This window comes from Pristiophorus japonicus, chromosome 4, assembly GCF_044704955.1.
Source record: "Pristiophorus japonicus isolate sPriJap1 chromosome 4, sPriJap1.hap1, whole genome shotgun sequence".
Taxonomy (NCBI): domain Eukaryota; kingdom Metazoa; phylum Chordata; class Chondrichthyes; family Pristiophoridae; genus Pristiophorus; species Pristiophorus japonicus.
In genome coordinates this window covers 234,266,132-234,338,220 of record NC_091980.1, presented here as the reverse complement: position 1 = coordinate 234,338,220, position 72,089 = coordinate 234,266,132, and the positions used below count along the sequence as shown (strand labels likewise).

The 72,089-nt window shown below is 40.2% G+C and overlaps 1 protein-coding gene across 2 annotated transcripts; it reads right to left on the bottom strand.

Moving 5' to 3' along the window:
- Positions 1–49,783: 49,783 nt before the first annotated feature.
- otx2b (orthodenticle homeobox 2b) lies at positions 49,784–51,770 on the bottom strand. Of its 2 annotated transcripts, none has more exons than XM_070877476.1 (3): positions 51,674–51,770; positions 51,068–51,243; positions 49,784–50,410 (listed from the first exon to the last, which is right to left on the bottom strand). In XM_070877476.1, exons 1-3 carry the CDS (start codon positions 51,768–51,770, stop codon positions 49,784–49,786), a joined length of 900 nt encoding a protein of 299 aa, XP_070733577.1. The 2 variants fall into 2 exon arrangements, with proteins under 2 accessions (XP_070733577.1, XP_070733578.1); XM_070877477.1 differs by having other exon boundaries at positions 51,068–51,219.
- Positions 51,771–72,089: the final 20,319 nt, after the last annotated feature.

Here is a 72,089-nt window from a genome sequence, read left to right as displayed (position 1 = left end):
AGCAGACGAGAGCGCTCGGACGTCGTCCCAGTTCCAGCGTATCTTTCCCAGCCAGTTCCTGCCGAGCAGCATGGGACCATCACCCGGTACCACCCAAAGAGATAGCTTGTGCACCGCTCCATCGTAGGGGACCTTTACAGTAGCACTGCCGATTACGGGAATCAGTTCCTTTGTGTAAGTTCTCAGTTTCATGCAAATGGGAGTGAAGACCAGCCTTGAGGCCTTGCTGCACCACAATTTATCGAAAGTCTTTTTGCAATAATGGACTGGCTCGCGCCCGTGTCCAGCGCCATTGACACCAGGAGTCCATTTAATTCAACCTTCAGCATTATCAGGGGACGCTTTGTGGTAAATGTGTGCACCCCATATACCTCTGCCTCCTCGGTCTGATGCTCTGGTTCGTCATGATCCGCCGTGGATCTGTCCTCCTTTGCAACATGGTGGTTTGCAGGATTAACATGGTTTGCAGCTCGCCTGCACATACGTTGGAGGTGTCCCATTGTTCCACAGCCCTTGCAAACATACCCTTTGAAGCAACATGAATGGAAATGAAAATCACCCTCGCAGCGCCAACAAGGTGTTAATGGCATTGCATTCATCACCCTTGATGGTGGACTCTGAGATATCAGCGGATGTGCAGCTGCAGGCACGTGGGGCCCGCCCTGTATGTTACGATTTGAAAACAACATCACTTTGTTCACAGTATTTGTAGCAGCACTCGTGTGCTGAGAGATTTGCCTAGTATTGTCACTGGTGGCAATGAACACCTGGGCTATCGCTATGGCTTTACTTAAGGTTGGAGTCTCTACACCCAAAAGTTTGCGAAGTATCACTTCATGGCCAATGCCAAGTACGAAAAAGTCTCTGAGCATGTGCTCCAAATGTCCTTCAAATTCGCAATGTCCTGCAAGGCATCTTTGCTCGGTGACATAATTCGCCACTTCCTGGCTTTAAGACCTTTTGTAGGTATAGAACCGGTACCTTGCCATCAGAACGCTTTCCTTCAGGTTCAGATGCTCCCAGACCAGTGTGCACAAATCATCATACAATTTCTCTGTGGGTTTCGCTGGAGCAAGCAGATTTTTCATGAGGCCATACGTTGGTGCCCCGCAGACGGTGAGGAGAATCGTCCTTGATTTGGCAGCGTTCGCTTCTCCTTCCAGCTCGTTGGCCACAAAGTATTGGTCGAGTCGCTCCACGAAGGTTTCCCAATCATCTCCCTCCGAAAATTTCTCCAGGATGCCCACTGTTCTCTGCATTGTTGGGTTCATCATCTGTATCTCGTCGCCAGTTGTTATGTATGTATAAAGAGTCTGATTGGATACTGTGAGCTCAAAATAAAGTGTGACCTTAGTCTTTTATTGCAGGTCTCCAGAGTGCCTCTCCAGCCTGTGCAGCCTCTTTAAATACCCGTGCTCCCAAGGGATTGTGGGATCCCTTGGGACTCCAGGGGATGAGCCCTCTTGTGGCTGTACAAGGTATACACAAGTTTACATATATAACAACCACCATCCTTCCTACCACCATCCGATCGCCTGCCTTCAGTCCAGCTTTATGGGTCTTGCCCTCACTTCATTACAAATATAAATATCAGCATCAAAACGAAAACAAACAATACATTTATCCAACAGCTGAATTCCATTGTCTAACAGTTAACAAAAATAAGTTAAGAATCGCCCTTGTGCAACTCTTCAGTGCATGTATTCTGTGCTTGTTTACCTATTCTAGTGCTCTTCTGAAGTGTTTCCCCAGTGGCTACAGTATGGGAGGTGGAAGACTGCAGAGCTTCCACTGAGGATACTTCTGATGGTCTTGGTAGGTGCTCTGTGACATTGTGTACAGCTTGCTGCCAGACTGCCCAGTGCACTTAGCATTTCCTTGTACATCCCCTTCTGAGGCAGCCTAGGCCCTCAAAATCTGCATTTGAGTCCTCTGCAGCAGAACTAGTATGTGATCTCGCCCCCCCCCCCCCCACCCCCTCCACCACCCCCTCCCCCCGTGGCGAATTGGCACCTGTACAGTCCTATCCCCCCACCTTAGCTCCTGCACACTAGTGGTTGTTGATTCACCATGTGAAGACCCCCTCCACTAACCTCGCCTCTAAAATATGCATGGTGCCAGTCTCTGAGCTAGAGCTTGCTAGCATCAGATTTAGTGGTGCTATATCTTCAGGAAGGCTGCCCTCCTCTTCCTGAAATAATAGAGGTATCTCCACATCTTCAGCACCTAAATGAAGGAGAGGGATAAGGGTTAGCTTTTAATGTGAAGGCAGAGCAGAGGAAGAGGTGGCTGGTAAAAGCAGCTGTAATTTGTCATTCCAAATGGGTAGGCAGACAGAAGTAAGAAGGGAAAAAGATCATACGGTGTGAAGAAACCTAGTGCGACATCTCATCCAGTGTTTCCATACCATAGCCATGACTCACCACTGCCTGCGATGGCCAGCAGATTTTCTTCCACAGGGAAGAGGATGTTCCCTCAGTCTCCTCAGGTGGCAGTCTCCTAGCACAGTTAGGCACAGCCTTCTCCTGCAAGAAGGAGAGGGTGTGTTAGTGACATTCTTTGAGGTGTTTGGAGAATGTGCCTGTCATAGTAGACTAGTTCGGAGGCAGTGTGTAAGATGTGAAGTGTGTGGAAGTGAGGGTTGTAACAGTAGTGAGTGCATGAGTGTGAGGACAAGGATGTGGAGCGGTGTGATGCACTGATTGTAGGAGAGTGAAGGGAAGCAAGTGAGAAAGTATTGTGGTCAATGAGTTGTGAGCAGAGAGAAAGGGGGAGAAATTCAGTATTGCCCTGTTTGGGAGCGGTAACAGTCTGGCACTCAAGCAGATCACGGACACTATCCTGTGAAGAAACTGCATCAGGAGCGGCAACAAAAAGGTATGTTTTGCTTTGCACTCACCTCCCCTTTAATTTTCCCCCGGGAGCAGCCAGCCACCCAATACACATCCCCTGAAGCTGTCGCTGTTATTGCCCGCCGCTGCGAAAGCCAATTTTGGGGCCGGGGTACTAACGGGGTGAGGTGCACAGCGATGATGTGTTGACCACTGGGCGCAGGAGATTGGGGCGCAAGGCTGAAGAGCCGCCACTAGACCCCCACCCAATATGGCGGGAATCGTTAACAGCGCCCAGTTGCAAACTCATTTATGCCCCCCGTTAGTGCCCGGGGGCGCTAACGGGAGGCGCAAAGGAGCCCAATTTCACCCCCCAACAGTTACCATGATAACACTAGTGTGGTCAGTGAACTTCTTTCAGCATTGCAGCCATGTCCTGGAAGCTAAACTCTTGGCACTGAACTCCTCAGCGACTTCTTCTCATTGGTGGTGGAGATATTGCCTGGAGGCCGTTCTGCCACCTGGGGTAGGACCAGGATCTCCTCCTCCTCTCCACCGCCTGGACCAGGATCCCCAATGTGGCATTAAAAACTGGGATCTGTGTCTGGACCTCTTCCAGACAGTTTTCAAGTTTCGCTGTTGTCTGCAGCTAGAGTGCACCTCCCCGTTAATAGGTTCTGACTGTCTTTAAGTGGCGCCAGTGAAGCTTAATTTCCCACTCCCCAAACAGGCACCCAGCCACTGCATTGCACATGTATCGTTGGCTGCACGCCTGAATCATGAGGTCCCAACACCAATTTCCCGTGGTCCCCCGGGACCCAGTGAACAGGCACACCTTGCCCCCTGCTCACTCCTTTTTGGGTGTGTTCAGATTTCGAGGTTCTGCTTTTTAGTTTCTAAAGAACTGCTGGTACAAACTCTAACACAGGACTAGTGATTAGCACATGGGATAATACTTACCTGTGAGTGAGCTACAAACCTGCAATTAAATTCAGGAGCTCAAATTACATCATAAACTGAAAGAGAGAAGCTTGAGTTGTATGCGACCGTAGTCTGAATTCTGATTGAATTATCCTTTCTCATAACATGTCTATTTATATAACAATTGTTTTCTTACTACTCTCACGCCCAACACACTCATTGATGCTGTGAGGTTGAAGCAAAATGAGTCATTATTATTGGGAGATTTGATTTGAGAAACAGTAGTATCACACAGCAGGTGCTGTGGAAAAACAAAGCAGTTTTTGGAACTAGTTATTAATTTATGTGATATTTACTACACACTAAAAAGAAATGAAAAAATAGAAATAAAAGATGCCACTTAGATTGTGATATGATACAGTGATGAAGGGACCCATGTGATAATCTGGCTATACAAATGTACATATAGCTTTTTGTAAATAAACATAAATATGGGAAGTTATGTGAAATTTATGCTGTAAGTCATAGAGATTTATTGGAGCTGATTGAGTCAGGGTCAGATTGAGGAAGAGTTCATAGAGTGCATAAGGGACGGGTTCCTTGAACAGTATGTAACGGAACCAACCAGGGGGCAGGCTATCCTAGATCTGGTTCTGTGTAATGAGAAAGGATTAATAAACAATCTCTTAGTAAAGGATCCCCTTGGAATGAATGATCATAGCATGATTGAATTTCAAATTCAGATGGAGGGTGAGAAAGTTAGATCTCTAACCAGCATACTACACTTAACTAAAGGAGACTATGAAGGTATGAGGGCAGAGTTGGCTAAAGTGGACTGGGAAAACAGATTAAAGTGTGGGACGGTTGATAAACAGTGGTGTACATTTAAAGAGATATTTCACAACTCTCAAAAAATATATATTCCAGTAAGAAGGAAAGGGTGCAAGAGAAAAGAAAGCCATCCATGGCTAACTAAAGAAATAAAGGATGGTATCCGATTAAAAACAAGGGCATACAAAGTGGCCAAAACTAGTGGGAGGACAGAAGATTGGGAAGCTTTAAAAAGCCAGCAAACAATGACGAAAAAAATGATTAAGAAAGGGAAGATAGACTATGAAAGAAAACTAGCACAAAATATAAAAACAGATAGTAAGAGTTTCTATAGATATATAAAAAGAAAAAGAGAGGCTAAAGTAAATGCTGGTCCCTTAGAGGACGAGACCAGGGAATTAGTAATGGGGAACATGGAGATAGCAGAAACTCGAAACAAATATTTTGTATCAGTCTTTACGGTAGAGGACACTAACAAAATTCCAACAGTGGATCGTCAAGGGGCTATAGGGGAGGAGGAACTTAACACAATTACAATCACTAAGGAGGTGGTGGTCAGTAAGATAATGGGACTAAAGGCAGATAAATCCCCTGGACCTGATGGCTTGCATCCTAGGGTCTTAAGAGAAGTAGCAGCAGGGATTATGGATGTATTGGTTGTAATTTACCAAAATTCCCTGGATTCTGGGGAGGTCCCAGCAGAATGCAAAATGGCAAATGTAATGCCTCTATTCAAAAAAGGAGGCAGACAAAAAGCAGGAAACTATAGACTAGTTAGCCTAACATCTGTGGTTGGAAAATGTTGGAGTCCATTATTAAAGAAGCAGTAACAGGACATTTGGAAAAGCAAAATTTGGTCAGGCAAAGTCAGCATGGATTTATGAAGGGGAAGTCATGTTTGACAAATTTGCTGGAATTTTTTGAGGATGTAACAAACAGGGTGGATAAAGGGGAACCAGTGGATGTGGTGTATTTGGAGTTCCAGAATGCATTTGACAAGGTGCCACACAAAAGGTTACTGCACAAGATAAAAGTTTACGGGGTTGGGGGTAATATATTAGCATGGATAGAAGATTGGCTAACAAACAGAAAGCAGAGAGTCGGGATAAATGGTTCATTCTCTGGTTGGCAATCAGTAACGAGTGGGGGTGCCGCAGGGATCAGTGCTGGGACCCCAACTATTTACAATCTATATTAACGACTTGGAAGAGGGGACTGAGTGTAACGTAGCCAAGATTGCTGACGATACAAAGATGGGAGGAAGGATAATATGTGAGGAGGACATAAAGAGGCTGCAGGTGGACATAGACAGGCTAAGTGAGTGGGCAAGAATTTGGCAGATGGAGTATAATTTTGGAAAGTGTGAGGTCATGCACTTTGGCAGAAAAATTCAAAGAGCAAGTTATTATTAAATTGGAGAGAAATTGCAAAGTGCTGCAGTACAGCGGGACCTGGGGGTACTTGTGCATGAACCACAAAAGGATAGTGTGCAGGTACAGCAAGTGATCAGGAAGGCCAATGGAATCTTGGCCTTTATTGCAAAGGGGATGGAGTATAAAAGCAGGGAAGTCTTGCTACAGCTGTACAGAGTATTGGTGAGGCCACACCTGGAATACTGCGTGCAGTTTTGCTTTCCATATTTACGAAAGAATATACTTGTTATGGAGGCAGTTCAGAGAAGGTTCACCAGGTTGATCCTGGGGGATGAGTGGATTGACTTACGAGAAAAGGTTGAGTAGGTTGGGCCTCTACTCATTGGAATTCAGAAGAATGAGAGGTGATCTTATCGAAACGTATAAGATTATGAGGGGGCTTGACAAGGTGGATGCAGAGAGGATGTTTCCACTGGTGGGGGAGACTAGAACTAGAGGGCATGATCTTAGGATAAGGGGCCGCACATTTAAAACTGAGATGAGGTGAAATTACTTCTCTCAGAGGGTTGTGAATCTGTGGAATTCGCTGCATCAGAGAGCTGTGGAAGCTGGGACATTAAATAAATGTAAGACAGAAATAGACAGTTTCTTATACGATAAGGGGATAAAGGGTTATGAGGAGCGGGCAGGGAAGTGGAGCTATGATCAGATCAGCCATGATCTTATTGAATGGCGGAGCAGCTTTGAGGGGCCTTATGGCCTACCCCTGCTCCTATTTCTTATGTATTTATGTTCTTATGCCCTGAAGCCAATTTGTGTTGATTCTTGTGGTGTGTAGACATTGTGGTGTGCAGAGGGTGTTATGAACCTACTAGAGTCAGACCATTTCCCATACCTCGGGAGCCTCTTATCAACAAGAGCAGACATTGACGACTAGATTCAACATTGCCTCCTGTGCGTTAGTGCAGCCTTCGGCCGCCTGAGAAAAAGAGTGTTTGAAGACCAGGCCCTCAAAACTGCCACCAGCTCATAATCTACAGGGCTGTAGTAATACCCACCCTCCTGTATGGCTCAGAGACATGGACCATGTAGACACCTCAAATCGCTGGAGAAATACCACCAACGATGCCTCCGCAAGATCCTACAAATCCCCTGGGAGGACAGATGCAACAACATTAGCATCCTCGACCAGGCCAACATCCCCAGCATTGAAGCACTGACCACACTTGATCAGCTCCGCTGGGCAGGCCACATCGTTCGCATGCCAGACATGAGATTCCCAAAGCAAGCGCTCTACTCGGAACTCCTTCACGGCAAACGAGCCAAAGGGGGACAGAGGAAACATTACTGGGACACCCTGAAAGCCTCCCTGAAAAAGTGTAACATCCCCACTGACACCTGGGAGTCCCTGGCCAAAGACCGCCCTAAGTGGAGGAAGTGCATCCGTGAAGGCACTGAGCACCTCGAGTCTCAAAGCCGAGAGCATACAGAAATCAAGCACAGGCAGCGGAAAGAACGTGCGGCAAACCTGTCCCACCCACCCCTTCCCTCAACGACTATCTGTCCCACCTGTGACAGGGACTGTGGTTCTCGTTGTGGACTGTTCAACCACCTAGGGATTCATTTTTAAGAGTGGAAGCAAGTCTTCCTCGATTCCGAGGGATTGCCTATGATGATGATGAGAGTCAGTCTGCTTATTCAACATCCAGTCTAGATACACCATCATTTCCTTCAGCTAAACATTAGGAAGATCAAAATCATCATCTTCAATTCCCATCATAAACTCGCCACTAACTCCATCCCCACCCAGCCACTGTCTCTCACTGACCTAGATTGTCTGTAATCTTAGTGACCCCAAGCTGTATTCCCAACTCCCATAGCCTCTCTGTCATAAAGACCACATACTTCCACCTCCTAACATTGTCCCTCTCCGCATTTAACTAAGCTCATCTGCTGCTGGAAACGTCATCCATGTCTTTGTCACCCTCAGACCCAACTACCCAACTATTCCTGTGCTCTCCTGGCTGGCTCCCAGTGCCTCAAGTTAAAATGTTCTTCCTTGTGTTTAAATCCCTCCATGGCACTGCCCATCCCTATCTCTTCCAGTACTACAGAACCATCCCCCATTGGCGTGGACACGATGAGCCGAAATGGCCTCCTTCCATACTGTAAATTTCTATGTTTCTATGATCTCTCCATTTCTCTAATTCTTGCCGCTTGTACATCCTCCCTCACTTTGCGCCAGCATTGATCGCCATGCCTTCAGCCGCCTAGGCCCCACCATCTAAAATTCCCTCCCTAAACTCCTCTTCTCCGTCTCCCTCTTTTCATTTAACACCCTCCTTGGAACCCATCTCTTTGACCAAAATTTGGGTTACCCGTCCTTTCTCTTGGCATCCATTTTTTCCTTAAACCTTAGTGAAGCACTTTAAGACATCTTTCTACATTAAAGATGCTAAGTAAATGTAAGTTGTAAAGCTTGTACCCACTGGTTGTGTTGTTACCATTGTTCTATTGTTGATGGTCATTATCGTGAAATATTTCTAATTGTAATATTTTCATAAATTAAATGTTTAATGCATACTTATGTTCTCATTCTTTTTCTTTTTTAAAATTAAATGTCAGTTTTATTTGGCCTCGCAAACAAAAAATGCTCAAGTGAGGTAAACGATCACAAGGTAATGCAACAGTTAGCTTGAAAACAATGCCTTTCAGTCATCATGTAAAGCAAACCTGCTAGTCCATAGTCCTGTAAACTAGACAGTCTTGGTCAATAACAGTGAATGCAAGGAAGATGGGGGGTGATTTCCCCCGGATACTTTAGGTGCTGAAGAGCCTCCGAGGTGGCCAAGATGGGGCCTTAAGTTGAAATGCCGGTTTAGCCCACGTTTAGCGCAAGACGTCATCTTGGTAAAGGATTTGAAGCTTGCGCTAGGAACAGCCACCCAGAGGATCGTTAAGCAGTTCATTAATGAGGCTGCATAGCATTTTCATGGCTAGCGCTTGACCTAATGCCCTCTCTTAACATCGACCAGCTGACTGGGAATAAACTAGTCGTTGCTGAGGATTTTGAGCTCTACTTAAAGGTATATCACCTTTTAATGTTCACTTGCTGCTGGAGGTTTGAAGAAGATTTTGAAACACATTAGGAGCCTTTCTGGGAGACTTTGTCAAGACTTCACCAACACTCTATCAACATTTATTCTGGAAATTCTCTGAGGACTTCACCTAAAAATTAGTAAGTGTAAGGGTTCCCCTTGTTCTGAAGCAGGAATGGGAGAAGGAGATGAGGCCAGGTGGAGTAGCACAAGCTGCTGGAGGAGGGACATGACAGTGAGGTGACTTGCTGCATGTTCCACAATCTGGTGATCAAGTGAGACCAGCTGTTACCACCAGCAATTGTGCCAGAGGATCAAGCTCAGGAGCCACAAGAGGAGGAGGAGGAAGAGGAGGAAGAGGAGGAGAGGAGGTTGAGGAGGAGAGAGGAACAGGTGGACTCTTACCATCCCCCCCCAACTATAGGTACAGGACATCCCTCCTCCTCTGGACCTCCTCCATCACGACCTCTAGTGCCGCATCACAGAACCTGTGTGCCCTCTCACTCGGTCCCTCAACCTTCCTGAAACCTGCTGCTGTGCGTCAGCCAGCCCACTCCACACCTTCAGAGGAAGTGGGTGAGTGGAGTCAACATATACAACTCCACAAAAATTGTGCCTAATCACTACTTGAGTGCTAAACCTGCAGGTGCCTCTGTTTTAGCACCTGCAGGCAAGTTCAAATTATGGCAATCAGCAATTGGGACTAAAATTGCATGCTAAAACCAGGCTTTCAAAAAGGCGTGTCTTATTAGCGCAGTACCCATTTAGCACCTGTTTCCATCCTTTCACCAAAATAACGCCCATGTGATGTTTTAACTTTGAGAGTTGCATTATGGTGAGGTCTGCTTAAGTTTTATTAATGTAAAATGCTACTGCGCCCAGAAATACAAAAATCTGACTGTGGAGAACATTTTCTTATAAAGACTCTGACACAATTGTATTGTTCTCTTCTCCAACTTTGGTGAGTGTGCATGGGAATTCCCTATTCAAAGTACCATCTATGCTATGCCTGAAAGTGGACAACCGGATCTGAAATGTGTAAAACAAGATATTCTTGCCTAAAGTAAATGCTTTATCTTCCTTCACTTCATTGATGCCTATATGTTCCTTCACTATTATATTTGCAGAGATGTTCAGATTAATGCATTACTGAGTTCACAGAATTGCTCTATGAAATACCGTTTCAGTTTGTGGAGCTCATCTTCACTGCTCTGTTCAGATTGTACTAATTTGCAGCTTCGAGTGCACAATACAAGAATTAGATGTTTGTGCAGAATAAATATCGACTCTTGAAACAGAATGAGAGATTGAGATAAATCAACCTGTTGAAGAATATTCTAAAAATTAGTTTTGTACACTTATTCACAATCAACTACAGATGAAAGACTTGAAATATTCAGCACTGGCCTAGAGGTTTTTAACAGATTTTCAGGTCTAAAACAATTAAGCTGATTTGTATATTGCATTGTGCAATTGAAATTGAGGTCTGAAAGGGCTAACCTCATTATTATGGAGGAAATGTATGGTGGAATTTAATGAATGCTCTTGCCTTGTACACTGCCAAGCTGAAATATACATTTATTTATTTGATATAAATAAAATTATAGTGCAGCTATACAAGGATGACTGATTAATTTGCAGTAACATACAGGTAACAGATTGTAATCAAAGCGAAGAACTGATCCTGTCAAATTGAAATGTGTTGTTCTGCGCTGTGTAAGGGACACTGGGTAACACAGGCAGCAACAATCCTTCCTCTGAAGGAAGTGAAAAGCTTGCAGACACTAATCACAGCTCAGGCACTGCAACTCAATAATTACCCACTGTCTCATCATAATCCCGGCCTAAGCTCTGACAATCCATCTGGGACCCTTGTCTCTTGTCTCGTGTGCCATACAAGAATGAGTGTGCTTTAGTTATTGGCTCTTGTTGTCCTACAAGCCCCTGGAGTAAACATCCATGACAGCCTTCAATTCCATCGTTTTTTTTCTTAAACTATTTCTCAATTATTATATTTTTAAATTTGCTGCTTCAAAGTAAAAGCTGCCTGCAGCATTCAAAGTCGGCCCAGCCTAGCCTTGTCATCTACCAACAGCTACCAAATTGGGCACTAATTGCAAGTTCTGTGATTTAATTAGACTCATTCCAAACACTCACATTTTATCAATTAGTTAATGGGCTAAAGAGGGTCTTATTGTTGCAGCCAGGTCATTTGGAAACTTGAAGCTCCTTGATGGTGAGAACGTGAAGAACAGCCGCGTTAATATCTGTAATTAACCTTGCGAGTTCTGTGCTGCTGAGCTGGGGGTAACCCCCATTCCATCCATATGTCTTTTTTTTTCAGCTGTCACATTTATGTTAAAGTAACAATATTCTATATTTTGTTGTTCATCAGAAAAATATTACAAAACGATATCTTCCAGTCTATCTAAGTTTTTAAATCGCCACAGTGTTTCACAAAAGTGTGTTAAAGTGTATATTTTACATTGTTTGAGCTGTATAACCTTACTTATTGTTAAATTTGATTAAAAATGCTGACGGTTTAATTTAGAAGATTTTAAATATATAGCAAAGAAAACTCTCTGCATGTTTTCCAATTCATTTTAATAAATATATTGTTTATTTTAATATCAAGAAGGGATGTTGTTACTTTAGAGAAAAAATGTAACTATGCAAGCCAACTAGTTAAAAAGTATATTAGAATAGCCAATAGAAAATAAATATTTTATTAGTACTGTATAATATACAAATACACTTTAAAATAATAGCCTTAAACAAGTAAATTATGATTTCATTACATTCTAATGACTTGCATTTTTTTCAATTCATTTTAGTAATATATTACTTATTTTCATATTAATATGGGATGTTGTTACTTCAGAGAAAAAATATGACTAATATAGATTTTCTTTATGGCTCTTTGTTTTCTTGTGTAAAAAAAATGTTTAAGAATCTGCTAATCTAAGAAAAATCCCATTCTACATTAATTTGATTTATTTATAAAATCCTATTTCCTTCGTTAGGACCATCACCTTGTGGAATTTTGTGGCTCAAAAATAGCATTTATATAGCCTCAACAATCTCTTACACAATAGAGCTGATCAGTTTAAGCAGTTATTATCTGATATTTTTCTATCTGTAGTAAAGTCATACCACATATATTGTGATCAGACATGACAGTAGAAGCACATTTTATATAGCGATTACATGCATCTTAAAGATTTGCTGCTCTGTTGTTTATAATTATTCTCTCTGTCTGGTTGATTATCAGGCATACATTTTTGACTGTACATTGCCCCAGTTAGAAGACAGGTGGAATGAGGGGACATCTGTCTGAATATTGAATGCAGTGCTTCTTCCCATCTGTTGTAAAGTTAGTGATGACTCTGCTTGGCGTCAGTTATCCTCCTCAACACACAACTAGGGTGCCATATGCCCTAAATGTTGCACGTGCCACCCAGATGAATGGTCTGCCTCCCCTCTCAGCTTGAGCACCTGCACCACAACAAGGGGCGAGTGAGGAAATTGATGGCTGGGCACGTGCTGGGCACAGCAGGTGACATTCAATACAACCACAGAGGCCTGTTGAATAAGCCAATAGCAGAGCAAACTGGCCGAGTGGAGCACGCTGCCAATCAAATGTACCAGGGTCCACCTTACTGGCTCACGAGTGAGAAGATTTACAGAACATGTCGGTTCATCATTTCTAATCCTGTCTTAGCCCAGCATGGCTTAGTGAGAGTTTCTGTGACAGACAATGAATACCTGACAGCTGGGAGCTTCTCGTGTAAACATGGGCTGTAGTTCACTCATAATTAAAAAATATTGTTTGAAAAACTAATTAATTTTCTGTATTTGACCTTTTCTCTGAACCATTACAAATGTACTGTACCACTAACTATAATTAAAACTTTAAATGCATATAAGCATTGAAGAAATATTAGTTCTTTATCAAACTTTACATTTTATCAGAGCTTCGCCACTTTGTCACAGAGCTTGTAGGAAATTGACTACAATATCCAAATCCTTTAAATGAGTAGTTTGTGATTAACCCACATAAGTACACTTATTGTAAAACTAAAAGGCTAGTTAAACTTTTACTGACTGTTTGCACTGCTATTAAAATTCTAGTAATCTTTGCAGTCAAGCAGTTCCCTAGCCACTGTTGTGTTGCGAAAGCTAAATTAAACTGCAAATTTTTGGTCAGGAACTTGGGCTCTGTTGCTGCATATTTGGCTCATTATGAGTGGCCACAAATTATATATCCACAAATTATTTCCCCAAAGCAATCTGTAGCTTGACAGGCATAAATGACAGTTATAATAGTACCTTTCTTACTGAAATGTGACGTGTCTGGAGAACCACAATGAAAAAAAATCAAGGCTACTTTAAGAGGTATTCGTGCTTATACAGGCATCTAATATGCACCTTTCCCTTGACCTCTCACAATGTTGGTAGTTCACAAATATTCAAGCACCGATTTTAACTTGGGGTGCAAACTGTGGGTGCGGAGGGAGGGGGGGTTGGCCTGGGCACCAAGCCCCCATGATGTTTTTGGCATCAGACCTGGCCCATTTTAATTCTCGGAACTCATTTTAATAAGAATGACAGACTGGCCTCCCGATCCCGTGATGATTCTGTTAGCCCGCCCATATCATGCGCACAATTTCCGACACGACTTAAAGCAAGGACGCGCCATTAAATGCGAGGTTGCATTCTCTGCCTGCATTTATCTTTGGACAGATGTGGAAAATATTTTAGGAGACAGATGAGTTAAAGGGATGCCCCCTATATCCCCGCCCTATGCTTTTTTGATGCCTCCTGGACATCCTAATTGAAGAAGTGAGGACAAGGAGAGAGCAGCTTTTCCCCAAATGCGCAAAGGCGTCTCTAAGGCCATAATGAAGAAAACCCAGACAGAAGTATCTGAAAGGGGCAGTGCTACCAGCAACACTCCCAGGACCAAGAAGTAATACAGAAAAAGGTTCACATGAGCACTTCTCAGCTCAAGCCCCACAATCTCAATTTCATAGAATCATACAGCACAGAAGGAGGCCATTCGGCCCATCGTGCCTGTGCCAGCTCTTTGAAAGAGCTATCCAATTAGTCCCACTCCCCTGCTTTTTCCCCATAGCCCAGCAAATGTATCTACTTCAAAGATTTATGCAATTCTTTTTTGAAAGTTATTATTGAATCTGCTTCCACCACCCTTTCAGGCAGTGTACTGCAGATCATCATAACTCACTATGTAAACTGATTTTTACCTCCTGTTACTTCTGGTTCATTTGCCAATTACCTTAAATCTGTGTACCTGATTACTGACCATTTTGCCACTAGAACCAGTTTCTCCTTATTTAATCTATCAAAATCCTTCGGGCTGGAACCTTCACTTTTTTTGCATGCTTAACGCCCACTTAACGCCCATTTTACCACTGAAATTATGTATAACACCCAGATGTCACCCATTTAGCCACAAAATGGAAACTGACCCCCATTTTTTGGAAACTTATTGCCAAGCGTTACTTTCCCCATGTGCTTAATACCGGGAAAAAATAATACCGCCCGCCTACTTTTTTGGGGCGGAATCATCAGAATGGGCAAAACCAATGCCATAATATCGCCCAGCGTTAATTTCCGCACTGATTTAACACCGAGATTCAATAATACCACCCGCCCACTTTTTTTTGTTGTGAAGAACTTATTTACCAAAACTAGTGGCCATGAGATCGCTCAGCATCACTTTCACCACCTCACACACACATCGCCCACAATATCGCTCGCCCGAAAAATCACCCTGAAAAAGTGGAACTAGCCGGAACTAATCACAGCATTATGAATGCCATGTTCTACAACACATGTCGCATCCCTTAAAAGGCTGCTATGTTTCAACCTCGGGGGAATTTGGATGTACTCTGGAGGTCATTGGAGTTGATGTGAACATCTCTACAAACATCTTGACCATACTGTGACCGCTTGGAATTTAATAGATGTCTTCATCAGCACATTCATTGTTTGTGACCAGAGAGTTACTGCAATTGACCCTGTCCTTTCTCACCCTCTCTTGGTGACTAATTACATGCAGCAGACACGAGATCACCAAAGGTGTGCTCCACAGCATTATGTGCCCAATGTAAGACGTGCCAGACTGATGAGGAGGACCAGACATTACACCCCCCACAAGTACAGGGAAAAGCAGTCTTACATCGACTTGCCCGACACCACCTGCCTTCGGAGACTGCGTTTCCACAAAGAGATTATCACTAAGGTATGCCAGCTGATAAGGAGAGATCTGCAGCCTGCCAGCACCATCAGTACTGCACTGTCTGTCGAGGTCAAAGTCACCGCGGCACTGTCATTCTATGCCTCGGGATCTTTTCAGGCCATAGCTGGCGACATTTGCGGACTTTCTCAGCATGCCACACATTGCTGCATTAGACAGGTCACTGAAGCCCTGTATGCATGCAGGAGGGACTTGATCAGCTTCCCTATGACCAGGGAGGCACAGGGTGAGAGGGCTCTAGGATTCTCCAGAATTGTAAACTTCCCCAAGGTGCAGGGAGCAATAGGCTGTGCGCACATCGCGATGTGGACACCTTTTCAGAATGCAGAGGTTTTCAGAAACTGCAAGGGATTCCACTCCCTGAATGTCCAGGGAGTCAACCACCAGCAAATTATACTGGCAGTAAATGCTCAATTTCCGGGCAGCATCCATGATGCTCACATCCTGTGTGAGAGCACTGTATCTGACTTGTTTAACAATCAGCCATAAGGTCAATGCTGGATGCTTGGTGAGAAAGGATATGGCCTCGCCACCTGGCTGATGACCCCCCTGCATAACACCCACACTGAAGCCGAGAGGCAATAAAACAAGAGCCACAGAGCCACTCGCAATATCGTGGAGAAAACCATTGCTGAAGCAGCGCTTTAGATGCCCAGACAACTCAAGAGGCTAGCTCCAATACCACCCTGAGCAGGTAGCTCAGTTCATGGTGGTGTGTTCCATGCTGCACAACTTGGCTATCAGGAGGGGACAAGAATTGCCTGAAGAATCTGACAGTCCAACTCACCAGAGAGAGGAAGAGGAGGACGAGGAGGCGGACACAGATATAGGCCCAGATAATCAGGCTGATGCTGCAACCATGCCCCCGCCCCCCTGTAGACCACATGAAAGGGCCCATGGTGGCATGATAGCTGCAAGAACTTTACGTCAGGAGCTCATCAATGATCGCTTTGCCTGAAAGAACGTTGGTGTTATTTACAAGGCTGACACACTGCTGGATGTGCAGATCATACATCAATGGTAGGCATTACCTTGGTGACAGTTAAAGTTTAAGTTGATTGTAGTTAAGAGTCATTATACCCTTTGATGTTAAGGAATCACCAGCGTGTAACAGTGCAGCTATCTGAGCCAATGTGCAACAACATTTTGTTAAATAAAAAATATTTAAACTGAACATTTGTCTGAAATCATCAGTATTTCTGTAAAAACCAACCCTTCCCCATCGCCCCCCCCCCCGCCCTCCACTTCTCCTCCCCACCTCTACCCCTTTCCCTTCTCCTCCTGACTCCAAGCCGCCTGGCCAAGGAAGTCCTCAGGAAATGCTTCATTGGTGTGTTCCATGCTGGTGGGGGGGGGGGATGACGGCCGAACCGCTGCTTGGACAGACACGAAGAGGATGGTCCTGAGGTGGGAACGTGCTCTGAGCGAGAAGCAAGATGTTGCTGCTGGTTTTCGTGTGGTTGGCAATGGGGGCGCGACACCTTGAGGTGCAGTGCGGCGCTCCAGGACCACTGGGAGCCCTCTGCCACCAGTGTTCCTGGCTACCAGCTCCAGGGCTTCCACCATTCCTTCCATGTTATATCTTATTTGTTGGACAAAAACTCGGTGCTAACCATGTTCTTGGTACTTAGTAGGCTTTTTGCTGCTGGTGAATCTCCCTCATGCCTCCCACAAGCCAAATAAGCACACACCACACCACACACGCCTTCAGTCCCTCTGAGCTCCCTCTTACTCTGTCTCCTCGTCTGCGCATGTCATGATGAACCTTGACCTTCTGAATCGCGGGAATCAAGGGTTGCCATGCCATTGCTAAGGATGGCGACACCTTACGGCAGAAGGTCAGTGAGATTTAACGCTACCACCCATTTCATATCGCTCGTGGTAATGCCCATTTTAAAAAAATGGAGACTAGGTGCTTTGAGAATGGGCGAGAAGCTAGCGATCTGAAAACCCTTTTTGCCACCCATGCCGGAAATAATGCCCATTTTGGGGCGATAAGCACAAAAGTGGAAAATCTAGCCCTTCATGCTTTTGAACACCTCTGTCAAATCGCCCCTTAACCTTCTCTGCTCAAAGGAGAACAACCCCAATTTGTTTAATCTCTCCACATAACTGAAGTTTTTTATCCCTGGTACCATTTATAGTAAATCCTTTCTGCACCTTCTCTAAAGTCTTGACATCCTTCCTAAAATGTGATGCCTGGAATTGGACACAATATTCCAGCTAGGGCCTAACCACTGATTGATAAACATTGAGCATAAATTTCTCCTCTTGTACTCTATTCCTGTTTATAAAGCCTTGGATCTCGTATGCCTTTTTAATAGCCTTCTCAACCTATCCTGTCAACTTCAAAGATGTGCACAGCCATCCCCCAGGTCTCTCTGATCCTACACCCACTTTAAAATTGTATCATTTAGTTCATATTGCCTCTTCTCATTCTTCCGAACCAAAATTAATCACTTCACACTTCTCTGTGTTAAATTGTATCTGCTATGTGTCAGCCCATTTCACCAGTCTGTCTATGTCCTCCTGAAGTATGTTACTATCCTCCTTACTATTTACTACATTTCCAAGTTTCGTGTCATGTGCAAACTTTGAAATTATGCCCTGTATACCCAAGTCCAAGTCATTAATATATATCAAAAAGAGCAGTGGTCCCAATACCGACTTCTGGGGAACACCACTGCACACTTCCCTCCAGTCTGAAAAACAATCGTTTGTCACTATTCTCTGCCTCCTAACCCTTAACCAATTTTGATTCCATGTAGTCAATGCCCCTTTAATCCCATGGGCTTCAATTTTGCTAACAAGTCTATTATGTGATACTTTATCAAATGCATTTTGAAAGTCCATAAACAGAACATCAATCATACTATCCTCATCAACCCTCTCCATTACTTCAAAAAATTCAATCAAGTTAGTCGAACACAATTTCCCTTTAACAAATCCATACTGACTTTCATTGATTAACCCATAATTTTCCAAGTGCCAATTAATTTTGTTCCAGATTAATGTCTCTAAAAGTTCTCCCACCACCAACGTTAGGCTGAGTGGCTTGTATTTGCTGGGTTTATCCCTCTCCCTTTTTTTGAAGAGGTGTGTAACATTTGAAATCTTCCAGTGCTCTATTTATTTCATTCTATCCAATTTTTCTACTACCTCCTCCATTAATATGACATCGGCACCATCCTCTTCTTTAGTGAAGACAGATGCAAAGTACTCATTTCGTACCTCAGTCATGCTCTCTGCCTCCTCAAGAAGATTCAGTTTTTGTCCCTAATCAGCCCTATCCTTCCCTTAACTGCGCTTTTACTATTTATATGTTTCAAAGACTTTTGGGGTTCCCTTTTGAGTTACCCACTAATCTATTCTTACGCACTCTCTTTGCTCCTCTTATTTCCTTTTTCAGTTCGACCCCTTTACTTTTTGTATTCAGCTTTGTTCTCCACTGAATTCTGAACTCAACAGTTATCATAGGCTTCCTTTTTCTGTTTCATTTTAATGTCTCTAGCTTTAGTCTTCCAGAGTTCTAGCTTTGAATGCCCTTCCTTTTCCCCTCGTGGGAATGGGTCTAGTTCATACCTAAACTATCTCCTCTTTGAAGGTGTCCCATTGCTCAATTACTGCTTTACCTGCCAATCTTTGACAATTCAATGAAATTAGCACTCATCCAGTTGAGTATTTTCACATTTGATTTTTCCTTGTCCTTTTCCATAACTACTCTAAACTTAATGATATTGTGATCTCTGTTTCCCAAATGCTCCCCCATTTCATTCCATAGAACTAGATCCAACACCGCTTCCTTCCTCATTGGGCTGGAAACAGTGATCAAGGAAGTTATCTTGTACACATTTCAAGAATTCCTCCCCCTCTTTACCCTTTGCACTGTTATTTTCCTAGTCTATATTAGATCATTGAAGTCCCCCATTATCACTACTCTAAAGTTCTCACACCTTTCTACAATTTGCCTGCAAATTTGCTCCTCTATCTCGTTCCCACTATTTGGTGACCTATATTATACACACAGCAGCGTATTGGCTCTTCTATTGTTGCTTAATTATAACCAAATAAATTCTGTCTCTGAACCTTCAATTACATCATTTTTTAGTGTTGTAACAATATCTTTAATCAATACTGCCTTCCTCTCCCCCTCCCTGCTCCTTTGTCTCCTTCCCTATCTTTCCTGAATACATTATAGCCAGAAATATTAAATGTCCATGCCTCCTCTTGTTTGATCCGGGTCTCCGTTATTAGCACCATGTCATAATCCCATTGTGCTTGCAATTCATCAACCTCATTTATCATGCTCCATGCATTTATGCACATGTGTTATAAACCCATCTTACTCTGACTCGCATTTCCCCTCTGATCTCTCCTATTTCTGAACTACTCCATTCTATTGCTGTTTATCTCTCCCAATCCTCTGTGCACCTTGTATCTCCTCTCTAATGTTTCATCCTGCTGGCGCTCTCCCTGCCAAATTAGTTTAAACCCTCTCCTACAGCACTAGTTAACCTCCCCATGATGACATTGGACCCAGTCCTGTTGAGGTGGAACCCATCCATCTTGTACAGGTCCATCCTGCCGCAGAACTCATCCCGATGCCCCATGAAGTGGAAGCCCTCCCTCCTGCACCATTTCTCCAGCCATGTGTTAACCTTTCTTATCTTATTGCTCCTATACTCACTTGCATGTGGCACTGAGAGTAATCCAGAGATTACTACCTTTTGAGGTCCAAATTTTTTTAACAGACAGTAACTAATTTTCCCATCTTCTTTCTGTATGACAAGTCTGTGCATAAAGTCATGGATAGGAGTAAGACTGGAGGAGGGATACCCAACATTATAGCCCTCACCCAAACAGAGAAAGAAGCCCTGGAAGTAATTGGCCTAGGCTGATTCATGAGTATCAAGGAAGGAGAGGCTGGCAGCTTATCTGAGCATGGTGTCTGCATTTTACTTGTATCCATTCATCTCTGCAAATCTGGAGCATCCTTCACCACTTCAAGCTGCTTTTTCTAGTCTCTCACCTCCATATGTCCAGCTTCGATCTGCCTTCCTAACTCTTGTCCCCCTTTTCTAGATCTTCTCAGCAGCAGGTAGCTCCTACACAAGACATCTTGGAGAGGGACAATCCTCCTAAAGAGGCACCATCATGCATTCCATTCCTCCCAGGCACCAGCTCAGACAACTGCACTTAACATAGGGTAGATAGTGAACTAAAGGTGTCTGCATGTTGTGAAACACCCAGCATCAGTGGGCAGCAGCAGCTACTGGAGGCAGGGACAGCCCACGAGAGAACTTGCCAGTGATGGAGGCCCTCTCCCAGCTCTTAGGAACACAAGAACATTAGAAATAGGAGTAAGAGTAGTCCATTCGCCCCTTCGAGCCTGCTCTGCCTTTCAACATGGATGATCTTTCACCTCAACTCTACCTTCCTGCACTATCCCCATAATCCCTTGGTTCCCTTCGTATTCACAAATCTATTGATCTCTGCCTTGAATATACTCAACAACTGAACATCCACAGCCCTCTGGGGTAGAGAATTCCAAAGATTCACAAACCTTTAAGTGAAGAAATGTCTCCCCATCTCAGACTTAAATGGCTGACCCCTAATTCTGAGACAATGATCTCTAGTTCTAGACTCCCTAGCCAGGGGAAACATCCTCCCAGCATCCACCCTGTCATGTTCCTTAAGAATTTTATATGTTTCAATGAGAGCACTTCTAAACTCTCAGGAATATAGGCCTAGTCTACTCAATCTCTCCTCATAAGACAATCCCCTCATCCCAGGAATCAGTCTGGTGAATCTTTGTTGCATCCTCTCTAAGACAAGTATATCCTTCCTTTGGTAAGGAGACCAAAACTGTACACAGTGCTCCAGCTGTGGTCTCACCAAAGCCCTATATAATTGTAGTGAGACTTCTTTACTCTTATTCTCCAATCCTTTTGTAATAAAGGCTAGCGTACCATTTGCTTTCTTAATTACTAGCTGCTACCTGTATGTTAACTTTCCCTGATTCATGTACAAAGATTTAATACGGTCGACTTCTGAGGACTTTATGGGCCAAGCACATAAGAAGAAAACTACTGGAATCATACAAGCAGTTATACAAGGTGTCCCAAGGAGTTTCAGCACCATGGCTGAAAATGTAGAGGAGTCCTCCACTTCCAGCATGTGTGGTGTCATTTCCCAGGGCATTACTACTCTATAGTCAACCATGGAGAGTGTGGTCACCTCCAGAGATGCTGCAGCTGGGCCCTCACAACAGGAGACCATGAGGCAAAAATTAAAAACAGAAAATGCTAGAAATACTCAGCAGGTCAGGCAGCATCTGTAGAGAGAGAAACAGAGTTAATGTTTCAGGTCAATGATCCTTCATCAGAACTGGAGAAAGTTAGAGATGTAACAGGTTTTGAAGCAAGTGTAGGAGCAGGGAAAGGAGGGAGGGGAAGAAAGAACAAAGGGGAAGGTCTATGGGCCAAGTTAAGAAACAAAAGATGAGTTCAGATAGGGTGGAAATGGAAATGGCAGAATCATCAACAGCTACCATAGGAAAGAGAGAAAAAAACAGAAGAGAGAAAAAAAAATAGGGGCAGGAGTTATGGTCTGAAATTGTTGAATTCATTGTTGGGTCCTTCCCACGGCACCTACCCGTGCAAGTGCAGGAGATGCAACACCTGCCCTTTTACCCCCTCCCTTCCCACTGTGCAGGGCCCCAATCACTCCTTCCACACGGCAGCTGTTGATGATTCTGCCATTTCCATTTACACCCTATCTAGACTCATCTTTTGTTTCTTAACTTGCCCCATCATCCCTTTTGTCTCTTAATCTCTCCTGCCTTCTGCCCTATCACAGACCTTCCCTTTTGTTCTTTCCTCCCCTCCATCATTTCCCTGCCCCTACACTTGCTTAAAAATCTGTTGCATCTCTAACTTTTTCCAGTTCTGAGGAAGGGTCATCAACCTGAAATGTTAATTATGTTTCCCTCTCCACAGACGCTGCCTGACCTGCTGAGTATTTCCAGCATTTTTTGTTTTTATTTCAGATTCCAGCATCCACAGTATTTTGCTTTTGTATGAGGTAGAAATTGATATGCATTGCACCCATTTTTCAGGCATAAAATAGGCGCAAGGCATACCAAGTTAGCATTGGAAGGTGCAATCAGTGCTGGCATTGGCCCCACTGCTAAACTCATGGGGCCCATTTTGTCGGTGTTGAAGCATTAGGACCCTTCAATATATAAATTAGGCACCTAACACCTGTTAAAGAACCCCTTTTGAACTTTGGTCAGCGATGAGCGAAGCAGTCATCGAGCTGCCTAGGGATATACAACAGACGCCACTGCTCGCCAGACTAATTTAAATGAACCCAGTAGCCCAATTTTGATCATACCTCAGGTCTACCTGTTCTGGCAGAGTGATCGTTCACTGTGCCTAGTCTGTGCCAGGGAGACCTGGTGATGCAATTTCCACGCCTGTGCTTGCACACGCTGCAGCTTTGGTGGAAGCTCAAAAATCTGCCATGCAGGCTCTAGGCTCCACCACAGATAGATTGGTGGATTTAACTGATAGAGTCTTTGAAAGGATCACTGATCTTCTACAGTCTGCTCTCCTGCAGATTAATGGAAGTACAGTCAATGTCAGCCTGCCCGCAAAGGAAGTCAGCCACTGCAACTCTCTCCTGCTGAGGTCAATGGGGAAGGAGATGCACTGCTTTGCCCTGGTGAACATGGCAGCTGTGCACTTCAGACTGTGCTATGTGGCTGATGTTCCCTGTAGCAGCCTGAAAGGATTCAGTGACAAAATAAATTAAGGGCTGTGGTGATTTTGAGAGCCACAGGCAAAACGTGTCTCGCAGCAGGTCCTGTTCAACAGCCTTTCTGGTGAAGCCCAGCTTCCGCATGCACTGCTTTTCAAGTAGGCCAAGCAGGTTTCTATTGACCTGTAGGCCACATGTGCTGGGAATGGCTTGCTACGAGCTGCTCCCCCCATCACCTGCTGTCTTCTGAGAGGCCCAGCTGCTGCTGCTGTTCCTCCTCCAAATGTTCCTCCATCCTGAACTGAGAGGCAAGGGTAGCCTTCAAAATAAGCAAGCAAAGCTTACTGAGGGTGCTAATGGCAGAAAATAGTGGGAAAACAATCAATCTGTAAGCTGGAAAATCTTCTGGCAGAAAAGACAACAAAACATTCTCTGCCCCAACAGCTGCAACTGAGAACCTCTTTCTTTTACACCTTCAGGAGAGCCCACACACCAATCCTGACAGATTTTGCTGACGGGTCTGGGACTGGGCGAGGATTCATCGATGTTAGGTTAGAATGGTGTGTGGGTCCGTATAACATCTTCAGAGTGCGACATTTTAATTTGGCACCCGCTTTCCTGGGGCGGACGCCTGTTCTGAACGGAAAAAATGCCGATTATAATGATGACGGGTGTGAATGGTTTGGGAACAGTGAATACTCAAACGCAATTTTAAACTCCCACGCACACCAATCCAGCTTGGTGGGCTGAGTTAAATTACGGCTTTTATCTACATAATTTGTGAATCGTAGCATAAAAATAGCTGTGAGTAAACAGTGGTGGAATGTCAGGAGAAAGTAGTAATAGAGCCATTGCCACATTTATTTTGCCTCTGAGCATTCCTATCCCTCAGAAACAGAAATAACAAATTCTAGCAAAATGTTTTCTTTAAAATAGACAATTTAAGTTGTCAAGGGGGTAAATTTCTGTAAGGTTTCTGCTATTCGCCCGCTGTGATGTTGACAGACAAACCACGGAAATTCTGGCAAAATAATGTAAATTGCATTTCCACCCTTTTTCTAGGGTTTCCATGGCTCGTCCGCCAAAATTATAATGAATGGGTAACAAAACCCCCAAAGCATTCCATGGCTAGGAGATATATGGATAATAAAATGGAAAGGTTGTGAGTAGCAAGGACACAGTGAATCTTAAAAAGAGCATAGATGTAACTGCCAATGTCAAACATATCATAGAAGAGCTGGAAAAGGGTGAGATCTGGCAAGGCCTACTGCAATAGTCAATCACATGGGCACAATGGAGCAGCATTACATCAGGAGGCTCAGGTTCACCAATAAGGCTGTGACAGGTGTGCCACTTGGTTTGCAGAAACCTGCAGGACTAATCAACATCTGTACTCCACTATCAGTAGTAGTAAAGTTCATCAATGCCCTCAACTTTTGTACGTCCACAAGCGACTTATTAAGACGCACCCATCTTGCCATTCTATTGAGAAGTTAACTGTCACCACACTCCCTACTACATCAACTGTGAGGTCCAATAATGACATGCTGTTCTTGAATACCCACATGCTGGTAATGTCTCTTTTGACCTCTTCTTGCAACCTGAGCAGGCCTTTGCCGCCTTCCTTGTTGCTGCCCCTCCTCCTGATTTGAGAACCACAATGGTAAGCTCAGCAGCATTCCCATGTTGAGTAATTCAGAGCAAGAAAATTATGTGAAATAGTTCTTGCCCTTTACAAGATCACTCTGCAAAAGTATTAAACAGAGAAACACTGCCAAAACAACCAATAATATAGCCGAATAGCATTTTAGCACCTTTAATGACTAAGCAAAGATTTGCCTTGATGAAGGTGAGGATCCCTTTAAATATCACTCGTAATATCTGCTCACCAATTGTCCCCAGCACGATTTGCTGGGCGGGTTAAGCAAGTGACATTTCAGTCAGGCACAGTCATCAATTTAACAAAGGGGCCTTAATTCAGGTGCAGGATCCTTATTATATTTAATTTATGCCTGTGCTTGGTGCAGGTGGTCGCCATGGACGCCTATTGAGTGCCAGGACCAATATGGTGTCGCTCGCACTCCCGGCGCTCTTTCGGCTGTAAGTTGACTTTGTCACGTCCATTTTGGAACCCAAACACGTGCGAGATGCATCGCAATCTCTCTCCCTACATTTTTACAGTATTATTCCAATGACTAGGACATCCTTAAAACCATTTTCCTAGGACCATTTGGCTCTGTACTGTTTTTGCCACATAGATGACCGTGGCAATAGAATAATATGAGGATAAGTATTTTCTTTAAAGTATCACTCCTGAAGAAAATATCTTTGACAGCACAAGAGTTGAAGTGACATTTAAATCCACGCTAAAACCAGAATGCCAACAATCAAACAGACATGCCAAGAACTGGAAAGGCCTTATCAGTTAAAGATAGAATCTATTGAAGAAAACAGCATGATATTTTGGTTCTCATTTGGAATAGCGTAATATATCATTTAAAAATAAAAATTCAATAGGACTTTAAAAAGCTTTAAAGAAGTGTTGATATTTCAAGTTTATCATCTCTGTGTACATTATCATATGTGATCTTGTAATGTGAGAAAGCCTCAAGGAATTGTCAATGCTCTGTAGAGAACATTATCAGCAACGGGTTTGACAAGAATTGTATTATTGAAAATGTAGAAGCTGCTTAGTCTGAAATAACACTTTTCCTCCTGTTTTAATATTAGCTGACTTGTATAAAAATCAGTTACAACTTAAATTGTTAATGCTAATATATCCCTTAGTTTTAGCATGTACCTGGATGGAGAGGGATAGAAAACATTTACCTGCTATTATTGGCATCAATATCCATAATATCTTAAATATCCATAATGTCTTAAATTGTGGTAGGAGGGAGAATCTAACTTGACATACTGGGGTTAACAAAAAATATAATACCAATATCGTGTCTGATGGGAAGGTGTCTGACTGGCTCTGCTAGGGTATAATAGGTGCAATGTCTATGTCTATTCCACAGGCTCTGTAGAATTAGAGTTACAACAGTATGTGTGTGTGTGTGTGTGTGTGTGTGCGTGTGTGGTGACGTCAGCTGGCAGGATGAGGTGACCTGCGATGCTGCAATAGTTTTGTTAAGATGGCAATGACTAAGCTGACAAAATGACTGAATGTAAAGGTTAAAACTGAGCCTAAAATAACCTTTGAAGTGGTTCACTACTAGAGAACATCACTCATGTTATGGATATGGTCAGGAACAAGAAAATTACTGTACAGAAATTGCAATTAAATATAATTTATATAACACCATACCATCATTTAATAAAGTTAACCTTCAAAAAAATCATAACTAATAGGTACTATAGATACATTTAGTTGCGTTTGACATCTTCCTGAAAAAAATAAATGATTATTTAATTCGGCAACAGTCTGAATTCCCCTTCCCCCAACTTTGTTTTGCTATTTTAAGGGTCCTTTAGGGAATGATGTGTTCTAGGAGTTTTTGATTTCTTAATCTCTGTCAGAGTCTTCCTTAACATGACAGGTTGACTGATCATTTTGACATTCACAAATATCAAAACTGCATATTGGGTTATGAATTTGAAAAGCTTAATTTTATCAAATGATGATTCAGTGGTAAATAAATTACATTTAGTTGCAGTTTTTGTATGTGTTTAAATTTAATCTTTCTACATTAAAATTCAAAATCACCACATACAGTGGCCAAGAAAGATATGGACAATTGTATTGTTTAATTCCATGAATGACATACTGTAGGAAGAAATGTGCCTACAAGTCACTAGGTCTCCTAAATTTATACAAGCAAGGCCTATTGTTTGGTTTTCTCATTTGTAAGATAAAATTCATTGATGACCGGGTCGCTGCTGTGAAGTTGCTATACAGCTCCGAGAGTGAAGGAACCAAGATCAGCATTTAATTCTTTATCCAAATGTTGCAGCATGTAACTCAATGCTTGACTTATATTTTTATAAAATAACACTCAAGTTGAAGCAAAGTTGAGTGTCAATTGGCATAAACAAAAGGAAAGAAAATTAATTTGCAGGACTTTTAAACTCCACCCAGTTCACTAGGGAAAATATAAACCTATCAGAATATTGATCTTATTTTAGAAAGCCTTGGAAAGGAAACAACATGTTCTTTAGTGTTGTCACATTCTGCTGTATTCCAGAGAAAATAATTCATCATTAAAGTACAAAATTCAAATTTTGTTAAAACGTTAATAGCCTTGTAGCTCCAGAAATCCCTTTTCTGGCCAGCACGAATTACATTTGATGCCATAAAACATGGCGGAGCAGAAGGACTGTGGCAGAGTTCTCCATTACAGATTCCAGTCCTTTTAAAATCTGGCAAGGGAGTTGCCTGCCATATGTGTGACGAGTTTCGCCAGTTCTGAGATATGTTTCATGGCACAATATCTCACCGGGACAAAAGCTAACATGTTTCTCAACAGTGCAGATTAAGGAGCATAATTATTGATGTATTCTAAATTTATCAAGTAGTATTGTCTACATGACAATGAAGATATTTACTGGGTTTAAAAAAATAGCAAGATAACCATATAATTAGAGGTGCGAAGGAGTCAACGGAAAGAATCCAGACTGATGTTTAGTGTCACCACAAAAAGGATTTGTTTCCTGAATGCAATCTAACTTATTTCAATGTTCCAACAATTTGGTTGTTTCTTTTTACTGTGTCAGCAGGGTAGCAATCATATCATAATTTATCTTATGGAAATTATCCTTTTTCCTCCATAAGCTGTCTAAAAGTTCTGTGTATCATAGGAATGTATTTCCAAAACAAAAGCACCACAACATAAATTTGTGACAGATGATTGATATATTACTATGTGTATATATATATATATATATATAATAGAAGAAATTCAGCCCATCGCATCTGTAGGAGCTCTTTGTTAGAGCAATCCAAAACTGATCTCACTACTCCGCACTTTCTCCAAAGCCTTGTATCTTTCGCTTCTTCAAATATTAAGCTCATTTTCTCTTAAAAGATACAAAGGTCTCTCCCTCAACCATTCACTGTACCAAAACATTCCATGCTCCAACAATCCTTTGTACAAAGAAATCTCTCCCCCAACCTCTCTCCTCACTCTCTTAGTGATCATTTTTAATGAATAAACACTTGGCGCTTACTCTCCAGCCAGAAGAAATAGTATTTTCCTAGTTTAATCTATTAAAACACTTCATAATTTTTAAAACCTCAATTAAATCTCATTTCAGCCTTTTAGTCACCAGTGAAAACAGTCCCAATATCTCAAACCTCTTCTCATAACTATAAAGAAAAATATTATTTTTTTAATAAGCTTCTCAATTCCTGACATCATGCTGGTTAATTTATATAATACACTCTGTTTGACTTTAATGCCCTTTCAATAATGCGATGCTCAAAACTGCGCACAGGATGCTAATTGTAGCCTAAATAATGGTTTGTATAAATTCATCATTATTTCTTAATTATTCTAGAGGCTTATTAGAAAAATTCGGGAGTGTAGCACAAAATCTAGCAGCATTGATAGAAAGTTGGTTGATGGACTGGAAACTAAGAGTTAGGCTGTTGTTGAACTGGGGGAGGATTAGATGTGGAGTACCCTAAGGTCTGCGATGTCCCTACTTATAAAATTCAAAATTGCATTGGCCTTTTTTATGGTTTTATCTACCTGCACTCGCACTTCTAGGGAATTATGGATTTGAACCCCTGGGTATATCTGTTTATCCACACCCTTCACTATCTTTTCATTGAGTGTATACTGTACTCCATTCCTTGATTTTTCTCCTGCAATGTATTACTTCATACTTATATCCACATTAAATTGCACCTGCCACTTGTCTGCCCATTCCACTAACCCATCCATGTCTATCTTCCTGAACTCTTTTTTAGAACTATCTGCAGATCATCATCTCTATCTCATCTCCACCTTGGTGGTCTGTAATGAACACTGAGAATTGTGTCATTTCCTTTACTATTTCTTAAATTTCTTCATATGATCCTGTTTTAATGTAAATCCCCTAGAACATCCTTACATTCTTGTGCTGTGATAGAATTCTTCACTAACACAACCACTCCACCATCTATTTCTCCTTCTCATTCTGTAAAATGTTTTAACAGGAATGATAAGTTCCCAGTCTTGTATAAATTAAGTCACTTCGCTGTTATATCTACTGTATCACATCCCTCCTTTGTTATTAATGCTTAAAACTTAGAACTTTTGTTTTAAATGCATGTGCATTCACATACATTCTACTCAATCCTAACTCCAATGTTCTGCCCTTCTACAAGGGTATCATACTTTGACTTTCCCAAGCACCTGCCATATAGTTTAAATCCCCCCCTCCCTCCCCCATGTTAATCTATTTACCCTTTTGACAAGGATATTGCCGCCTTTTCAGTTCAGGCGAAGGTCAGATCTTCATTATAGCCTTTCCTTGTTCCAAAGATTGCTCCAGTGCCCCAAGAACATCAACCCTCCCCTCATGCACAAGCCTTGTGGCTATAGGCATAAAATGGGTACAACAGGGAGTAATTTTGGGGACCAACATCCTGCACCCAAAGCACGTCTGAAAGACATCCGATCCAATATTGGTTTCAGCCATTTTCATGTCCCTAAAACATAGAAACATAGAAACATAGAAAATAGGTGCAGGAGCAGGCCATTCAGCCCTTCTAGCCTGCACCGCCATTCAACGAGTTCATGGCTGAACATGAAACTTCAGTACCCACTTCCTGCTTTCACGCCATACCCCTTGATCCCCCGAGTAGTAAGGACTTCATCTAACTCCCTTTTGAATATATTTACTGAATTGGCCTCAACTACTTCCTGTGGTAGAGAATTCCACAGGTTCACCACTCTCTGGGTGAAGAAGTTTCTCCTTATCTCGGTCCTAAATGGCTTACCCCTTATCCTTAGACTGTGACCCCTGGTTCTGGACTTCCCCAACATTGGGAACATTCTTCCTGCATCCAACCTGTCCAAACCCGTCAGAATTTTAAACGTTTCTATGAGGTCCCCTCTCACTCTTCTGAACTCCAGTGAATACAAGCCCAGTTGATTCAGTCTTTCTTGATAGGTCAGTCCCACCATCCCGGGAATCAGTCTGGTGAATCTTCGCTGCACTCCCTCAACAGCAAGTATGTCCTTCCTCAAGTTAGGAGACCAAAACTGTACACAATACTCCAGGTGTGGCCTCACCAAGGCCCTGTACAACTGTAGCAACACCTCCCTGCCCCTGTACTCAAATCCTCTTGCTATGAAGGCCAATATGCCATTTGCTTTCTTAACCGCCTGCTGTACCTGCATGCCAACCTTCAATGACTGATGTACCATGACACCCAGGTCTCGTTGCACCTTCCCTTTTCCTAATCTGTCACCATTCAGATAATAGTCTGTCTCTCTGTTTTTTTACCACCAAAGTGGATAACCTCACATTTATCCACATTATACTTCATCTGCCACGCATTTGCCCACTCACCTAACCTATCCAAGTCACTCTGTAGCCTCATAGCATCCTCCTCGCAGCTCACACTGCCACCCAACTTAGTGTCATCCGCAAATTTGGAGATACTACATTTAATCCCCTCGTCTAAATCATTAATGTACAATGTAAACAGCTGGGGCCCCAGCACAGAACCCTGCGGTACCCCACTAGTCACTGCCTGCCATTCCGAAAAGTACCCATTTACTCCTACTCTTTGCTTCCTGTCTGACAACCAGTTCTCAATCCACGTCAGCACACTACCCCCAATCCCATGTGCTTTAACTTTGCACATTAATCTCCTGTGTGGGACCTTGTCGAAAGCCTTCTGAAAGTCCAAATATACCACATCAACTGGTACTCCTTTGTCCACTTTATTGGAAACATCCTCAAAAAATTCCAGAAGATTTGTCAAGCATGATCTCCCTTTTACAAATCCATGCTGACTTGGACCTATCATGTCACCATTTTCCAAATGCGCTGCTATGACATCCTTAATAATTGATTCCATCATTTTACCCACTACTGAGGTCAGGCTGACCGGTCTATAATTCCCTGCTTTCTCTCTCCCTCCTTTTTTAAAAAGTGGGGTTACATTGGCTACCCTCCACTCGATAGGAACTGATCCAGAGTCAATGGAATGTTGGAAAATGACTGTCAATGCATCCGCTATTTCCAAGGCCACCTCCTTAAGTACTCTGGGATGCAGTCCATCAGGCCCTGGGGATTTATCGGCCTTCAATCCCATCAATTTCCCCAACACAATTTCCCGACTAATAAAGATTTCTCTCAGTTCCTCCTCCTTAATAGACCCTCTGACCACTTTTATATCCGGAAGGTTGTTTGTGTCCTCCTTAGTGAATACTGAACCAAAGTACTTGTTCAATTGGTCTGCCATTTCTTTGTTCCCCGTTATGACTTCCCCTGATTCTGACTGCAGGGGACCTACGTTTGTCTTTACTAACCTCTTTCTCTTTACATACCTATAGAAACTTTTGCAATCCGCCTTAATGTTCCCTGCAAGCTTCTTCTCGTACTCCATTTTCCCTACCCTAATCAAACCCTTTGTCCTCCTCTGCTGAGTTCTAAATTTCTCCCAGTCCCCAGGTTCGCTGCTATTTCTGGCCAATTTGTATGCCACTTCCTTGGCTTTAATACTATCCCTGATTTCCCTAGATAGCCACGGTTGAGCCACCTTCCCTTTTTTATTTTTACGCCAGACAGGAATGTACAATTGTTGTAATTCATCCGTGCGTTCTCTAAATGTCTGCCATTGCCCATCCACAGTCAACCCCTTAAGTATCATTAGCCAATCTATCTTAGCCAATTCATGCATTTGGCTCCTTACATAAGTAAATGAGAGGCCAAATTCTATTTTAGGCCTCCTCTGAGAAATTGGACTGGCAAGTGGCCCAAAATTCATCTTTTTAAATAGACAAGCTACCTGTGCAGGCATGGCAGGCAACGGCAGCTCACCTAAATAATGTTAATGAGGCCTGAGGCTCAATTTAGGGCCAGCCTCAGGACCCCCAGTTGAGATGTACACTATGTGCTCGAAAATGGACCAAAAGCTATTCCCACCCCATGTATCTACTGGAGAGTTCCAGTAACTAGGAGTTCCCTGCACAATTAGTCCAGTCTCCATTTGCTGCACTGTGAATGATCACCCACTTCTCTCTACACTGTCCTGAACTGCCTAGTCCTACCTCTTGAATGACCACATTCTGAAAAGTACAATCCACAAACTGCTCATCCTCTCTGATGCTGTGGAGTGTGACTAATTGCTCCTCAAGCACAGAAATCCTCTGCTCCAGATTCATTTTTATGACTTTTTGTGCAAAGTTGCTGTTCCCAGTTACGCTGAGGATCTACGATGCTCCACAGGAAAAAGTTACCAATCAAAGAAGTAATCACACCTCATTTGTAACCAATGAATTACGTATTACTGTTTTGAACCAATTAAGGCACCAAACAAATAAGCAGCTGCTCGTATTGAGCAACTAAAATGAAATAAATTTAAACTCAAAATACAGTACAATATATAAATCAAAATCAAAATGCTTATATCTCAATCACTCCTGCTGAGGCTAATTCTTCTGACCTCTAAGAATTAATAATAACTTTTTAGATGAAGTCCAAGTTGGCCAGAAAATATATCTTCAAATAACTCATCTCTTTATATTCTCATAAATGCTTTCTACTTGAAGAAAATGATGTTACAGAAAATGTGTCTGGATTGATTGCATTTAAGGAGGGCATTCGTGTAGAGTAACAGTTTAAAAATAATGATAATGTAGTAGGAAAGCTTCGCTTTGTTGACGTTATTTATTTAGCAATACAATTAGAACAATTCTTACACCAGCTGTAAAGTTATTCTGAAATAGAACAGAAATAGACAAGTTATAGAAACAATCTTCTTCACACAAGGAATAATATATTTTCAGAAGATTTGAAGATTGGACAAGATGTACCTTGAAGAAATGGATGACTTCCATTGGATATCACTTGGATCTGCATTACAACCACTGAAATGCACACTGGCACCAAGCATCTACTACAACATTATAGACCTGGATTCAAATCCAAGCCTGCAGTATTTTTATTTTTCAGATTTCTGAAGTATTCAAATATTTGCTATAGTTTACATTTAATTTTACATTTTCTCTTACCTTGTCTCAAGTGCGAGGAAATACAATTCATTATTTTTAAAGATATATTTCCATTATTGAACTGAACATTGTGTTTAACAATCACATAAACAGTTTCACAGTAAGTTTGTTATTATGGTTATGAACCTCAAATAGACTATAGCATATATTTTTTAATCGGTTATATACAATTTCCAGGCATAAAGTAGGCTTTGCTGATTGGAAAACGGGGCAGAGATCCATCATTTCACCCATTTTGGAACTGTGGGAAGATGGCAGGAAGTTAGCCTAATATCTATAATTGGGAAAATGCTGGAGTCCATTATTAAGGAAGCAGTAGCGGGACACTTTGAAATGCATAATTCAATCAAGCAGAGTCAGCCTGGTTTTATGAATGGGAAATCATGTTTGACAAATTTGCTGGAGTTCTTTGAGGATGTAACGAGCAGGGTGGATAAGGGGGAACCAGTGGATGTGGTGTATTAGGATTTCCAGAAGGTATTCGATAAGGTGCCACATAAAAGGTTACTGCACAGGATAAAAGTTCACGGGGTTGGGGGTAATATATTAGTGTGGATAGAGGATTGGCTAACTAACAGAAAAGAGAGAGTCGGGATAAATGGGTCACTTTTTGGTTGGTAAACACTGACTAATGGGGTGCCGCAGGGATCAGTGCTGGGTCATCAACTATTTACAACCTATATTAATAACTTAGATGAAGTGACCAAGTGTAATGTAGCCAAGTTTACTGATGATACAAAGATGGGTGGGAAAGAAAATTTTGAGGAGGACACAAAAAATCTGTACAGGGTTATAGACAGGCTAAGTGAGTGGGCAAAAATTTAGCAGATGGGAAAATGTGAGGTTATCCACTTTGGCAGAAAAAATAGAAAAACAAATTATAATTTAAATGGAGAACAATTGCAAAATGCTGCAGTACAGAGGAACCTGAGGGTCCTTGTGCATGAAACACAAAAGGTTAGTATGCATGTACAGCAAGTAATCAGAATGCAAATGGAATGTTGGCCTTTATTGCAAGGGGGATAGAGTATAAAAGTAGAGAAGTCCTGCTATAACTGTACACGGTATTGGTGAGGCCACACCTGGATTACTGTGTCCAGTTTTGGTCTCCATATTTAAGGAAGGATATACTTCCATTGGAGGCTGTTCAGAGAAGGTTCATTAGGTTGATTCCGGAGATAAGGGGGTTGACTTACGAAGATAGATTGAGTAGCTTGGGCCTATATACATTGGAGTTCAGAAGAATGAGAGGTGATCTTATCAAAACATATAAGATAATGAGGGAGCTCGACAAGGTGGATACAAAGAGGATAGTTCCACTCATTGGGAAAACTAAAACTAGGGGACGTTAACGGGCTGCCCATTGAAAATTGAGATGAGGAGGAATTTCTTCTCTCAGAGGGTTGTAAATCAATGGAATTCTTTGCCCTAGAGAGCTGTGGAGGCTGGGTCATTAATATATTTAAGGCGGAGATAGACAGATTTTTGAGCGATAAAGGAATAAAGGGTTATGGGGAGCGGGCAGGGAAGTGGAGCTGAGTCCATGATCAGATCAGCCAGGATCTTATTAAATGGTGGAGCAGGCTCGAGGGGACAAGTGGCCTACTCCTGCTCCTATTTCTTATGTTCTTATGTTCTTATGTAGGAGCTTTATTTCAATAATGCTCTAATGATGTTACTTTGGTGTCCTTACAATTTCCCAGCATTTGTGTATGCATTGCACTGAGTGATCTAACTGCCCATATAAAATTGGCATTAAGAATTGTTTGGCACTGTGGTGTTTATTAAAGTTCATTTAAAGAATTTTGAAACCAGGTTCCTTAAACCATTTTCAGACTATTCAATATACAATTTCTTGGTTTCTTTTTGATTTTTTTTGCTGCTGTGATTAGTTTTTTCAGGAGCCTTTGTGGCAATTGTTTTTTCCACAGCTGCAATAACGCCCTAATGGATATCCCTATGGGAATCCTATTTTTTCTGCTTTTTGCTGGAAGCGAAACCAATGGCGTGGTGCCAGGCAGGTAAGGCACTGGAACCACAGCAACAAGTGCACCTGCCTCCATTAGTTATAGCAGTAGCGCCTATGGAAACTTAGATTTGCAGGGGATGGCATGACTGAATTATTCTGTATGCTCGAAGTAGACCTGTAGCTGAATTTCACCACAGGCCAGGAACTGCCAATGGCTGTCAACTCAAAACTACTCTTTTTAAATTGATGCTTCGGCTACCATCATCACCATCATCATCATCGTAGGCAGTCCCTCGAGATCGAGGAGGATTTGCTTCCACTCTAAAAGTGAGTTCTCAGGTGACTGAACAGTCCAATGTGGGAATTACAGTCTCTGTAACAGATGGGGAAGACAGTGGTTGAAGGAAAGAGTGGGAGGGTCATCTGGTTTGCCGCAACTCCTTCTTCTGTCTGCGCTTGGTTTCTGCATGCTCTCGGCGATGAGGTGCTCAGCTCCCTCCCGGATGCTCTTCCTCCACTTAGGGTGGTCTTGGGCCAGGGATTTCCAGGTACAAGTAGGTATGTTGCACCTTATCAAGAAGGCTTCAAGGGTGTCCTTGAAATGTTTCCTCTGCCCACCTGTGGCTCATTTGCCGCGTGGGAGTTCCGAGTAGAGCACTTGCTTAGGGAGTCTCGTGTCGGGCATGCGGATGACATGGCCCGTCCAACGGAGCTAGTCAAGTGTGGTCAGTGCTTTGATGCTGGGGATGTTGGCCTGAGTAAGAACACTGATGTTGGTGCGTCTATCCTCCCAGTGGATTTGCAGGATCTTGCAGAGGCATCGCTGGTGGTACTTCTCCAGCACATTGAGCTGTCTGCTGTATATAGTCCGTGTCTCTGAACCATATAGGAGGCAGGTATCACTTCTGCCCTGTAGACCATAAGCTTGGTGCCAGATTTGAAGTCCTGGTCTTCAAACACTCTCTTCCTCAGGCAACTGAATGCTGCGCTGGCACACTGAAGGTGGTGTTGGACCTCATCATCGATGACTGCCCTTGCTGATAGCAAACTCCCGAGCTTGGTCCACATTGTGATGGCCGGGGGGCAGTGCTTTATGACAGGGTCAGGTTGGTGGAGGACCTTTGTCTTACAGATGTTTAGCGTAAGGCCCATGTTTTCGTACACCTCGGTGAAGGTGTTGACAATAGCTTGAAGTTTGGCCTCTGAGTGGGCACAGACGCAAGTGTCATCCATGTACTGTAGCTTGATGACAGAGGATCTCTGGCTACCAAGGGGAATATCAACAACATAATCCAATTATCTGTCCACATATGTGCTAAGCAAATAATGTGTGCCTTTTTTGTTCAATAAAACAATTTCATCTCCTTCTCTGTGGTGTGGACAGATGACAGCAGTATGAGAGGGCTCTGTAAATTTATAGAGTGGCAGAGTTCCCTATGTAGTTCTACATGCTCCATTGCACAATGTCACTACATTTATGAATAGGAAAGGATTCCATACTCTCAATATTCAATTTATTTGCAATCATTGGCTCTTATCATCAGCATCATAGTTTTTCCCTTCCTGTTCTCTGTGCATTTCTAACTGTCGGGAGAGAGTTCTGCACATTTTTGTATCCAGGAATGTGCAGATTTCTCTTCTGGGTAGGGTGGTTAGTGTTTCAGTCTGACTGGACCTAAATAATGTAAACTGGGTTCTACCTGGCTGGAATCTGATGCACTGAAAATGTAGCCTAAAAGGTGTCTGAGCGTGGTGTGGATTGAGTTACTCTCTGACTTAACTTCCCTTTCTCATCATTGGCAAGTGTCCCACCTCTGCTTCGCAACCCTCCCCACCTTCTGCCCCCTTGTTGATCCAGCTGAGATTCTAAACTCAAGGTTAATTGCTGCCTTAAGGCTTTCAAACTTTAAAGTAATTTATTATTGTCCATGTTTAAAATCAATCACTTAACATTACAAGCTTAGAAATAAGGTCACTTTATGACCATGCACCCTGCAACTTGAACTTATTTTGCTGAAAGCATTAAAAAAGGAACTGACAAAACATGGGTCAATGCACCTCAGAGAAAGTATATGTGCCAACTGGACTAAAAGTTTGGTTAGAAGATCTATCTTTAATTGCATACTGCAAATTTTTTTTAAATTGTAGATGTAATAATCAGCAATCTTTTAATTATGTAAAAATTATGTAATCATATTTTGTAATTTTTTTATTGTTTTAATATATACTAAGAATTGATTCTATAAAATCTGTTTCGCAGATGCACATAGAACATATCTAAAGAAATAGGATCAGGGGGAGGCCATTTGGCTCTTCAAGCCTGCTCCACCATTCAGTAAGATCATGGCTTATCTTCTACCGCAACTCCACCTTCCTGCACTATCCCCATATCCCTTGATTCCTTTAGTATCCAAAAATCTATTGATCTCTGTCTTGAAAATGTTCAACAATTGAGCATCTGGAGCCCTAAAAGTAGAGAATTTCAAAGATTCACAACCTCTGAGTGAAGAAATTTCTCCTCGTCTCAGTAAATACACGTGGACATATTAGAAAGAGTACAGATCAAGGTACTTGCTTTGCACTAAATCATGTTCTTCCGAATTATGTTTTACATGGATGTTTATATGTAATTTCCCTATCTTGACCCATAGACTCTTTGTTATAGAGTACAATAAAATGATGGTATGTAATTTTTGAAAGCTCTTTATGAAATATCTGAATAGATATTTAAATTACTTTTCCCATTTGACTCTGAGCTTTAATATCCTTTGGAACCTCTAAAACAATAACTACATTTTATACAATAAAGTATCTTCAAAGTTGATCTGCAATTTAGAATACTAATTAAAGCTAAAATTTTATATGTAGCTTCTTTAAATTTGCATCATTATAAAGAATTTCTAACCTACAACATTCAGCAATAAATATAATTAAATAATTTAAATGCATGTGTTTTGAAGATCCACACTGAAGTAGCAATTCAAAATAGAATTAATCAATGTAATATTTGTCTATGGGGAATGGGACTAATGTCATATTTCTTGTCAGAGCTAGACCCAGCATTTAATGAGTCTAGCTGATGACAACAATCATACCACACTTAAACTGCATTTGCATTCCAGAAGTGCAACTTTGTACCAATCCTAAGCATGGATGGGCAGTCATCCCTTAGGGTCCTCCCCTCCCCATCCCCCAAATAAACGGTTCAGGAGGATAATCATGCCATAGAAGGGCAGAGCGCCTAAAGCTCCAGTGTTAAGTATATTAACCAGTAGCCAAGTCTAGAAATGGACTACTACAGGCATTTAATACCTGATGGGCACTGCTACCAGCTTTAGAGCAGTGTAATCTGGTAACATTCAAATATACTACATGCTTTGCATCACTCTCTGGTGAGGCAAACCAAAAATCTATGTGTGCATGCACAAAGTTCTATATATTAGCATTTACATTTAATGTTCCAAGAGGGCCAAAAAGAAAGTTGACTCTTTGCTAACATTTAAAAATAAAAAAATAAAATTTACAAAGTTCCTTATGCTGTAAACCTACTTCACCAAGTTCCTCTTGCACTAGTCCTACTAAACTGAGTTGAATCTGTGGCAGTTAGGCTGCAGATTATGCATCAATTAATGATGCAAAAATTGTAGTACAACTGATCCATCAAAACTAATAGAAATAATTTACAGCTCGATTACAATGATATGGCATTATGCTTTACCTTTCAATGTTATTACAGATACTAAGTAAACACGTATTGATATTTACTTTTGAAATTAAGATAGAACTCAGGATTTTAGGTTACTTTTACTTTTAAAACTGTGTTGTAGTGAAATCCTAGATCGGGAAATATTTAGTCAAACTACAACTCCCAGCATGCGTATCAGAGTTTATGATCAAGGAGGTGAAACATGGCAGGTTTTCACACTGATACCCAGCAGCTTGACAACTTCCAGCATTCAGCTACGGTGACAAGAACCCATTTAAATTTTATTTTAAAAAATTACTTCAAAAAAGTCATTATTTGGCAACAATTATCTGTGAAAAAATGTCATTGTTTTAAATGATCCTTGGACAATAAATACTGGTATACAGGCAACTCATCAAATTGATAATAAACCTCTTTAGACCGTCTAACCAAAACACAACCTTCCTCATGCAATAGGTACCTTTTTAAATTCACTTTCACTTGCAATATTTCAGCTAATGAGAAAAGCTGATATTCTAGTGAGTCTTATATCAATTGGGTGTATTAACAAATTGTCATTAATCTATTGTCATAATGGCATTGCAAGCATCCACGCCGAGTTTTATATAGACTGGGTGTACATATTTGTGAATTAATGGTTACGGTATTTTACAAATAACCTAATGTGTAACCTAATTAGGTCTTACTTGCAGTTTGAAATGTAGGTGATAGTATATTTTCTAATTTATGTAATATGTTAATCTGGCAACTGTCTTTCCATTTCCTCTGCTGTTAAATATTTTCCTATTTATAGGTTTGATCTGATACCATTAAGACATAACTAATATAGAATATTACTTGTATAACATCATCTGAAATGATGAAAGTAAATCAATAAATTATCAGGCTAGCTGATAGTACTACATGAAGTTTTGTACTTTACCTCCTTCACCAGTGGCCCGAGATAAGTATTTTACCCCATACTCTGGATATGCAGTTCATCATTAGAAGTCTTATCGTGTAAGCAGAGACTCAAATGCAGATTGCATCTAAAACTTGAAAAATTGTATTATAATAATTAGAAGAATAAATATCCTATATAATTTCAGAATCTGTTGTAGGATTATTATATGCATAAAATGTACAGTTAGGACAATTGCTTGGGAAAGATTCATATGCATAATCGAGAGTTATGGATTGTAGACGTGTCCGTTTATGCTGGTAGTTTATTTTTTAAGAAATCAAGCAATAAATAACCTACGCTCAGGGATACGAGTTATGTCCCTCCGCAAATATTACCTATGGAATTAAAGCAAAAAGCAACAAGGCAGGTTACTCTGGGTTTTGGGGAGCGCCTGTGCTCTAATCCTATAGTTCCACCTAATTAATTTCTCTTTTATGGAGCAGCATTGCATGATTGTATCTTGTTTGAAGGAGATTAAGAGTCGCACACTTCATTAGCAAGGTGTAAATGATCGGAGCCCCTCTCCATCCACCTGCCTAATTGGGTTAATGAAGTGTCTCAGCGGAATATGCTGGAGAAACAAACCTCCCAATCCACCCAGATTTACTGCTTTAAAACATCCAATCCTTCAACTGCACAAAGACTACACTATCACACACTAGAGATCGCAGGATTTCTTTTAAAACTTGATTTAAGGAAACTAATCTGATGTTTACTAAATTACTTCAAACTGCGTAATGAGTACTTTGTACTGGCTACAATGAGTTATGTAATTCGAATGTATTTTCTTGGATGAACTAACAAATCCATCAATCTATTTAATAGTTATTAGAGTACATGTTAGACCTGTTTCATTTGTTAGCTACCCATTGATTGTATAACTGGGCCAGTGTTTCCACTTCTCAACTATAATGTCGCAGTAATAAATGAAAATCATATGAGGAAAATGAGTTGTTGAACTCAAGGAAATACCAGCAGCTTCAAACTGGAATGCAGTGAATTCGTGATTAAAAAGAAACATTTCATTTAGCATCTCATGACTAAACAGTACTGATCTACGTCACCGTTAGAACAATGTCGATTTCACACTGAATGAAAGAAGAAATATAATAATGCATTTTGGTAATTTATTAAAGGAATATATTTTATGGTATTATTTGTTGTGTTTTATTTAAATTAGCATGATTAAAATATATTTCAGCTGGATCCATTCCTGCGTTAGTGACTAGGACACTGCAACTGGCACAAACAAAATTGTCTAATAGCAGGCAATCCGTGTAATCGTTGTGTTTGCTATCCTATGCATTAACCTCCGATTCCTATTTTAATAGCTAAAGCTTTAACAGCCCGAATCTCAAAACGTTTCTAGAAAAACAAAATGTACTTTCCAGTTTCAAAGTTTATTTATGAAACTGGACATTCACTGACACAAACAACAAATAAAAACCAAGCTCGATTAAGAACATCAGATTTAAATTGCGATAAGCTGATAATCAAACAGCGGGTTTTAAAGCAGTTTTTAAGCACTCCCACTTTCTGGGTGCTTAGAGAGAAATATTTTACCATACACCATTAGAAGCTTGTAATCCGCCATCAAAGTATGTTACAGTGATTTGCATTCGCGGATAGGTTTTTAATAAAAGCTCACAGTGAGAACATCAATATATTGCCAAGCAGTTTGTATCAGTTTCGGGGCGTGCCGTATTCTTCCAAGATCTGATAATCCAACGGAGTTGTTTTTCTAAGTAAGCTATACAGTCAGCAAAACGCCATTGTGTATAGCAACGAACTTCAATTATCTCGATGGAGAGGTGTTATGTCCTAATTTATAACATACCCTGATGATTTTGGATGTGTGTTATAAATCATCATACCTTTCTCTATTAGAGTTGATTGGGGTAGAGTGCATTCAGTGTGACAAGTTAATTGAATCTGTTTGGGGAAATGCACAATTAATGGTACATTTGCAGCAGGACGAACTTCTACAGAAAATGACATAATACTAGCAATGCCCAGCACGGTGTGACAGCCAAAAGGTTCTGCGATGGTTGATATTTGCACCCAGCAAGCTCCTGGTGGTGCATCTGGAAGGAGCCACTAAATCGCCCTCTAACCGCTTGTGGAGATATAATTGGCGGTGTTCATTTGAAATCGAAATATCTATTTATTGTAAATGCTAAAATAATGTATTACAATTCGGAGTTATTAATAAGATTGTAATCATACACGGTCACGCCTGCAAAACTGTTTATTTTGCCTTCCAATCACATTTCAAAAGGTACAGGTTAAAGGAATGTGAGGACATTAACGGTGCGACGTCGTTAAGCGCGCTTAATACAAGTCAATCCCATTTAAACCGTAAACTCGTTTGGGCATTGTTACTTTCTGGTCTCAGAAACGAAAGGAGCCTTTAATTTTATCCTTGTTAAGGTTATAAAATGCATTGTGAAATACTTTATTGCTGCGAAATTTAGTCGTTAATATTGTGGAACAACTATTACGGAAACTGTCGTTTATATATACATCTATGGATGTCAATTTTCTATTATGTGACTTGGATAAAATACACTTAAATTCTGAATTTGCACTGAAATAAATCAGAAAATTATCACGCGATCCAAGAGCACATATTTGACTAGAATCCGCTGCACATTCTCAAATTTAATGCAAAGGGCAGTACGGTAAAGAACTCCACCTGCAATTGGAAAGTGTGCGGAGAGTTCATGGGTCCGAATGGAAGCTGTAATGTTTATTATCCAAAAGTAATGAACAACCCATTATCTATAGCGGATCATGTTGAAAGTGTTTCTAACGTGTGTCTAATAATAAATGTTCGATCAGCTATGAATTTAGTTTGCATTAATGTATAAAGAAATAAAGAGAGTTGGGATTTGAACACTCCGTAAGAATACCAAAACCCCAAACGAATAAAGAAACTTGCTTGGTTAAAATTATGTTATTTATTAACTCTAAAATCGGACGGCTAGACAACATTTTGGACTAATGGTTTCATCCGGAATAAAAGTGTGCGATTAGTCTTGTGTGAGATTATAGCTGAGGATGTTTAACATTCAAACACCTAAATATTACCAGTCTGATTCACAACTTGTTAACAGCTCCTGGCCATCTTATTAACCTGTTAGTCGACAGCAGCACGTTCATTGCAGTCGCTATACTTCAGGTTTGGAAATTATACTACAGGAGTCGATTATGATGTATATTTTTTTTATTTTTGGAAGTAATCATTTTTAACAATCCCTTTATTTAAAATCTTACTTGATGAAAGTAATATATAATATGTGCTGACTGCATGCTGTTTGAGTCCGGAAATTTTCGGTGACCTGAGATCCCACTTTGTTATTAACATTCAGGTGGTTCCTTCCCCCAAATGTGTTTGTTTTCTTCTAGTTATGGTGACTGGGATTCATTTCTGTGGTAACATTGATCAGCGAAAAGTTGGATTATAGTTTTATAACTGTAATGGAAATTGCCAGTTGGAGCGAAATGATACAGTTGGCAGCAGGCGATGTATCTCGAGCAGGAATTGGAAGGTGAAAAGCCTCGGTGCCTGTGGTGTGAAGCGCACTCAGATAAGACCCATCGACCATTGCAGTCTCCTTCCTCACTGCACCGAGGTGCTCCGGGAGGAGTAACGTGATCCCTAACGAGGTTCATGTCAATAATGTTTTTTGTTTTTGAAAAATTCGTTGGTCGATTAAGCGAGGAGCTCTAAAAATCTAAAGTGCTGGGGTGCTTTGAGTCGAATCATTAAAACATCAGTTCACAGACAAACATAAAAACGGGAGAACGGTATTTTTAATAAATGTTCAGAATTTAATCAAACATCATTGCAAAGTTCACAATTAACAAGATTTTACGTTTCATAAAACGTAGACAAGGTTTGAAGCATGTTGGGACTTTTGAATAAAGTAATGAACTGCAGTGAGTGTGTGCGAAGAACACTCAGTAGGAACTGTACTGCACTGTGCGGCAATGCACCTACACGTGCCCAGAAATGCCCGTTTAAATACTAGCACTGCCCACATCCCGGCACTTTGGGTGCGGTCATTTTGTACTAATGTGATTGAAGAGATAAAATCGAAAATGTAGAAAGAGTAAGATTAAAGCAGGAGTTATCCTGCTGCGGGACTGGGTTATTGAAAATGTGTCTACTTCAGAAATATATTCCGTTTGCAAAGTCCATTATTAAAAGAAACGGGTGAATGAGAAGAAGTATTTAGAGTAGCCCTGACAATTTATCGGCCGGTGATATAGACAGAAGGATCTTTTCAAAAGGGATTTTTACTCTCAATCGCGCTCTTGAGCTTCTCTGCGGTTTGATTCTCCATTACTATCAATTTTCTTTCCTTATTTAAATATTGCAAATTACTTGTCCGTTTAACTTTAGCGTCTATATTTTTCCACACACACAACTGATATTGATTGTTGCCTGAAAGGATATTTTATGTACGAATCTTCACTTTTGCACAAATGTGTCAGGTCCAATGCCGCGTACGATCCATTCACGCCTGACTTTCTGCTTGTGCTGTCTGCTTTTTTACACTGAATGAGTTTAACAATTGGGAGGAGCGAACTCACCTTTTAGATTCCATGTCTGATTCTGCGCTTCACGCTGATATTGTTCTAACTACGCTGTGTTTGATCTCTGGTTGAAGAACAACAATGGCACCTAGATACAAGTGGATAGGTTACCGAACAGTAGCTCCGGCATGCTACCCTCAAAATAAACATGACCTAAATAATTGCTGGGACATAACATTAGCTTGAATTACATTAGCACACTGAGTTTCCATCAGACTTTAGTCTTTCCTGTTATTTCAAACTATTCTACAAACTACAACGACATTGCAGCTGTAGAACAAAAATGTGGACGTCTCTGTTGATTGTGCACTTTGAATTCAACACCAAATTGTAACCTCCCCAATATATTGGATATGTCAGAATCAGTGTAGATCAAGTGGAGACGGAAATCGACATTTAGATTCCAGATTCCATAATATATGGTTTCTTGGAATAGTTCGGGATTTCTGCAGTATCAGAGGTACGGATTCAGTTAGACTCTAGTTCACTGACCGACTTTTAGTTCAAAGTTCATCGGTACTTTACACAAGTTTTACCTTGTCTGTCGTTTTGTTTTGTTGTTCCTTCAAAGACTTAGTCATCGCTTCCCATGGTCCAGTCATTGGCATCTCCTGCTGGATTTCTTGCGCTAATAGATCACATGTAACTCTCTTGAATGGGATAATGCTCTAAGTTGGCATTGGTGTTGCTAGAATCGCTAGATTGCATGTTATTCACTGTACTTAAAGATAGCACGCCGAATGTTGGTCGAATTACTTTCACCATCGTTTTATCACGATGATAAATATTCTGCAAAATGTTAGTACAAGTTGATCGCATGCCACTTAAAGGCTGATAAGATTGGACGGTTCATGTTAAGGCTGGTAATAGACCAATTTTTCTCATGTGCTGTGTCTGTCAAGATAAGACGCTGATTTCAGCATTCCAAAATATTTTGCTAAATTTCATTGAGACAGACAATCAGTTCAACAGTAATACCGAAACATGGTAAAGAATGAACATGTATCCAAAATATGGGCTATTCTGTATAGATTAAAGTGGTTTGATTTGGATAAAGAAAATATGAGTTGTAATTAGAACGGGGTGGGGGCCTAAATATCTAAATATCATTGCCCCACTTCGAACATGGTAACCGTCTTTGTCTTGGTAGTACCTGTATAAATATTAAACAGGCACGTGTATGAAATACAAGGACGTTACAGAGATAAATCTATTGCAGTTTGAAATGTTGTGGTATTTGATCGCAGTTTCTGGACTTTCGCACCTGAATCAGTTCTAAAATATACTGTGCAGTGAAGCATTCAGTTCTAGCTAAAGAAAGCGTGTCCATGTTCTGTTTACCAAGCCGTTATCGAAAAGGACGTTAGAATAATTATTTTCAACCTTCCTAAAATGTTCAATAGCTTATTTTTTAAAATATTGCTTAATATTGTCTCTATTTTTAATAAGATTCAGTAGAACGAAGACTGATTTCCGCGATCCTTCTTTACTGAATGTATTAGTTTGCAAGTTGTCAGGCCCCGTTGTCTGTACTCTCACTTAGAAACAACAATGGACTTTAAATCAGGTAAATACTCATTCCCTGGATTTCTATAATATATCTATATTTATTACATTATTTATTTTGTACAAGTTATCTCAACATTGCCAATTCCGGACCGATCCCGTGTTTGATTCGAAGAGCAGGCGGATTAAAAGAAAAATACTTTTTGTTCTTTAAGATTTCTAAATTCAAGCGTTCACATGAAGCGCCTTGGGACGTTTTTGCCACGTTAAAGGTGCTACATAAATGCAGTTGGTGTTGTATATATCAAAGCAGTCAGCTGTCGATGTCAATCACAAAAGGGAACCGGAAGTCATGCTCAGCTGAAAGGATTCTGTAAAATATTTGAAATATACACATAAACACTCAAGCATACATCACAGACGCTTTTTTTAAACAAATATATCGAGAGAAACCGCGTGCGCACGGACTGCTAGAAACATAGCCACCTATACAAGCACACAGGCACCGAGACAAACATATGGGTATGCTGGAAAACATCTCTACACAAAGGGTGGTTAGAATTTCGAATTTTCTGTCACACAGGTTGTTGAAACGGAGTCCATGCTGTTTTAAAAGGGAATTAGAGATTTGTTTGAGAAAGAGGGATATTATTGAAGTGTTGGAGAGCGGGGTTAGACGGGATGGCTCAGGTGGAGAGAAAAAGCGCAGACTGGATGGGCGGAACGGTCTGTTTCTGTGCTGCAACATTCTACCATTTTATACTATTTTGTTGTCTATCAACAAAACAAAAACACTTTTTTTTAGGACAAAAAACTGATTTGCAGAATAAGCGAGTGGGATTTGTATTTGCCTGAGATGAAGTTTTCTGCAATTCTCATTATTGAAGTCGGTTTAACAGATTTTACTATTTAAAGCCTAAGGTTTAATTAAAATAGTTTTCTTTTGATGGTCCCACAGATACTGTCAACGATGTTAATCGAAAGCTTAGCTTTTGACAATTATTTTTAAGAAACTTTCCACTAATTATCCACCCTTTTTCTTAACCTAGACGCCAGTTTCAAGTATTCCGCCTGCAGTGTTAAACAGTGAAGCAATTCCTGATCCACCAATTCACTTGATTCAGAAAAGGCTCTGAAGTGACAGAGAGGATATTTATTTACTGTGGATGTATGAAGAATAGTGTTTAAAGCTGCAGTATTTTCTATTCCTTGATTCTGATGTTCATCATAGTAAATTATGAATTACAATTAATCAGCCAGTCATTTGATCGATCAAAAACGACAACGTTGTCATGAAACAGATCAAAAAGGGAACGTTTTGAGTTAACTAGCCAGCGGAGGAAGTTACACGTATTTCTTTGTAGATCTGAATTCGTTTAGAGACCATGAAGGAGACCGAGAGAAGTGTTCTTTGATGAATTATTATTGTAATCAGTTCGATTTGCTTTGAATGTTATCTGTAGAATGTGTGATGATAAAAAAAGGTCATTACTAATCATATCCTTCATATCCGAGCTCTATTGCCCGAACAGTTGTTTTATGTGTTGGAAAGCAAATTGAATAAACCGACTGGTGTGCAATTTCATATCATCAGAGAATGAAAGTGTATTCCTTGAGATAGGAGATTGGAGTATGATGCGTTGAAAGAAGAGTGAGCCAAGTATTCGACTGGTTACCGGCGTCCTAGCACAAATAATATAATTTGAAACGGTAAAATGACATTACTGTGGGCAGGAAGAATTGCTCTGGTCGTTTATTTTGAATATATTTACGATCTCGCTCATTCTTCCCGCTATTGGTAATGTTTGCACCAATCGAAGTGTTCTTGCACTTGGAAGTGAGATTTAGGGATTGACCTTGTGCACAAAATAAGCTCTAAAAGAATAACAACTGCATATATGGTGTATTGTCCTCGTGGATGTAATTTTGAGACGTTCATAGGACTACGTCAATGTTTACAATTGTGTTTGCACCAGATTCTGCGTTTTTATCAAAGCCACATTACACTGTTCGCATTCAGACACTTGATATGTGCTGTCACAATCATGTCATTCAAGAATACATTTAAATCTGTGTAATACCTGTTAGGAAATATAGTGGAATCACACTAAAGCCGCTTTAATCAGCCACTAAGTTAAGAGAGTAACAAAATGATGGGTGGGACTGGATTCAGTCTGGATCTACTCCGAGGATAGATGAGGTGGGCAGCTACCATTAACCAGTTCAGCAGCAAAAGTGATATTTATTATACAGAAATGATCGAAATTTCACAAGACCTTTTATCTATCATAAAATAAACACTGTACATAACCGAATATTTATATGAATTAGTTGGACAATAAATATCTGAAATGGACAAAAAATTCACGTGTAAAAAGCACAATTTATGAATCATTTTTATCTTGCCTACATTTACATTGAAAACACTTACAATACCTAATAAAAAGGAAATAGAGACTGGTATCCAGATCAAGCCCCGTCATTTTACACTAATAAGAAATACTAATTACAAAAGTATCCTGTACATAAAAAATCGATAAAATTTCAGAACTTTCAAGGAAAATAGACAAGTAAAGCGCCTAGCGTTTGTTTAGCTTCAGAAGTTGCAGGTTGGAGTATGTATATATATATTATATATATACTCTAATTCAGGCATCGTTTGTGCATCAGTTGCTACAAGAATCTGTTTTCCTCTCATTTTTAAAACTTATAAACAGACAGTTTATATCTGTGCCTCTAAAATGGAAAACGAAATGAAAATAGACCTGGTACAGTGCAAATTTTCGCCACTCTAATATAACAGACTGGCTGCAAGCTATAAATCACATTCTCACCCTCATATCTTATGATGGGAGTGGGGTGGGGGTGGCGGGGGGAGTGGGATTACCTGAACTGACATTATTTGGTAAACTAATGGACCCTAATGGCAGACTCGAAGTCGTGCAGTTTTGTACACACTCACTGTAAGTGCCATCAAGCTGCATGATTTCTATTTTATCGGATATTGTTTCAGATTGAACTGTGGAAGACAAATCAAAATTGTGCTAGAATGACTTTAATGTAGCCATCCCCATCTGTCGACTCCAGTATGGTTGATGTTTATGCATATATAATATTACTCTATTGACACCTGCAAACAAAAGGACCAACTTCTGAGCACCTGACCCCCAGTGGAGTCAATTCCACCGACCATATTTTAAGATATTGGCTTCATTATGACAAAGAGTTTGTGTCCATGTGAAGTTTGCAGCCAGAGTCACAAATTTTCACAGTTCAGTTTATGTTTGAAGGCGCTCGTTTCAAACAGTGGCGGGTACTTAGTATCCCAGCAGAATTTGGCTCCATTTTACAACACCAGAACCACCCGCACCCCCGCCGCTCGAGTTCAACAGAAACAAGCGGTTCACACACTTGCATACAGTACAGCAGATCAGACTTGTTTTGAGTCTAACACAAATAAAAACACAGATGTACCACTGATATAAGACACACACTGATTGTCTCTCAGAACTACATATGGACCCCTTATAAACATTTTTTAAATAAAGTAGTGCATCTGTGACAACCAATCGCACAATTCACACAGCCCTGATGGTCCTTTTTGTTTTTAAATGCCAACCTAAAAGATGGCTCAAATTGGAATGATCACAAGTATTGTCCTGTCCATTCCAAAGGGTTAACCAGAGGGTTGGCTACAAGAACTGGAATGATGACAAGTTCTGTGCTCTCCATTCCAAAGGTTTAACATTGGAATGATTTGTCCAGTCTCAAAGAGAGTCCTCGTACTTCACAAAACTTGGAACTTCCACGACGACGTTTGATCTTTGTAATCCAAGCAGTCAGCGTTGAAGTTGAGTTTCCAGGAAGCGGTCTGGTCTTTATAATCCAAGCAATCGGTGGAGTTAAAGCCCAATCCGCCGGTTGGGTAGCCCTGGGCAGAGAGGGAGGCCGGAGACTGGTTGAGATGGCCGGCGGTGACCGCGTTGGTGCCCATGGGACTGAGCGCCGTCCCTGGGGCTCCAGGCAGTTGGTGGTGCATCGGGGACAGGTACGAGCCGCAGTCCATTCCCCCGAAGTAGGACGTGGATCCGGCGTATCCCTGCGTGTAACCCGAGGCCTGGGTGTAGGTCATGGGGTAGGAACGCTGCATGCACGACGAGGACGTGGAGAGGCAATCGGGGGTGATCGGAGAGATGGACGCGGGGCTCCAAATCGACACCGGGGCGCTGCTGCTTGATATGGCCGTCACCGAAGTGCTGGAGGGCGGCGTGAATTGGCCGCTCGTCCCGCTCTCCGAGCTTGGCTCCCGGGATGGGGAGCTCTTCTTCTTGGTCGGTCGAACTTTATGCTGCCCTCCATTCTGCTGCTGCTGCTGTTGCTGGCGGCATTTTGCTCGACGATTTTTGAACCAAACCTTAAAAAACAAGTAAATTAATTAAACCGTAACAAAAAAATACAAACAATCTAACCTGAAACCATGGCAAAATTAATACGTTTTAAATGTGTCTGCACACTTTGAAATGGTCGCAGCGCGGCAAACCCATTACATAAATGATGAAATATGATTCCATATAATAAATAGGCGTGTTTGTATTTACACTGAGTGCCCGGCATTGGAATAGCTGGGCCATTCTGTTTGGTAAACCGTTTTTGTTCAATATTATATAGAACATTCTTTATAAGGAAAATCTACAATGAACTTTTTACGTGAATCTTCTCCGGTCTCTTTTTTCAGTAACCCTTTTCTTACCTGAAGTCACAGGAGGAAAAAAAAGATACACGCTGTTCCTGTAAAAGTTTACACTGAAGTAACACGTTTAATTTTACAGGTTGAAATCCGACAATCTCAGTAAGTTTCGACATCAGTCCCTTTCAGAAAAGCACAGACCAGGGTCCCAACAGCCGGCTCGCTGCGGGCTATGAACGAGTTTCCCGGCACAGCACCGACCCTCTTAAACATTCTCCACTCCATCCCATTTTGACCTCCCTCCCTCCCCAGCGAGCGGGAGTCGCGCGTTCACATGATTGGGAGCTCCAGTCATGTTTCTGGGAAATTGAGCCAGCTGCTCACCTGGACTCTGGATTCGGGCAAGTTGATTTTGAGAGCCACCTCCTCCCTCATGAAGATATCCGGATAGCGAGTCTTGGCGAAAAGCGCCTCCAGAATATCCAGCTGGGCTCGGGTAAACGTGGTTCTCTCTCGCCGCTGCTTGCGCGGAGTAGCTTTAACAATAAAACAAGACGGCCCTTCAACAAATCGGAACTTCAGGGTAAACACGAGGAAAAATACAAATTTATAGTCCGAGGCATAACACCTTATAGTTCATTTCCTTTCCATAAATAAAGCTATTCTCACTTTAATGTGTGCCCCTGCCAGGAACACTGATGGATTCGGCCAATCGCTATTAGAACGCGAAAAGTTTCACACTGGTAGCATTATCCCGGACAAAGTTTGATGTCGCAACCAAGCATTTTTCGCCCGGGTTAAGAGGATGGAACGCGGGATCGTTTCTGCTGCCCAGGGTTCTACCGGTAATTGTCACTTCAATAATAAACGCACTAAAATACCTTCCAAAGATTCGTCAGTTTTTTGACACTAAATGTCACGATGAACTCTTTGTCAGATCCTGAAGTCTGCTTTTAGCGACTGAAAGTAGAAGATAAAAGCAATACTCACAGGGGTAGCCGACTGAAGGGTGAAGCAGATCCATGCCCGATGTGGTGAGGCTCAGCCCATTCACTGTATATGGAGGTTGCTTGAGATACGACATCATGCTAAAGTTGGTCTGAATAGCAAATTTGCGATAGATAAATAAAAAAATATGGTGTCCGTTTCCTTGGGTCCTGGAATGACTTTGCAGAAAGGCCTCGGTTTAAACCTATTCACAGAGTAAGAGAGCGTAGTGAGAGGAGGGGTCCAGAGGAGCTGTTGTGTCTCTGATCACTGGAAACTATCTGATCCCTCAATAGATCCCAGCCTGTCTCTTTAAAGCATTCGGGGACCCCCAGCTGCCTCTTGGACCAAGGGATGCTGACCAGATAAATATGTCTCAAAAACGTGTTACACCCATTCTTATATCACGCCTTCCACACAACTAAAAACAAATGCTTCAAATGCACACATCGCATTGTTAGCATTGCAATTTGCATAGATCCCATTCGTTAGCACCAGTCTGTTATCACGCTAATTGGCTCAAACAAAACTTGATTGGGACCATTTGCAGAGACAATGGACTTGCTTGCCCGGGAGAAAAAAACTCGGCAAACTATTGATAAAAAAGACATTATAGAGAGAGAAAAACAAAAGCACGATGTTTAAAACAATGGTTCCTGTGCACGATTTGCAGCCGGACGCTGCGGCAGTTTACAGTTTTACTTTACGTGTTTTACAAACGAAAATTGAGACTGTTTCTAAACTATGATACACGTGTTAGAATTTGAGCTGGGAGACAACATTTTATGAGATGCAACACGTATTTTCATCGAATATCTAGATTTTGGGGTACAGAAAAGATACCTTTGTGCCTGTTGACTCTACGTGTGTCCAGAACGAATGAGCCAAAATAAACAAGTAATCAATTCTCAATCAGAAAAACACCAGGAAAGCAAAACTATTTGCGCCTAATTGTATTGCACCTGAACGTAAAATCCAACATTATTTAATGAAGAGCTTAGTGCCCAGATTACACATACAGGAGCCAGATTCCCTTGTTGATTGTACAACTTTGCACTTTGTCTCTGGTCTAACATTGTTTAGTCGCGGAAGTCACATATTGTCACCTGATTGCATGCCCAAGAAATACTAGATAACCCCCGTATCCCAACGATGTTGAAAATATTTCACTTGACTTAAAAATAAAGTAGCGGTGCCTCATTTGTGTTTTACATCTCACTATACATGACGATGTTTAACAAGGGTGAGCACACCTTCAAAATGGCGGAGGTGGGGGTTGCAATGACAAACTTTGATCAAAACAAGGCAGTCTATTCATTTAAACACTGACTTGTTAAATATGCCAAGAAGAGCTAAAAAAAATGTTTTTTTACTGGATCAACCTCGCACTAAAGGTTGAATCGTGCTGCAACCAGTGTGTAAAAACCGCTTTCCCAGCGCTGCAGTCTCAGCAACATCACCCTTGCCGCAATCCACGATTTCAGCCCGATATCTTGACCCAATATTTAACCATTTACGGAACTTTTTTCCGATTGTTACTATTAAGCAAAAATAAAACAGGCAGAAGAACCACCTTCTTCAATTTCATGTACAAGTTCTTTCCTACACAAAGTCTACTCGAACAGTCAGCCGAACAAAATCGATTGCAAGTTGCAGCCTCCCTTCTCCGCCCGATCCCACTGCCCCTACCTGCAAGGCTGAAGAGGGAAATTGCTTCTCCTCGCGGCTGATAGGAAAGTGCAGACAGTTATATAGAGCGCGGCCCGAGTCTGTCGGCTTCCCAGCACAATCTGTCACTTTTTGAAAGAACCCTATCTACCAGTTGCTTGGCATTCGGTCGATCGTAATTACCCCGCCGAGCATGCGGCCGAGAATTAATTATAATAAATGTTTTCTTGATAAATTAACGAGATAATCCGGATGGCACACGTTCCTTAATTACAGGACGCTGCAAAAACTGGGATGGTGAAGAACGCTTTCTCTCCCCATCCGTGCTGCATTTGTTCTGATTAATTTTCTGCTTGATGGAAATGAAACAAAGCTATAGAGTCGAACTGTGTTTATTAAAAAAAACATCATTAACCTCTTATAGGGTTCGGCCCTACAATTTTGAGACTCGTGGGACTTCTCTAAACAACTAACACACACTTTAATATTTGATGCAGTATTTGACCCATTGGGGTTATCTGTAGCTTGTGAAGGCTGCTGCTGTACTTCAAAAATTAAAAAGTAGCATATTCAAAGGACGGCTGGTGAGTTACTTATTTTACATTGCATCTAATTCTTTCCCTCGCCACCGCCTAATTTATACACAATGCAAGATAATGAATACTTTTATATATTATATTTGATGTTAATTGTTCTTAAAGTTCTTATTTAAAACGAGCGTTAAATGTACTTGTCCGCAAGTTTAGAAACTTGTTCAGGGAATACAGTTTGATAGAGTTTGACTTTCACATCCAGGACAAGCTGACGAGCTGTGAGTGACTCCGTAAATCACAGCACCCGCGCAAATGGGGTGAACGGTGTCCTGCATGTCTGCAGTTTTATATGTACGTGGAGACCGATACATACAGAGCGACAGACTTTCCCGCTTGAGAACTCTTTACATAACCATTTTAACCAGACTTTGCGATGAAGGTATGGAATATGACATTTAAATCGTTATGTATATTTGTTCTAAGAATAAAGAGACATAACTGATTCAATCGTTTGAACTTCACCAGTGAGCCACATAAACACTAAAAAGTACTTAAAATGTTCTAACATCAATGATCTCAACTGAGTCAAACATTAAAAGGAAACTAAATGTTAATTACAAAAAATATTGGTTTTAAGTTCAAACATTTAAATGTTATACTCGTACGTAAAGGAAGAGCCACACTAATAGCCACGCTGACCGGTTGTTTAGTAAATCTTTAAACTTTAGCAGCTAAACCTCGATTTTTTTTTTGTTTGAAAGCCTTCTTTATAATTCAAGAAAACATCCCGTACTAATTAAAAACGAGTTTCTTTATATAGGGAACCTGCGGGATCTTTAATCGCACACACTTTATTGTAAATGTACAAGTGAAGATTAAACTTTTATTACAGTGTTTAAGTGTCTTCGTAGCTAAGGCGAACCATGAAATAGTCCGTTGTATTTTGTACATTTACTGAACTATATTACTATTTGGCAGGAAAGTTTGTTAGAAACTCTAATCTTAAGGCCCTTTTTTCTATACTATCCTCAATGTGAACAGATTTTGAATGTACCGCTGGGCAGTGAACATATTCCGACTGTTTTCTATTAAGTCGAGAATCTGAGCGGAGAACAATCCAGGTTTTGTCCAGAGAAGTCTCTTCTCGGTAGACTATTGATCCGACCCTCTGCTAGAAAAGCTGTTCGTCAATAATTGGTAAGCGATCGATTTCATTGCAGTTTATTTGAACTGATAAATCATTGACAATAAACATCTGCAGCCCAGCACTTCCCAAATGAGGATGTGATTGCAGGGGCAGATCAACGATATCAAGAGGGGAAAAAAATCGAGAGAGATCCACGCCTCCTCAATTATCCCTATGTTTGAACATTCATTGGGATGGGGGGTTGGTGGGGGGGAGGGGGGAATTTACTGGGATTCAGCAACAAGCCCAACACCCACAAGAGAAAACAGAGTTTCGGCTCAATTCACACAAGAATGGGGAAATTGACAATTGCATCACATATATTTATTCGAGACTCTATTAAACCATCCGACAGCACGAAATGCAAAACACATAACGAGATCTTTACCCAACTTGCATATTTCAAGCTGAGATCCCCCCCCCCCCCCCCCCACCCACACCCCAAACTCAAAGTGTATATAAAAAAAACACCAAGATTTCGGACGAGCTACAACCACTTCTCGGCCAAGCAGAACCATTATCAGCAATCGCAAAAAACGAAAACTGTTCTCATGCACGAATAATAATATCAAACGGTTTTCACCCCAGGGTGGGTATGTTCGCAGGTTTTATCTTCTATAAAAGGTGCTCGAAATCAAATCCTTAATTCGGTATACAATGACCCCCATTCTCGATCAAGAAGAAGACTAATTTGTAAAAAAACAAATACCTGTTTTACTGTGCCCAGGTCGAAGTGAAACACCAAAAAATCAGGCTTCCACGTTCCTGACGGCCTTTGTCCCTAAAAACAAATATAAAAGACATAGGTTAGAAGTCTTGAGATTATCGATTCGGAAATTTTTTTCACATACAATTGCTCCAACACCAGCCAGATAAGACAACGTATTTTGATTTTCAGAAGAGGAATGAACCTGTTTAAAGCAGGTATATGATGTTTGGGAGTGGAAAATGGTTGAGATTGCTGAGTTGTGCTGGTCTCTCTCTCTCTCCTTTCTCTGAGACTTGCTGAGAAAGCGCCTCTCTGGTAACTTTTTGACGCAAACTCCGCAGCCAATAGCAAAGAGCGAATGATTGACACATCTCAGCAGAACCAGGGAGAAAATAACACGCAGCAGGAAGAGAGAAACCCTGCTCCAAGGGGGAAAACAGAGAGAAGTAACCCAAAGCAGAAAATTAAAAAAGAAACAAGCAATGGGAGTGAAAATCCAACACCACTGAGCAAGAGAGAGAGAGAAATAAACACACATTGGAAGTATCCGCAGTAATCGGCCAGAATAACATGGAGACCAGCGAAGATAGCCTATGATTAAAATAAATATAATGTAAACAGAACACATTAAAGGCAAAACAGATGGACAAGCAAGAATCATTCAGAAGGTTATGGAAAAGGGAACCAAGGCATACAATCACAACTATTGAGAGAGGGGAGGGAAGGGAGAGAGAGAATAATCAGGAAGGTGTTAAGCAAGAGAGGAGAGGGAGCAATCAGGTTAGTGATTTTGAGCTGAACCAGCAAGAGCAAAGAATCCCGATAACAATAAACCAGAGTTGCATCAGCAAGAATGACAGTGAGAAAGTATTAAGTAGAATCATTTAGGATAGTAGGGGCAGGAAAACAAATCCGGCTATAACTGTCATAGGGCCAGAGAACAACCAGTGATGAACCAGAGTATGAAGAATTCATAGATATACAGGAAACAATGCAACAGAAGGTAAGAAACATAATTTAAAATCAACAAAGAGACAGACTAGCTCCAAGGACAAAACATATTAGAATTAACCAACAGAATAGTGATTATTATTCAAAGAAAGTTACATTGCAGTAAATCAGAGGTTGGTAGATAGAGATAGATAGATAGATAGATAGATAGATAGAAAGAAGGTTGAAGAAATTCCGCTCCAATTAATTGAGTTTTATCAGTATGATTAACCTGTGCCCTATGATACAATTTACGTGCTTTGAAGCGGAAATAACCTTTCTAGCGGGCCTAGCACACGTGGAGAATAAAGACACTTCAAAATCAGACCAAGAATAAATTAGCGGCAGTGGAAAGGAGAATAGCAACATTCTAGGTTGATTAACTCTAGCAGGACAGATCATTTTCATTTTGCTATCCTGTTATCGTATATCTAGGTGCGGCAGTTTATTGCACCTCACTTGCAGTGTCCATGTTTGCTAAATAACTATAGCAAAAGGGCCCAAATATTGGCTGGTACAAAACAAGATTTTAACACACGCACGTTAAACGGTCGCAGATATGTTAATGGTAAATAAACGGAATTCTTGAAGAATGAAGACAGGTGACTAAATGTTGTAATGGTGAATAAAAGGGAAACTTTTTTCGTTGCTTAAATAGCGCAATTGGAGCACACGCCGAGAGATCAGAGACTGCACAATGAAATGTCAAAAAGAGGAATATGGATCACCTCAACAGAAATAGCATATGGGAAACTGGTAGAAATGTTTATCTATATTGAGACTCGTCCTCTCCAAATCTCCAAATACGCAGCTGTGCAAATGGTGTTACCAATTTGTGGGCAGTACCGCTTCTAAATGTTCTGTATAATAACGCGGTCCATCATATACAGCAATGATATAGCTTTATGTACAAAACATATTACTCAAAAAGAATCCGAATAACAGATTTTATCAGATTTCTTAACTCAATATACGTAATTCTCTGAGATTCCGGAGGCTATCAACTAAAGAACCCACAGCTATACGACTCTCAGGGCCAACAGATGTATTAACATAGGAGCTTCTCCGGAAAATAATTTTGAATATTGTGGTAGGAACAATTAAAATAAATAACAAATGGATTGAAATGCACTCATTGCAAAGTTAAGAGTAATGGATATTAGGGAAACAAGAATGACAAAAACCACTAACTCAACTAAGCACCAACTGGTATCAGGAAAACTCCCCTACCACTCCCAGTTTTGCTTGTATACAGTTTCTACTGTTACGCTACTATGTTAATGAAATTGTTGTGAAGTTCTGAAGATATTGGAGGAGCCGCGTCGTCTATTTTTACAAACCATAAAAGCACAACAGCGCCACACTGGTCAAAACCACTTTAGATGGCCCAAGCCAAATGCAAATGGAAAGAACAAAACTTGGTACATTCATAATTGGAAACTTTTCTGGAGCCATGTTTCAGGAGATATACCGTTTAATTGCAGGCAATTAAATGTTTACCTCTAATGTCCGTATCCAATTCCTTACGAACACAGTACCACACCAGAGCACAAATCACATACCAACGAGATTCATCGAGTAATATTACTATATATGGTAGTCAGAAAGCACAATATTGGGAAATGTGAATGATTTCAGAAGTCAGTACACATTTGTCTGGATCGTTAGTGCATATTTTAAGAACTGGGAAATGATTTGTTGCACATATGTTGTAGTATTACATTCCAGTATGTTCTACATTTGCTGACTTTGTGATCTTATTTAATAAAAGCCGCGAGAAGTGTTGGTCAGTCAGCACAGTCTATATCGAAATTCTGTTTATTGTCTACATGGATGGTTATTGCCTTTTATCGAAATTATTTATAATACAATTTAGCATATATTTATCAAATTTTCTTTGCCCGAACCATTTACTTGATGTGTGTATCGTCCCCTTCCCAATTAGTTGTGAATTTTAGCAAAAGTGACTGGAAGTAGCCTCTGAAATTGTCCTTTGCTTCTGCTGTATGCTGTATATACCACAGCGACATATTGATCATTCTGTCAGGGTTGGAAAAATGTCCCATTAAGAAGCTTCATAAGTATCTTTCGATACTATTCTATTTGAATATATGTTGGTAGTTTTGCACCTTAAAAGATCCCCGCACGATAAGTCGCCTCTTACTCCACACTGTTCGTTTTGGGATGCGACGGATTACAATGGGATCCTTTATACTTTCAGCTGATTTATTTAAACAAAATCCAATCCTTTCGTCACCACGTGAAAGGTAATGCAAATATAATTTTTATTTGAAATGTATTATCTCTTTTATTTCGATTGAAATTATTGACATTGAGACAAATAAAAGCTGGAACCTTTAGAAAGTTTTAAGTTGTTCGAATGTTTCCTTAAATCTCAATGTCGGTGAGATCCTGTGTACAAATTTTCTTTGTAAAACTGTAAACCGAATCTTCTGAAATCTGCAAGATTTTTATTTCTTTCCTTTTACTTTTAAGGTCTTCTTTTTTTGACTTCAAGCTTTAACAATCTGGTTATAAAAGGAATAGGCTAAAATGTCAAAGGACGGTTTTTCATATCGGTAACATCAGAGCCGATTTAAATGTATTAATGTTAAATTATAGCAGAAAGCTTAACAATGTATTTTTCTTATGGATTAGTGGCCAGGTTAAATGAAGACAGTCCTGTGGAAGTATTAGATCATTGATCACCTTTAAACCAGGATTTGAGCTATGCAGTGTATTATAAAGTGTTTTAGATAGATTGTATCTTCTAAAAAATAAATTGAATTCTAGTTTCCGTGAGCGTTCTAATATTGTATTAATGAGCAATAGAGAAGTTTCAATGTTAGTTACATGGCTGCGGGTGCTTTACTTTCTGAGTAATTGATCTGATTGATTGTTTATGTTAATGTCCTAGATGTCAGCAAACTCTTAGTGTGTTGGCAAAGTGTGCATTAAAATCAAACTAGGAAAGAAAATCTGAACCTGGATACTATGGAACGAAAACATTTTAAACTAATCTTAAAATGATTATTATGGGATGATCTGCGTAAGTTAAAACGTTGCAAATTACTGAGCGCGTATAAATATCTACTGATGTATGTCCGTCTACCAAACAATGATGTATTATACCAAACTTTTATGTCGCTACAATTCTCGGTACTTGGTGGCGGATTTTACACCGGCATTTGTATACTGATCAGATTAGTATTGTTTGTAGAAAACACTATTACAAAATAGCAACTAACAGGTAATATGGGAAAAAATATGTTTTACCCGGTTTCTTACACCCAATCAATTGCAGTTCAGCTGACGATGTAATCTTACGGTTGTTAATCTCCAGTCCTACATTAAATAAAATTAATAGTCCCGTTGCTGAATAGATCCGATCACATTTGCCCAGCGCCTTTTATATCGTGGTCAAGATGTACTCTTTAGAGAGACTGCACTTCCTGAACTTGAGAAAAGTAGGAGGAGTCGTATAAATCAATGAAAATCTGGATAGTTTTATGTCTAAATCGGCGATCGCCTCACCGCCGGCTAAAATAAGAACTCAAGGAACGTAAATTCATCGAACATCCCTCGATCAGAAGCATTAAAACCGATTAAGTCGGGATCATTTTTCCTGCATAATAGATCGGGCATTTTTCTGAGTTAATTAGTACAAGTATCTGACACGTTTTAATTAGCAGAAAAAAAACTCCCACCTTACCTGGAGCGAAAAGAAGAAAGTCTTCAACTGTGAGATTCATTCCCCAAATTTCACAGGAATATTTCGAAAAACAATCATCAAGGGAAAAAAACACAGAATAAATGAGGAGGGGTTTCACAGTGTTGTACTGTATTACTATATAAAATAGGAGATGTAGGTAGGGGCTCGGGGGCATCAGCTGCTAGGAGGCATTTTTCATTGCTTTTAATCGGGATAAAGTTGTGTTGTGAACAGCGCGACGCTGCAATCAGCCACTGACCCAGCTCTGGAACAGATGCCTGTTTTCCAAATTATACAATTTAATCCCTCCACAGCAGCGGGCTGCCAACACAAAAAAGAACGAAACACGAGCTCAGTGGAAAAATAGCAATCTAAACCAGATCCAAGTGTGTGTGAGAGAGAGAGGGAGAGAGACTATGCGTGCGTCTACTTCATACGAGTACTTTCTGCGGACTTACCACCTTTTGCCAATTTCATTCTTGTGCTTTGTCAGTTTTCCATTTTCCATGACTCTTGCCTGCACTGTTGTTATTCTTGTTCTTCTTTTGAACAAGTTAACTCTTTCGAGGCGAGGTGCCGCTTTCCAAAAACTCTACTAAACGATTTTAGACCAATTGCATAAATTCATACTCAATTAATCGGCGATGTCGGTGAAGTTGGAGATTTGTAAATTTGGGCCATCAGTAAAACGTTTTGTTACATTTAACAGTTATTAGTAATACATGGATGGAATAACTGCAAAAAACCATCGTGCACTTGCACCTTATTTAACAAAAGCAAAATACTGCGGATGCTGGAAATCTGAAATTAAAACAGGAAATACTGGAAATATTCAGCAAGTCAGGCAGCATCTGCGGAGAGAGAAACAGAGTTAACGTTTCAGGTCGTTAACTTCTGAAAGGTCACCGGCCTGAAACTGTTTCTCTCTCCACAGATGCTGCCTGTGTTGCTGAGTATTTCCAGCATTTTCTGCTTTTATTGCCTTTTATTTAATCTTTTTTGTGTTATAAAATGTGTGGGAAACGAATACCACTTTTGTGAGCTATACTCTTATTTATTAAGGATCTAGACCAAAAATCCGCCCCAAGTTTAAAATATCAGATTGGGTAGTGTTACTTTAAATAAACAATATATAGCATTTGAACCGAATCCACACATTCTAGCGGCCTATGATGACTGGTCCAGAAATAATTTACCTTTTTGTCACACCCAAAAGTGCCCAGCTGTTAGTTGCCGTTTGTGCTGGATTTTTTTTCCTGATTGTGTTATTATATTTGATCGTAGCACATGCAAATATTTAGCATCATACACCACAGGGTGATTAGGCTGGAATTTTACTACTAAAGGTGGGGAATGAATGTATCTCACTTTTGACATGTCTTCATTAGGGAAATTGACTGTTGAGCTCAAGGAAGCTTTTAATTGAAAATCCACTGTATTTCAATAGCATTGCAACAGAAGAAGATTACATACTTTATCCAAACACACACACAATTACTGCTGAAATCCAGGATGCCCACCAAACACGAGAAGGCATTAGCTCCAATATACTAGGTTAACATATTAAGTGCTGGCGGAATCTGATTTTAGAAAATAAATCCACTGGCAGTCATTACATGACCAGGCGAGTAGCAGATAAATAGGAGAGCACCTAAAAATATACAGGTACTGGCTGAATGGGAGAGTAGTTCGGCGATTCCTTGTGAAAGGATGAACGGAATAGAATGTGAATGATCGATGTATTTACGATGAGTAAACTTGGATTCTGACTGTTTAAAATATTTTCTGTTTTTTTTTGCATTAACCTTTGAAAAGGAAAGAATTTCAAGCAGGTATTCAGAGTAAGCTACAGTAATCCCTTTTCACTGCATTCAGCCACAGACTATACGGTATGATGTAAATCAGTACGGTTTTGTTTTGGGAATGAAAGTAATACAACCGTAAAGGATGAATGAACGGCAACGGGGAACTCGATACAGTAAGGTGTATTCCATTTAAATCCCACAATATATTTGTAGCTGTTTGTGTAGTTGTTTACAGTTTGAAATCTAGACAGAAGAGAGCGTAACAACAACAGCAGTCGGAGCTGGGGTCTCGGCACAGACTATTATTAATCAAATCCTGATTGTTTATACTCGGTTTCCCTGTGTATGGGTGTTGACTATTCCTGAAAACATTCGTGATCCACACGCTTGCGTTATTCCGCCCCCACCCTCTCCCTTCTCCCCCAGGCCCGTTTTAGTTTAGCAGCCAAGGATCACAGCTCTAGGTAAAGTTATCTTCCTGGACATTATCTCCCAGAACATTAAAATGGTAAGCAATCCATCAATAATGCAAAGAGAACATAACGTGGATCAGATCTTTTTACATGACACCGGCACCGAGCTTGTTGGGCAGTGAATAACAAAACGTTTGAGGCGTCGTTAGAGTGTTCTGTGGCTGGGAATTTGTCACCCTATCTGTCAACAGGAATAGTTTGGAATATCAATAGCTCTTATAGTTAAAAAAAACGAGAAACACAATAGACTCGAAAAGCATATTCATTAGTTGCCATATATTCCTATTAACTATAGGGACTGAGTAAAATTAATATGCAACCGAAACAAAGTGTATTAACAATTGTAGCGGCCAGGGGTGATGATTAACATGCAAGTCTATATTACTAATACATCTTTAGAATCAGTGCAGCAATGAAGGACTTTATTTGGTTTAAGCTAGCAACTCTTCCTCCCCACGGCATTGGGTTGCTTTTATTATTAAAGCATGGTATACTCAACCCGGCCTTCGGCAATATCTGACGTTTAAGAAACGAGTACGTTGACATATAATGCAAATCTCCAATCTTCAGAGTTATAACATGGTGTTACTCTGTCGATTTGAGCATAATATTACTATAACTGTTTTCACGAATGGAGACCACATTCAATCGACATTTAATGCACCTTCATTTAAGACGAAGTTCAAAAGTTATCACAGAAACTAAATATAAACACATCAAGCATCCTTCATGGACTGTATACAATGAGACACATAGATGCTTAGTTTAATATTTCTTTTTGTTAAATTAAAATAAACCCAAATCCAAGTAAAGAATGCAAAGATTCCAATGCAGTGTAACGGCTGGTGTGGAGTTTATAATGGCCAACAATTTTTTAAATCCGATTATCAGATGATATGAGTCGTAAACTTGTGCCGGGGGAAGGATTGTAATTTTTCCGGGATAGAATCAATAGTAGATACAGGAAATAAAAAAAGTTTCACTGGAAGAGAAGCTTATCAGAGACCGACCTTCTGACTTAGGATTGGGCAACAACTTGTACCGTGTAAAAATAAACTTGTCTCTCGTCCTCATGTGATTTACCGTAAAGATATATTCCCAATCTCATATTTCCAGTGCATAGTTTACGGTATACCCCATTTGCATTGTTTTCACAGAGACTTGTACAAAATGAACGAATAAAATTTGCGGAATGTTTTAATTGGCGTCTTAACCGTTTACAAAGCGGAATACTATTTTTCCTCCGGCACTTTCAATTTATTAACAAAAAATACAATCCCTGTGTATAATATAGTGAACGAAACTATACAAACCCACATAAACTAAAAACAGTCCTTTCAGGTTGTTAGTAACAGCCCTAGATGGGCTATTTATAATCAGAGGAACATTGCGTACATGCAGTAAATGGAGGGAAACTCAAGATTTCCTTAACCATTCTTCTCTCTCACATATAATTGCAGACATTTAAACAAACTGTTGCAAAATATCTATTCAGGACACTTCTCTGTATTCGTTTTTAGAAACAAGAACGCCATGCCGTTTTATCAGATTTAAGTGAGGCAATTAAAAAAAAATGACCGAACATCCGAGTGTTGCAAAGTTTTTTTTATGGTATTAGGTTTCGGTGCACAGACATCAATGAAATATGTAATTTACTGCAAAGTCAGCTGGAGTGCACCACTGTAGAACTACTAAATTCCTGAAAGTTCCTAAAAAAAACATCTAAAGAAAGACTTGGATTTATATAGCGCCTTTCACGACCACCTGACGTCTCATTGCGCTTTACTTTTGGAGTGTAGTCACTGTTGCATTACCCCACAATTCTACTATTTTTACTCTGCACTTAAATATTACAGGAGGATCCTGAACATATTGTACACATAGTCACTGTATTCCAAATGCAAATTTCCAACCACAGAGGAAAGTAGAATACATCACTTGTACATATCTTAACAGAGATGTGTTCTTATCTGATTTGTACAATGATGTTACTATAGAGCAAGCTATCAGCTGAAGGGGGGGTGGAAAACACCTTAAATCAAGCTAAAAGGTAGTGGGTTCAAGTCCCACTCCAGAGACTTGAGCACAAAAAACTAGGCTGACACTCCAGTACAATACTGAGGGAGTGCTGCACTGTCAGAGGTGCCAGCTTTCAGATGATACGTTAAACTGAGGCACCCTCAGGTGGACATAAAAGATCCCATGGCACTATTTCAAAGAAGAGCAGGGGAGTTATCCCCAGTGTCCTGGCCAATATTTATCCTTCAATCAACATCACTAAAACAGGTTATCTGGTCATTATCACATTGCTGTTTGTGGGAGCTTGCTGTGTGAAAATTGGCTGCCGCGTTTCCTACATTACAACAGTGACTACACTTTTTAAAAAAGTACTTCATTGGCTGTAAAATGCTTTGGGATGTCAGACGGTTGTGAAATGCACTATATAAATCCAAGTCTTTCGTTCTCGAAAAAACTTTCAGTGTTAACATCTCAAGAAATAAATGTGTTTAATACAAAATGTTACCAAAAGTTATTGTGTGTATATGTTTGTATGTGTGTCTCTAAATTATCAAACAGTTTGTCCAACATCCAGTACTGCATAAGAAGAAATTTTTTCCAACTAAATATTGGGAAGACTGAAGCCATTGCCTTCAGGCCCCCACCACAAACTCCATTCCCTAGCCATCGACTCTATCCCTCCTCCTGGCAACTGTCTGAGGCTGAACCAGCCTGTACGCAACCTTGGTGTTATATTTGACCATGAGATGAGCTTCCGATCACATATCTGCACTAAGACCGCCTATTTCCACTACTGTGATATCACCAGACTCTGCCCCTGCTTTAGCTCATCTGCTGTTGAAACCCTCATCCATGCCCTTATTACCTCTAGACCTGAATATTCCAATGCACTTCTGGGCAGCCTCTGACCTTGTAACCATCGTAAACGTGATGTCATCCAAAACTCTGCTGCCCATGTCCTAGCTCACACCAAGTCCCGTTCACCCATTACCTCTGTGCTAGCTGACCTATATTGGTTCCCCATTAAGCAACACCTCGATTTTAAAATTCTCATCTTTGTTTTTAAATCCCTCCATGGCCTCGCCCCTCCTTATCTCTGTAATCTCTTCCAGCCTTACAATCCTATGAGGAATCTGCACTTCTCCATTTCTGGCCTCTTGAGCATTCCCAATTTTAATTGCTCTATCATTGGTGGCCGTGCCCCAAGCTCTGGAATTCCCTCACTAAACCTCTCCGCTTCTCTACCTCTCTTTCCTCCTGTAAACACTCCTTAAAACCTTCCTCTTTGACCAAGCTTTTGATCATCTGCCCTAATATCTCCTCATGTGGCTCATTGTAAAATTTTGTTTGAAAACGCTCTTCTGAAGCACCTTGGGACATTTCACTCTGTTAAAGGCACTATATAAATACAAGTTGTTATTGTTGTGTGTGGGAATGTAACAGTCAAAAAATCTATCATGTGCCAGGCAATACACAAAACCCTAATGTTTAATTCATGACATCAAACTAGCTTTGACTTCTACTGCCAATACAAGCATTTAAAATTCATTGCTTGTTGGAAAATAAAAATGCATGTATTTTGCACACTTCAATAATGTTATTCACATCAGAACAAAGGATACTTCGAAAACATTACTAAATGCTTCTTTCGTGTAAATAACGCAACCCACTGCTAAACAAAGTGCAGGGAAGGGGCACAAGAATTTCACTTTAATCCTTTCCTGAATTTTCATTTGGAACTGGCCAGACAGTAATGACTATTATTTTGTAACACTCGTCTAAATAATGCTAAATTCGACTGTTAATTGATGTAGAATACATAGACTATAGAACTTACAACACCATTATTTTAATTAGTACTTTTTCAATACACTGAAAAGTTTGATTGATGCAGTAATCCAGTATATAGGTTCCCAAACCTTTTTGCTGCCTTCTCCCCCTCCCGTCAGACAGGAATCGCTGAAGGGAAGAGGGGCGCAGCACATAAAGTTTTGGAAACTCTCCAGTGCATTGAAAAAATACTAACCAAAAACAATACAGTTGCAAGTCCCCCAAGAAGCATCAAATAGCAGCCAAGAACGAGTAAATGTGAATCCCAACTCCAAGTAGGAATGAACGTGTTTCTTATTTTCCTTTTGCCTCAACTAAAATGTTCATTCATTCCCAATTATTGAACACCAAATGGCATGCTCGTTTCAATTATATAGCAAGTGGAAGGGATGCTGATGTGAAGCATGCTCATTGGTCAATAATGCTATGGTATATGAACTGGTAATCTTGGAATTTGAGGGACAAAGCCCATTTGCACTCATGCCTCTACCACGGTAACCTCATCGTGCCCCCACCCCACACCGAGGTATGAGAACCTCTGGTTGAAAAGTTTACTACATACTCGAAGAGTTAATACTAAACTTAACACTACTTCTTGATATATTGTCCATTTGCTAATAGATTACTATTTCACGAGACTGTGATCCATTTTGTGTTGTATAACTACTACAGTAATTTCCAGGTTAGAAGTTGTGTAATATTACCTCAGATTACCGTATGCAGCTTCTAAACTGGTACACCCATATATCTGCAGTACAGGGAAATCCATCTTTCCATTCTGTAAAGGCAGAATGTACATGTACCGATATTTCTGTAATAAAATCTTTGCATGGTATATACAATTGAGCCTCACAAATAACTTTTCATAGCTTGTATTAACCTAGCTCCCAATCAGTCTGCTTATCTTTGATCTTGGCAATTAGATATAGATAGAATCAATCTGTTTATCTATTTACTCCCAAAAGAGTTTCTGGCAGATATCAAAATTGAATTCAATGTAGAAAATGCATATTTGTAATCATTACACGTCTATTGTGGTTTGGAGATGAATCAGTTTTGGAGTCACAAAATCTGCAAAACAAGAATTGTAATAGGGACAAGACAAAAGATACAATGCAACTGTGATTTGAAAAGTGCATTTACATCTAATTAAATGTGCAAATCATTTTACAAAAATAAAAGCTCTAATAATATTGTGTCAAATAAATTCTTATGTCATTTATGATAAGCAAAAAATCATATTTTCTAAAGTACATTGTTTTCAGATATTGAAATTACTTTATATAACATGTTATTGTATTTTATTGTAAATTATATACTACAAATGATCAAATTATGAGACTAAAGTATTAACAAAATTCTACAATTTTGCCAGTTTAGGCACACAAAGCATGTCAATGTGAAGCAACATAAAAGGTGTTTCAAAATTACACCCATGCCGCAATTTTCAGGATGAGATTATTGCAATAATACTCTAACATTTGAATAAACTGAATCAAGCATTTATTTTACATTATACATAGCAATATAATTCTATCAGCAGAACACAAGCAACAGTTTTCAGAGAAAATGGTGAGATACTAAAATGTTTCCAAAGGCCCGATCTGAAAAAAGGGGACATTGTACAAAACTATTTTCATCATCCTCTATTTGTGATCTTGTTCATGCACACTCGTGAATTCACTTTCCACATTTTGCATTGGTATTTTCGATAGATTTTGGAACATTAGATTGTCCGTATATTATTATACACTTCATTCTTCTATCTTATCAAAATGGAATTTTGAACCTGCTACTTTGACTTTGTTCACATTTACAAACCCATTGTTACTAATCCTGATAGTGCACCTGCAGTATTACTTTGTATTTCATTATATAACAAATAATCATGGTTTCATTTTATTACCAATATTTATTACAAATGATATGCTCAGCAAGATATTTAACCTTAAAGGTTAACACGGTATTCTTGAGTAAGTGATATCACTTAGGAAAGTTTTTCTTTATTTGAACATTGCTGGAAATTCACCAAACTTGCATCCGTTTCTACGATGATATTTCAGTGTTTTTGGTGAAAAATGGTGATTCGATAGTTTTGCCGAAGTCTTGTGCCGGTGGTTTTGAAATACCGCTGAAAAGAGGACCGCCAGTGTGCAAGACTAGAAATACCACTACCGCCATAGGTTGGACTTTTGCCGCACCCGTATTCTGAGCGAAAGAAAATGCCCAAGAAAAAGCTGCGTTGCAGCCCCAAGAACAGTAGTACGTATGAAAACCTGCAAAAAAGGTAAGTTAAAGTTTTTATTTTTTAGTTCTTTTTCAGCGATTCAATACTTAAGTATCTTGTGAATATTTTGTGATTTTTAAATTTTTTGTTTTTTGCTTTTTTTTCTGTTTCCCCCCCTCCCAAGGCCTCTCTCACAGTGGTAACCAGCCTTGGACTAAAGTTGGCAAGGACCGCAGTTTCTGCCGCGATTCCTCATGCAATGGTGATTTTTACAGCTGGGCACATTTTGTAACGAAACTTAGGCCTTTAAAAAATGGCGATGTGATTAGCGGTATTTTTGGTGAAAAATGGTGAAACAATACCGCTGTGAACAAAAAACGAATTTCTAACCCTAAAAGTTTTACTTGTGGGCTGTTTTTACCGAATACTGCATTACTTTTACTTAAGTTCCACATTGTCTCTTTAACTGTCTTTGCTATGTGCTTATCTTTTATTATCTATCAGATACAATTATATGTGCCAGTCATAATACTGGCTTTTTATGAGCCACAGATTTCTACCTTCAAAATTCATTTCATATTACAATACTTAACTGCATTACTGATATTAATATTTCAGTAAATCAGTATTTTTCAGTGAGAACATGCTTTATGTTCCAATGAAAAAATTAAATAATTAAAAGCCCCAAAATTAGTGTTGGAAATATAAGTAGATGAATGCATTACTTGTTAATTGTAAATGGGATAATGCCTTTGCTGAAATAGCAGCTGGATGAATATCATATAAATGCTTTAAATATGTGTCTACCAAGAATGCTTACAACGGTTTTGAGGCTATGTTTCCTTCTGGTCAGCCAGACCCTAGTCCCATTAATCAGATCGAGATCCTGAACAGATGACCCAGCCAACAACAGCTAATCTTAATTTCATTAGATTTTTCCCTGCTCTAATAAAACAGATAAAAGTAAATAAAAGGAAGATGCAGATGTAATAAAGGCACAATTAATAGAAGTAATATAAATGGAGGGAGGAATGTACTTTTAAACAAACCTGGGGGTTTAAAAGGCTTTCATTTATAAAGTATAAGGCATAGAGTTTAAACAGTATCACGCCAAAGAATCATCCTTTATTAAGCAATGATAGTTTCTACCTATAACGATCAAGCAGAGATTAAGTGTATACTGTTCATAGCTAAAATTCGGTCCCATTTATTTTCAGCCACAAATGTATTATCATTCATTATTGCAGATTAATCTAATTATGATCACTTTAGCAGCATTTTTATTTGTTCAAGGCCATAAATTGCTCATGTATTGCTGATTGTCACTAGTTGCTTCAAAGTTGAATGTAATCACATATGATGTTTAAACTGTTCTCAATCACAGATTGATCCCATGTCAATTATAGTTAAAGATCATTCAATTGGATTGCTGTTATGTAGTTCATTACCACAGATTGCTCTCACTTTATTCATATACAAGCACTGTATGGAACTGAACAAATATAAACAATCTATGATTATGACCAATTTACAAGCATTTTATGGTAATGAAGAACACTACAATTTATAGTTGAACAAGGTGAGAATCTTCAGCTATGGATATTATAGGAATAATCTTTGACTGTTCAGTTTGTTAATAGTGTTCATCATCACACATTAATGTTATTTGGGTCAATCACATATCTCTGTTGAATTGTTCATAATTATGTGTTGTTTCAATATTTTTCCTCATTGCTTTTTATTATGCTAGTTACAAAACACTCCTATAGGGTTCATATGCACAAATTATACATATATGTTCAATTACAGATTGTCCTTATATTGTCCATTTGCAAAGAGCTTCTGTAAATATTATTTTTCACATATAGTTCCGGATAGGTAATAACATAGATTGATCAGACATAATTACCATCAGAGAGAGGCCCCATATACTCATTGCAACATATTGACCCTGTTTATTCTTTATCCCAGTTCTGTCCTATTTGCTCATTGTCACAGATTGGCCCTGTACATTTATTGTCACATGTTGACACTAAATGCTCACACTCACAAGCCGTTTTCTAAATTGAACAATAGCTTCAATTAGATCCTATTCACATAATATTTTTGAATGAATCATAACTGCAAATTGTTCCTGTATTCTTCGGAACTGATTAATTCTATATTATTGAGTATAAAATTAGTACAAAATTGATCACACACATGAATGGGTCTGATATTAATCACAATTGCAAACTGTTTGTGTTCTTCATTGTCACAAAACAATCCAAAATTGTTCATAGTCATAGACAGTTCCATAGCTGCAGACTCACGTATTGATCCCATCCTGTACATAGTCAAGACTGTTCCATAGTCAGACATTGTTCCTCCATTGTTCATAGTCAAAGAGTGCTCTTGTACGAATTGTACTCAAAGATACCTGCTGCACCCATTATTGTCACAGACTTATCTGTACTCAAAAATTGTTCTTGGATTGTTCATGGTCACAAATTGTTCTACAGTCACAAATTGTGCCAATGGAGTTACTAATCAAAGTCTCAGCCTAAGTTATTTATTGCCCCAGGATGATTCTATATTGTTCATAGTTATATATTACTACAGTCATCTATGCTCACAGTCATAGATTGATTCTATAATGTTCATAATCACAGGTTGATTCTATACTGTTCATACTCCCAGGTTGATTTTATATTGTTCATAGTCACAGGTTGATTCTATATTGTTCATATTCACAGATTGATCACAAGCTGTTCATAGTCACAGATTAATTCTATGCTGTTCATAATCACAGATTGATTCTATATTGTTCATAGTCACAAATTGATTCTATACTGCTCACAATCACAGGCTGATTCTATACTGTTCTCATTCACAGATTAATCTGACATTGTTCATAGCCATGGATTGATTCTATACTGTTCAAATCTACAGATTTATTGTACATTGTCCATAGGCACATGTGAATTCTATACTGTTCATAGTCACAGCTTGATTCTATACTGTACATAGTTGCAGATGAATCTATAATCTTCATAGTTACTAATTGATCCTATACTGTTCATAGTCACAGATTGATTCTATATTGCTCATAGTCACAGATTGATTCTATACAGTTCATAGTCACAGATTTATTATATATTATTCATAGTCACAGCTTGATTCTATACTGTTCATAATCACGTACTAATTCTATGCTGTTAGACATAGAAACATAGACAATAGGAGCAGTAGTAGGCCATTCGACCCTTCGAGCCTGCACCGCCATTC

Coding starts and splice junctions, on each gene's coding strand:
- otx2b (XM_070877476.1), bottom strand. CDS start 51,770: ATGATGTCGTATCTCAAGCAACCTCCATATACAGTGAATGGGCTGAGC. Junction 51,244..51,673: donor CCCTTCAGTCGGCTACCCCT/GTGAGTATTGCT, acceptor GATTTGTTGAAG/GGCCGTCTTGTTTTATTGTT. Junction 50,411..51,067: donor TGCCCGAATCCAGAGTCCAG/GTGAGCAGCTGG, acceptor TTGTTTTTTAAG/GTTTGGTTCAAAAATCGTCG.